General features: G+C 36.7%; 3 protein-coding genes and 1 pseudogene across 4 annotated transcripts; 1 reads left to right on the forward strand and 3 right to left on the reverse strand.

Moving 5' to 3' along the window:
• Positions 1-21,486: 21,486 nt before the first annotated feature.
• On the reverse strand, positions 21,487-22,842 carry LOC137744497 (NAC transcription factor NAM-B1-like). The gene is made up of 3 exons (XM_068484300.2): positions 22,620-22,842; positions 21,732-21,832; positions 21,487-21,582 (listed from the first exon to the last, which is right to left on the reverse strand). The coding sequence occupies exons 1-3, from the start codon at positions 22,840-22,842 to the stop codon at positions 21,487-21,489; spliced, it is 420 nt and encodes a 139-aa protein (XP_068340401.2).
• A 6,671-nt stretch (positions 22,843-29,513) lies between these two features.
• AGK2 (guanylate kinase) lies at positions 29,514-33,235 on the forward strand. Its single transcript, XM_068485720.2, has 11 exons — positions 29,514-30,161; positions 30,640-30,675; positions 30,811-30,918; positions 31,024-31,100; positions 31,175-31,304; positions 31,426-31,788; positions 32,190-32,311; positions 32,398-32,533; positions 32,652-32,697; positions 32,783-32,888; positions 32,975-33,235. The coding sequence occupies exons 2-11, from the start codon at positions 30,673-30,675 to the stop codon at positions 33,084-33,086; spliced, it is 1,203 nt and encodes a 400-aa protein (XP_068341821.2). The 5' UTR covers positions 29,514-30,161; positions 30,640-30,672; the 3' UTR covers positions 33,087-33,235.
• A 10,981-nt stretch (positions 33,236-44,216) lies between these two features.
• Positions 44,217-48,465, reverse strand: LOC137745873 (uncharacterized). The gene is made up of 7 exons (XM_088680945.1): positions 48,340-48,465; positions 48,069-48,189; positions 47,506-48,023; positions 46,501-47,415; positions 45,748-46,377; positions 45,033-45,653; positions 44,217-44,753 (listed from the first exon to the last, which is right to left on the reverse strand). Exons 1-7 carry the CDS (start codon positions 48,463-48,465, stop codon positions 44,217-44,219), a joined length of 3,468 nt encoding a protein of 1,155 aa, XP_088537071.1.
• Positions 48,466-48,675: 210 nt separating this feature from the next.
• Positions 48,676-56,538, reverse strand: LOC148692450 (disease resistance protein Roq1-like; annotated as a pseudogene). Its single transcript, XR_015954485.1, has 4 exons — positions 55,908-56,538; positions 49,859-50,969; positions 49,432-49,710; positions 48,676-49,311 (listed from the first exon to the last, which is right to left on the reverse strand). The product of XR_015954485.1 is annotated as a disease resistance protein Roq1-like (transcript).
• Positions 56,539-72,089: the final 15,551 nt, after the last annotated feature.

The raw sequence follows: 72,089 nt of genomic DNA on the forward strand, positions 1-72,089 counted from the left end.
TTAGCATCCAATTAGAGATCAACATTTGGGGATTGGAGTTTTGGAGCTGTTTAGTGATGTAATTGAAGTGTTAATATGTAAAGTGGAGTTTGACAAGTGTCCACTATTATTAACAAATTAACAATAAAATAATAAAGTTTGGTGTGGAGTTGTTTTCCATTTGATTAGAAATTTGGAACTGAATATAACCCATTCATCTGTCTATTATGAACTGGTGATAATATAATTTGTAAAGCCATAGACTTGGACTTTCCAGGAAGACAAGGATGGAGAGGTATTTTTAAAGATAATTTAATCAAACTATAAGCTTGCAGAAGTGTTATTTGATTTCTTCTTTGAAAAAAGCTAAGTAGAATCTTTTAAAGTGGGACTTTTCATGGATTATTTGCTATCTCACAGTTTAATTTCCATGGCAACATTAACAAACATTTTGCAAAAGGATAATGATAAGTAGACCAAATGATTGTATATGAAGTGACAAAAAATTTATAAAAAGTTCAACTTTTGCGAGTCTCCTAACATTTCTCTTTTCCTTTTGGCACAAAAGTAAGTTTTGGTCAGCTTTTATGATTTTCAAAGTATTAGTGCTTGCACTGACCAACAAAAGAACACGAAACTTGATACCAAAGTTTTGATGAAGGTTGTAGAATTTGGAAATTGTTCATTTTTTCTATCGAATGCAGTCAAATCTGTATGTCTAAAATGACGACTGCTTGTTAAGAGACATGCACGACACGAGATTAATGAGCATTATTACTGGAAATCTAAGAATATATGCCCTTCAAAAGACACAAATCGTCATCATCTTTCATTTGTATCATTTTTTGGAAATTGTAGATTAATGATGCTCGTCCTGTAGGAACTACAAGTTTTGGAGAATCAAAATGGTGACCATATTCAAGTCATACGGGCTTTGGAATCTGGTAGAAAAAAGGGTCACGACTCCATAGTCAAAGAAGAAAAAGAAGTTTGAGGGAACTTTAGAAGAGGATCATGATGAAGATATGGTTGCAATCTTCATGAAAGATGCGAAGACTCTGGGTATAATACAAAATGTAGTTTCAAATCAAAATTTTCCTCGAATAGCTAATGTAGACTCAGCTAAGGTGGCATGGGATTTGCTATTTAGGGAATATCATGGTGGTGATCAGGTTAGATATGTGAAATTTCAAAATTTCTGGCGTGAATTTGAATATGCTAGAATGTGTGATAATAAATCTCTTTCTAACTATCTTACTCGAATAAATGAATTGATCAACCAGATGAAAACATTTGGTGAAGTTTTATCGAATGAGAGACTTGTTCAAAAGGTTCTTATTAGCCTTAGTAAAGTATATGATCTCATATGTCTTGTGATAGAAAATACAAAATGACTTGAAACTGTAGAGTTGCAGGAAGTTGTTGCCATTTTGAAAAGTTGAGCAAATGATTTGATTTGCATACTGTTGATACTACTCAGAAAGCATTTGCATCATTCTCAGTGAGTTCAAAAGGGCAAAATAGGAGTGGAGCACAATTTGGTCCATCTAAATTCCAAAAGAATTGGAGTCCTAAGGGTGAGAACTGGGATTCAAAACCCAAGTTTCAACAGAAACCTTTTGCTAGTTTTGCACAAAATTTGTATCCATCACAGTCAGTGGGTCAAGAAACTACAAAACCAGTGTAAGGTGTGTTCCAAGTTTCACTTTGGTTAGTGCAAATATAAGGGGAAACCTAAGTGTTACAATTATGATAGGTTTGGTCACTGGGATAGAGACTATACTGCAGGTAAATTAATGCAAAATGCAAACTATGGCAATCAAGTGGAAGTGACTGGGACACTATTCTATGCAAATTGTACAATCACTAAACCAAAGGTGACTAGAGAATGGTATGTTGACAATGGTTACAACAACCATATGACAGGTGATTCAAAATTGTTGGTTGATGTAAGAACAAATGATATTGGCAAAGTTCAAATGCCCACAAGGGAATTCGTAAATGTGGTTGGTATGGGCACTCTTGTGATTGATACTAGCAAAGGTAGAAAATATGTCAAAGAAGTAATGTATCTACCTGGATTGAATGAGAACCTACTAAGTGTGGGACAGATGGATGAACATGGTGTAGACATTGAAATTTTGATGAAATGAATGTTGACCAATAATTAAAATTTCAACGCTCACATGTCACATAAATTTTACATTAGCGTGTGACTCAACGAAAAATCGAAATAAATCTGAAAAGTCATCAAATAGGACATGTGTCAATGCTTGGTAGAAATGATTTATTTCATCTGATTATTTAAATCCAAAAATCAAGTTTTGTAATTTTATAAATAGGAAGCCAAGGCATTCATGAATGAGAGAATTGATATCACACTAAAACCTTGAAGCTTTGAAACTCTAAAGCTCTCAAGCAAATCCCAAATGATCAAGAAAGCTCTCTTCGTTCTTCGTCAAATCCTCCTTCAAGATTAAGCCCCAACGGCCCTTGAAGAAAGTGTTCATCGTTCATCATCCGTTCATCCTAAGATCAAGCCCCAACGGCCCTTTGGATCAACAACATCAACAAATCCACACATCCAACCGTTCTTCAAGATCAAGCCCAAAAGTCCTTGAAGATCCGCTCATCCATCAACCTTCAAGATCAAGCCCAAAAGGCCTTGAAGAAACCCGCAAAACCATTATTTAAGATCAAGCCCCGACGCCCCTTGAAGAAAGTGTTCATCATTCATCATCTGTTCATCCTAAGATCAAGCCCTAACGGCCCTTTGGATCAACAACATCAACAAATCCACACATCCAATCGTTCTTCAAGATTAAGCCCAAAAGCCCTTGAAGATCCGCTCATCCATCAACCTTCAAGATCAAGCCCGACGGCCCTTGAAGAAGCTCCCACCTGTTCATCCTAAGATCAAGCTCTAACGGCCTTTTGGATCAACAACTTCAAGATCAAACCCAAAAGCCCTCGACAATCTGTTCATCCCTGTTCTTCAAGATCAAGTCATTGAAGAAACTTTAAGATCAAGCCTCAACGGCCCTTGAAGAAACTTCCAACTGTTCATCCAAGATCAAGCCTCGACATCCCTTGGATCAACAACACGTCAACAAACCAACATCTTACGGAGGTTGAATCAGATGACCAAATTACAAAGAGATTGTAACCCTAAAATCATTAAGACAAAATATTACTTTATACACGTGTTCTTGTCTCGTTCATCGTCAAGAATTTTCGTGTTTACACATGGTTATTACTTACTATTTAGAGGAAAAATATGTAGCATTCTTTATGGTCGATCACTGAAATGTCTTGTGCTCAAATTCAAAATGAAGGAGAATGGATGTTATCCTTCGGCACTAGTACCAAATGATCAAATTGCTTTGAAGGCAAATATCTCCCAATCTACTTGGATCTTGCACAAGAGGTTAGGTTATTTGCATCTCAGAGGTGTCCAACAGCTCAAAGACAAAGATATAGTGCATGGACTTCCACAATTGGAAGAAGTTGATGAACTCTATGAGGGATGTCAATTGGGAAAGCAACATAGAGAATGGCTTTCAAGGGAACAAGCATGGAGAGCAATAAATCCTCTAGAGCTAATGCAAGTAGATCTCTATGGTCTTATTGATCCTCTAGAGCAATAAATCCTCTATGAATCCTCTAGAGCTAATGCAATAAATCCTCTAGAGCTAATGCAAAATGACTCTTTTACTGGTAACAAATTTTTTATGCTTCTTATTGATGGCAATACAAGACTGGTGTAGGTATATACTTTCTCAGATATAAGTCAGATGCACTAAATTGCTTTAAGAAATTCAAGTCAATGGTGGAACTACAAAGTGGTTTTAAAGTGAAGTGCTTGAGAAGTGATAGAGGTGGTGAATTCACATCTTATGAGTTTAATAAACCATGTGAGAAGGAAGGTATACAAAGACAACTTACTATGGCCTACACTCCATAACAAAATGGAGTGGTGGAGAGAAAAAGCATGACAGTGGTTGAAATGGCAAAAGTTATGCTTCATGACAAGGGTTTACCATATTACTTATAGGCTGAAGCAGTACACACAACAATCTACATTTTAAATAAGTGTCCCACAAGAGCTTTTGGAGATATAACTCCATTTGAAGCCTATAGTGGTAAAAAGCCAGGGATTGCTCACCTTAAAGTTTTTGGTTTTGTGTGTTATGTACACATACCAAATGAACTAAGGCAAAAGCTTGATGTGAAAAGTACCAAGGGTATATTTGTAGGCTATGAAACTTGTGAATAGGGTTACAGGGTGTATGTTCCCACTACTAAAAAGTTGATCTTGTCAAGGGATGTTATATTTGATGAAGGTTCATCTTGGAATTAGAGGGATATCTCAGAGAAGCATGTGACTGTGACTAATTATGAAGAAGATCTGGGATCACTCATAGTATTGAAAGAAATGTAGAAACAATGTCTGGTTCAAGTTCCATATCCCTTAATACTCACAAAACAACTCTACACAGAAATGAATGTACTCAGTTATCAAGATTGTCATCTTCATGTGAATTTTCAGGTGGCACAAGTGAAAATTTGAGAGCTGCTCAAGGTTTTGATCACACTCCACTGAAATGGAGAAATCTAGATGATGTTCCAGCACAATGCAATCTCTATATTGTAGAACCTGGCAAGTTTGAGGAAGCAGCTGAAGATGAATCATGGATGAATGTTATGGAAAATGAGATATCCATGATTAAAAAGAATGCAACATGGGAACTATTGAATAGACCAACTGATAAACCTATATTTAGGGTTAAGTAGGTGTCCAAGACAAAGCTCAATTGATGGCTCAGTGCAAAAGAACAAAGCAAGGCTTGTACCAAAGGGCTATGCTCAGAAACCTAGTGTGGACTACAATGAAACATTTGCACATGTAGCTAGGCTTGACACAATTCAAACACTTGTAGCTTTGGTAGCTCAAAAGAGTTGCAAACTGTACCAACCAGATGTAAAGTCTGCATTCTTGAATGGTGTGTTAGAAGATGAAGTTTATGTAGAACAACCAGATGGATTTTTGGTCAAGAAGAGTGAATATAAGGTTTTTTATGGCCTAAAGCAGGCTCCGAAAGCATGGTATCGTGAAATTGACACCTACTTTGCATAGTGTGGTTTTGCAAAGATTCAAAGTGATACCACTCTTTATACCAAAACCAGATGGGAAACAGAAATCTTGATTGTCTTTATATATGTGGATGACATTGTGTACACAGTGAATAGCAAAGAAATGTTGAAAGAATTCAAGGAAGATATGATGGAGAAGTATGAAATGACAGATTTGGGGCTTCTTCACCACTTTTTTGGCATGAGAATCATTCAAACTAATTCAAGTAACTTTATTCACCAAGGAAAATATGTTGCATCTTTGTTAAACAAATTTGGTTTAAGTGAATGTAAATCGGTTTCTACACCTCTGGTTGTAACTAATACACTCAGTAAGGACGACGACAATGGTCCAACAAGTGAAGAACAATACAGGAAGATTGTGGGAAGTTTATTGTATCTAACTGCTACAAGACCAGATGTGATGTATGCATCAAGCTTACTGGCTAGATTTATTCACTACTATCCTATAAAAAAACATTATGGAACTACCAAAAGGGTTCTCAGGTACATCAAAGGAACACTAGACTACGGTTTGGATTATGTGAAAGGAAGGAATGCTATGTTAATTGGTTTCTATGATAGTGACTGGGGAGACTTTGTGGATGATAGCAAAATCACCTCATGGTATGCTTTTTCTTTTGGCAGTGGAAGCTTTTCTTGGGCTTCAATTAAACAAAATTGTGTAGCACTTTCAACTGCAGAGGTAGAGTACGTTAGTGCCTTAAAGACAATTGCACAAGCAATTTGGCTTAAGTTTGTGTTGGAAGACTTCGGTGAAGTTTAAACTGAACCAACTAGGAGTGGGCAAACGGGTAGAGGAACAGCGGATCAGGACGGGTAGTGTTGGAAATGTGCCCTAAAACTAATCATATGATGATACTTTATGAACATTTCACATGTTAAACTAATCTAGTTTAATATAAAGGGCAAAGATTATTGTTTAAAGCCGTCTCATATAAATGTTATACGCTTAAACGATAAGTCCAAGGAATATGTAATCGGGAGAATGTGATCTAAAGAAGTTAGATTCATGAGACCATTTTCTTTCGTATACATACCCTAAACGTTCTTGATCATAGGATTCCCAATTGGACATTGACAGTCTGTTAAGATCAGTACGTGGTTATGTCTTCTCTTAGAGAGAGAGTGACTGGTCTCGAGTCATTGGTGTGACTGACACTAAGATAAGCATGTAGGTGCTTAATAGAAAATGAGTCCACTGAACGCGATCAACAAGGAGTTTTCATACTCATGTCACATGAGAACTCATGGTTAGGATAATGCAAAGTAGTCATTGGACTTGAGGCATCATCGTTGCCTTGTGGTTAGGTCCTTGATCTTTGATTATGTCAAAGTCACTCTGTTAAAGGGTGTCCACGACATAGTTGGGGTTAAGCCACTTAGCCATGGAGGCAAGTGAATGCACAACGAGGGATCTTTAACCTTCAAACCGTTTGAGGGAGAATACTCTATGATATGATTAAGAATCTCTGGGCAGAGTATGAATGAGATTTAGGAAGTTATTCCAAATCACATTCAAGGTAATCATATAAGTAAAAAAATCACATTGGATAGTAGACATGAATAAACTATCAAACCAAACAATGTGGTCAAGAGTATTGTATTAGAGAAAGACTGTATTTCATTGTAATCCTAAACTGAATAGGTTCTCCACCTCTTCTGATTAGCTTAGGTAGCCATGATACTGCTAGGTGTCACTCATGATTTGTGGAAGCCCTAAAAGTGTATAATCACTAATGGGAGAATTGAAAGTATGTTTCAATTCACAATCGATTTGAAGAGTTCTAATTGCCCACTGCCTCGCTAAAAGGAACCTATTGGATCGTACACCATGTAAGGTAGAGATTGAAGAAACAACGGAGTTGAGCAAAGATAATTAAATGGTTTAATTATTTATGGCTATGACTAATTAATATGTTAGTTAATCAAACGAATAAGTTCATTTTAGCTTTTGAGTAATTATTGGACCTCAAGGCCCATTGGGCTTAGAATCGTCAAGCCCATTATTTAAGTTGTATGACAACTTAATGACTAAAGACTCAAAAGGGCCCAAACATCCCAAAGCATTTAGAAGGCCGGCCATATAGTAAATGAATGGGTTTTGGTTCTTTTTGTTACTGAAGTGAAGTGACTATATAAAGGACTTTATAGCCAAAAGTAAAAAAAAAAAAAAAAAAAAAAAAAAAAAAAAGGGTTTTCTTGAGAGAAAATATGAGAACACAAAACTCTCTCTTCTCTTAGGAGGCCGGCCATCCTAGAGAAAAATACCTAGCAATCTTTCTTCCTCTAGGTCACTCATCTCTTCCTCAATGCTCTCCTTGGTGTGGAGACTTAGAGGTTCCCTATTTTGGGAACTTGGAGAATCCATTCCTTCATCCATCCAAGAAGTCATGGAGCCAAGAAGCAAAGTTCCTCCATCCACATCCATGGAGTGAAGGAGCAAGGAGACTAAGGAAAGAAGGCCCTCACATGGGTGAATATCCTTTGCTAAGCAAAGAGGTGCTTCAAAGGTATAAAAGTTTCTCAACTCTTTTCTTTAAGATTTGAGTTGAGTCTTGGTTCACCACAATTACTAGGCTTTGAATTTCATGGGTAAAGTATTGTTTTTTAGTGCATACAAGCATGATCCCGCCTGTTAATTGTTAATTGCATGCATAGATGTTGCTCAAATGAACTAGTTTTCACAGATATTTCCTTCAAGTGGTATCAGAGCCTAGGTCTAGAAGTTGGTGAATCCTTTGGGGTTTTGTAGTTCATAGTCTTTGATTTGAATGTTGTAATTGTTACAAGCTTTATTCTTGCTTCTTTGAATGTAAATTTTGCTTGAAAATTTGTCATCTCAAATGTTGTAGATGTAGTTCATATGAGCACGAATTTTGGAGCTAAAATTTGGTGCCATGTTTATGGGGAAATTCGGCCAAATCCAAATGGTGGATTTTTGGGTTCATGTTTGTCTTGTTAAAAGTGTTTTAAAGTGACTTTTGGAACCCCTAAGTTCCCTAGGAAGTTAACCCTTTATTGAGTGGTGAAAATTTGAATTTTATTGAGTGAAAATATTCATGGAGCTCTTATGGGTTTTCATGGATGTTCTTCAATGTTCTTGCTTTGTTCTTGTTGTTCATACCAAGAACAAAAGGTTTGTTGTTTTGATTCAAAAAGGTGTTTGGTTGTTTATTTGTTTTTGTTAGTGATGGATGGTATGATTTTTCAAACAACACCCATACTCTTTTTACTATTCACACCATACCAATCACTTACAACTTTCAATCACCTTTTAAACACACAAATCAACTCACACACACCATCACTACTCACCATGACTGGCCACCCCTATAATGGGGTACTTTTGGGGCTTTTGTGCAATTACATAAAGTTTTGATATTTTTGTGTATTTGTACTTTGACCCGAAAGTTTACGTTTTTACATAAAGGCCGAAAATCAATAAAGGCCAAATTGTTTTGCTCCTTTAATGAAGTTTTTTTTGCATTTGTTGAAATTTTTGGGTTCTAATTGTGATTACATGAAGTAGTAGACTTTCGTGTTTTTACAAAGTGACCTCAAAAGTTTGTGTTTTGCAATATAGCCCAAAAAGTTGAGGTTGTTGCATTTTGGCCCAAATTAGTTGAGAACAAAATAGTTTTGTATCTTTAAATGAGATTTGGATTTTCATTTCATTTAGCTCCATCTAAATCAATTCTATGGATACAAAAACCAAATGACAATGTTGCATTCAAGCTTAATTAGTTAAAGCTTTAATAAATTAAAGATAGGGTGATTATGAACCTAAACCTACGATAATTGAGCTATGTGAAAGGCCATCTCTCAAATTTGTTTGAACCATGGGAATGTGTAGATTAGACTTTGGTTGTAATTTGATATGATCAAATGTTGTAAAAGACAAAAGCTCTTTTTTACTTTAATGTAATTTGTTTTGATCAAATGTTGTAAAAGAGTATAAGCTCTTCTTTACTTTGAAGTACTCATTTCTTGTATTATTTGATATGCATGAAATTGGAGTAGTAGGGTCCAACACCTAATAAGAAAGCACGCCTTAATGTGATTAAACACATAACTAAAATCAATCACCATCCCTAGACCGAGATCCAACACTAGGCTCGTGTTGGATCGAATCAAAGGTTCATAGTCATCCTAAGGCCCTATATAGTCCATCAATGAATGCAAAGCTTATGTTAGTAGTACCATATACTTTTGCTTTAAAACTGTTTTACAAGCATAGTGGGAGTATCATATACTACTAAATCAATCACATGGACCAATAGTTGTAATAGGACAAAATTGTTTTAATAAGATTCAAATGCATGCTTACATGTGATAAGACCTAAAACCCTCAACCAAACCGTTACTAAGTTGACAAGCGTGAGAGTGCTTTGAACACTCTTTCATGGCCTTCCACCGTGGTAGGCTCCAATCATTTGTGACTCATACACCAACTTCACCCTATCATGGGGGAGTACAAAGTATTTGCTTACACTCAGGAGGAGTTCTATACACATACATGATGTTGTGAAGGCAAGCAACGATAATGATCAACATCATATCATTGTGAGGTTGTTCTTGAACCCCTACTCGAACTTGCATGGTGGGAATGACTTAACTAAGTGCAATGGAGCCAATATCATATCATTGTGAGGCATCATTCTCTAGAGACCAAATAAGATGGGTACTTACTTGTGATGTAAATGAGTAAGCGTACTCTCTCATTATTATTGATGCACATCATATTATTGTGAGGTGGGCTTAGTAATAGTAAGCATCTCATACCTTACTAAGAGTTTCCTCTAAAACTCTCGAATTTTGATGAGGGATATGGAATTTGCCAAAAATAGTGGGCGGTGCTATTTGATTTAAAGACCCAGATCAAATAGCTTAAAATCAATCAATTTATGTTCACGTATTTATTTACCGATATATTTGCAAATGCTATCCAAAACTTGATAAAGAAAAGCCGAAGGCTTTAGTTTCCGGACTTGGTACCACAATGCCATAGATTGTCTTAAATGGATTGTATATGTACCTAAGTAGTCTCATCCTCACAATCTTCCTATTGACAATGTATCGATGGAAGAACATGTTAGATAAGTCTATCTTAAAGAGGACAACACAAACAACTAGTGCTTATTCCTTTGTTGTATGAACAAAGGAACTTGAGAAGATTAGCACAAACACATGGACACTTTTAGTGTCATAATTCTTCCATTACAAATCGTTGTATGAAGAAATAAGAGTTGTTTTGAACAACTCTAAGTTAACGCAAACACTAGTGCTTGTTTTTTTGTTACATGAACAAGGAACTTGAGAAGTAAGCACAAGGGCATGGACACTTTATGTGCTATGATTCTTCACTTACAAATTGTTGTATGAAGAAATGAGAGTTGCCTTGAACAATTCTTGAAAGTTTGTAATCATGTTTAGAGCATAATGGTTGATTGACAAAAATAGTCTATCAACATGGACTTATGATGATTTTGAATCATTGAGTGTTGAAGTGTTAAACCACTTCAGAAGACGAAAATTAGGCAAGGACTTCACCTTTGTGTCCCTATCCATATGGTTCACTAAGTTTATTGTAAACTATATAGTGAACAATAACCGCACGCTCTTCAAATTGTTTGATGTGTATAACACAATTGAAATAAGTTTCAAGAGAGATAGTGGGAGTTTAGGGACCATGACTATTGTAGTCAATGAAGAAGTCAAATGAAGAAGGCGAAATAAATCCAAGGGAACAAACTTTCTTTATGAGAGGATGGACATTCAAAGGGGTATTTGCAAGAAATGTCTTGCAAGTGTCAAGAACACACCTTTTTAAGGTGTTGTAAATTGTTCTTGAATAGTTCAAAACAGTTAGTTCTTCTACTTGAATGCTTGATTCCATAGTTACTAATATGTTTTACAATCATTGTAAAAGTGTGGTTAATAAGAAGTAGAAGATTAACGAGAAAAGAGAAAGTACTTCACATTCAGAAAGTGAATAAAATATAGATCTCTGTGAAAGCAGATAATACTTACTTCCTCGTATGAACTACCAAAGAAATTGGAAAACCAAAGGTTGTCTTTACATTCCAATTCGAATAAGGAACTTAATTCCGTCATTGTAAGAGATGGATGAATGTTTTGTTTGACAAAACATTATTCTTTATTAATGAATGATTGGATTATTGTAATCTAATTGATTGTTTCTATAGTAGAGATGATGTGGTAGTGTTAACTATTTAGAATATAACGATGCTTAAAACCCAAAAGGTTGCAAGGTAGTGACTAATCCCAATAAGTTGTGACACCTCTAAAACATAAATTACAAGTTGGTCATAGATGGATGCTTTAGATCGTTAGATCCGGATCCAATGCCTTCCTGTTAAAATTGTATAAAGGCGAAATGTTTGAATCTTTATTCTTTTGAAAAGAAGAAAGAATCACAAAGTTGTTGAGGTTAATTCACTTAGATGTTAGTGGCACTTTTCCACAACATAATACTACTCATGTTGTATGACATTCACCGAAGATTGCTTTCGGTTGGACTATCGTTTATTTTGAATAAGCACAAGTCTGAATACTTTGCAAAAGGTTTCAAAGAATTCAAGAATGTAAGTTGATGAGTAAGACATATAAAGTATTTACCTCCTTAGATTTGATCTAAGGAAAAATAACACTTTAGAAGAGTTTCCTTGAAAGATATCAAGAAAAGTAGTATCAAATACCCATATATAGGATATATACTTCTAAGACAATATGATTGTCAATTAGAAGATCTTCCAAAATATTCATGACTCAATAGGATGTAGTTGGAAAGAAAGACAAGTCTTAAGCGTGTTAAGATTTGGGATTGTGTGCTAATAAGCAATATTTGTTTGAGAACAATCTTGTGGGATATCCTTAAATTAACCTTTGGATATCACTTCTATAAACCAACTAACAAATGTTATTTGTTGGGTAGTTCATTGTAATCCTACAATAGGATTTGCCTAAGATAGAGCAAATGAATGAGAGATAAAACTCAAAGAATGGGTTCTTTGAGAGACAAGATGATAATCAACAAATATAACAACCTAGTTCCTACACCACTAGCCCCAAGGTAGTCGAGAAGGATCTATAAACCGTCTCAGTTGAATGGTTTGAACTTTATGACTATGTCATAGAGTTACACCTCTTAATTCGAAAGAAATAAGAATGAAAAATCCTTATGACTACATGAGTGTATATATGAAATATACTCAAGGAAATGGTATAGTACCATTTGACCCGAAATAGTGAAACCTTCATAGCTAATTGGTAGCTTAGGGTGATTACAATCAACAAGATTGGTTGACTTGGAAGAAACCATATTTGACGTAATCTTGTTTCTGTTAATTCGAAGATTGCTAGCAACAACTAAATGGTGATTCAATGTTTGGATATAATATGGGTTTCTGAAACCATTATCAAGGCAGTCTTGATAATATATGTCTAAAACTAGGAATCACAAGACGTGCAAGTTGTAGAGATCCATCCATCATGAATCTTAGCAAACTAGTGGGAGCCATAAGCGTCTTATGAGAGAAAGATCAAATCGTTTGATTTCTCATAAAGATGTAAATGAATCTTTTGTTTACTAGGTTTACAAAAGATTAGTGGCAGTCAATCATATTCCTAAATTTGAAAATATATATGATATATTAATTTTGGAAATGAAAGGAATTCTTCTTCGTTAAAGTTATGACTTTAAACATTCTATAATGATAGAATGTATATGGGAGACATAGTCTATGTACATGGGATGGAAATCTATAATGATATATTTCAAGATATAATTGGATTATTTCAATCCCTATTGATAGACGATAGATGTAGGAAGTTTCTCGAATGATAAACTTCAAATGAAAGGACAATTCCAGTCAGACTGGGAAATTGCTCTTCTAAAAGGGAATGTACCCTTTTGACTCCCAAAGAAGCATAATGCATAAATAGAATCCTTTATGCATACGCAGAAAAGTGATTTACATATTTCATATTGTATGAAAAACATTGATATGAGTTGTACCAAGATAGGTACAAGATGATATCAATGCAAGCCCAGGATCAGAACCATGACAACTGTCAAGTGAGTCCTTAAGTATTTAAGAAATACTAAGGGATAGATTCCTCAAGAATGAGGAAGAATTAGAGTAACACAATGGAAGTGTAAATGTATTAGATTATGAATCTAATATCATATCCATCATTGGATGTCTCTTCATTATGAATGAAAAGATAATTGTATGTATCTTTATTATGACTAAAGAGATATTTGGGTGGAAATGTTATAAGTAATGACTTTAGTGTGTTCCATCATGCATGCAAAATATTTCGCCATATAGAAGCTTACAACAATGTTGTTTGGATGGGAAAGTTCATTTATGAACTCTCCATTCTATTCCAACCAGAAAGTGTCTCCAGTGTACCCACACTACGACACTAATAGGGTAATAGCTCAAGCCAGGGAACCAAGGTCTCGTCAAGATCTGAACTCAAACAAGAGACTGAACCACATAATTAAGAATCATGTATAATGGTGACGTCATTATTCTCAAGGTTGCTTCTATGGATAACATATAGATATCCATTGTCTAGGCATACTACTCAGCAATTTTTGAAATGAATTCAGAAGAGGTATCATCACTGATAACCAAGCTGATTAGCTCTAGTGCAAGTGGGAGATTGTTGGAAATGTGCCCTAAAGCCAATCATATGATGATACTTTACGGACATTTCACATGTTAAACTAATATAGTTTAATATAAAGGGCAAAGATTATTGTTTAAAGCCGCTCATATAAATGTTATATGCTTAAACGATAAGTCCAATGAATATGTAATTGGGAGAATGTGATTTAAAGAAGTTAGATTCATGAGACCATTCTCTTTCGTATACATACCCTAATTGTTCATGATCATACGATCGTCAATTAGGCATTGACAATCCATTAAGATCAGTACGTGCTATGTCTTCTCTTAGAGAGAGTGACTGGTCTCGAGTCATTGGTGTGACTAACACCAAGACAAGAATGTAGGTGCTCAATAGAAAATGAGTCCACTGAACATGATCAACAAGGAGTTCTCATACTCATGTCACATTAGAACTCATGGTTAGGATAATGCAAAGTAGTCATTTAACTTGAGGCATCATAGTTGTCTTGTGGTTAGGTCCTTGATCTTTGACTATGTCAAAGTCACTCCGTCAAAGGGTGTCCACGGCATAGTTGGGGTTAAGCCACTTAGCCATGGAGGCAAGTGAATGCACAACAAGGGATCTTTAACCTTCAAACCGTTTGAGCGAGAATACTTTATGATATGATTAAGAATCTCTGGCCAAAATATGAATGAGATTTAGGAAGTCATTCCAAATCACATTCAAGGTAATTATATAAGTAAAAGAATCACATTGGATAGTAGACATGAATAAACTATCAAACCAAACAATGTGGTCAAGAGTATTGTATTAGAGAAAGACTGTATTACATTGTAATCCTAAACTGAATAGGTTATCCACCTCTTCTAATTAGCTTGGGTAGCCATGATATACTGTTAGGTGTCATTCATGGTTTGTGGAAGCCCTAAAAGTGTATAATCACTAAAGGGGGAATTGAAAGTATGTTTCAATTCACAATCGATTTGAAGAGTTCTAATCGCCCACTACCTTGCTAAAAGAAACCTAATCGATCATACACCGTGTAAGGTAGAGATTGAAGAAACAATGGAGATGAGTAAAGATAATTAAATGGTTTAATTATTTATGGTTAGGATGAATTAATATGTTAATTAATCAAACAAATAAGTTTGTTTTAGCTTTTGAGTAATTATTGGACCTTAAGGCCCATTGGGCTTAGAATTGTCAAGTCCATTAATTTAGCTTTTGAGTAATTATTGGACCTTAAGGCCCATTGTGCTTAGAATTGTCAAGTCCATAAATTTAAGTTGTATGACAACTTAATGACTAAAGACTCAGAATGGCCCAAACAGCCCAAAACCTTTAGAAGGCTGGCCATATGGTAAATGAATGGGTTTTGGTTCTTTTTGTCACTTAAGTGAAGTGACTATATAAAGGACTTTATCGCCAAAAGTTAAAAAAAAAAAAAAAAAAAAAAGGTTTTCTTGAGAGAAAAGATGAGAACACAAAGCTCTCTATTCTCTTAGGAGGCCGGCCATCCTAGAGGAAAATACCTAGCAATCTTTCTTCCTCTAGGTCACTCATCTCTTCCTCAATGCTCTCCTTGGTGTGGAGACTTAGAGGTTCCCTATTTTGGGAACTTGGAGAATCCATTCCTTCATCCATCCAAGAAGTCATGGAGCAAAGAAGCAAAGTTCCTCCATCCACATCCATGGAGTGAACGAGCAAGGAGACTAAGGAAAGAAGGCCCTTGCATGGGTGAATATCCTTTGCTAAGCAAAGAGGTGCTTCAAAGGTATACAAGTTTCTCAACTCTTTTCTTTAAGATTTGAGTTGAGTCTTGGTTCACCACAATTATGAGGCCTTGAATTTCATGGGTAAAGTTTTGTTTTGAGTGCATACAAGCATGATTCTGCCTTTTAATTGTTAATTGCATGCATAGATGTTGCTCAAATGAACTAGTTTTCACAAATATTTACTTTAGGTAGTCTAGGTTCAGGGCGGGTACATGCCAATTCCAAATAATATAAAGAATAAATAGGACGGGGCGGGACGGGGCGGGATGAGATGGGGCGAGTCCATATAATTAGAAAAATAAGGCCTCGGACTGACCTGTTTCTAATTATAATGAACGACTGAGATTTAATGATAACTTATCATCCAATCTCAACCATTAGTTTCTACCCTAATCAATTCCTCCCAAGTCCCGGTTCCATAATCAGACTCAATCCCTCGATTCCCTTGACTCAAACTCTCAATCGTCTTCTCTTCCTTGACGACAGTGCTCACCAACCTCACTTCATAGAAATCACCCAGCCCATCATCGCTGTCGCGACCAACACAATGGTACCACCCATCCAGCCGTCTTCCTCAACAACATCCCAGAGAACCCAGGTCCCAGAACCACGACGGCTTGATTCTCTCCTCTTTGACAACACCACTGCCATCACAACCATCATTACCCCATCACCGCCGTTGAGGACACTGATACCACGCACCATCCCTCTAAAATTTAGGTAATTTTGAATTATGGTTTTGTTATTAATGTGAATTTCTAGTGTAAGGATTTTAGGATTTTTAAATTAGAATTTGTAGATTGATGATTGATATGTTGCCACCATTTAGGGTTTTCTTAAAATTTGAATTGCATTTGTAGATTGATGATTGATATGTTGCCACCATTTAGGGTTTTCTTAAAATTTGAATTGCATTTGTAGATTGATGATTGATCTGTTGCCATCATTAATGTATTTCTGAAACTTTGGGAAAATACATGAACACAAACTAAGCTCAGTAGAGAGATCTTTAGGTTTTCTTGGCAAAGTCCTTTTCTTTAGATTATAGCATTTTTTTCTTTATTATTTGATTAGTCTACTTGGCACATTGGCACGTTGGAGTTTGCCTTTAGACCTTAAGTCTAATCTACAACTATATTGGACTTTGCCTGTAAAAAAAACCAAGTTTTCGTAGTTAACTTGACCTTATTTCATCACCCTTGGGGTAAATTCTAGGTGTGAAAAAAAATGATTGTAGTGATTTTTCATATTCTGTTTATATAAATACATGTTATGGAATTACTTCACTTATGATTTTACTTGACCTGTGACTTCAGTATCTGAAAAATCAGATTGCTGTGTTTCATATTCTGTTTTATATACGGTTTCTCCAATGTTTTTTTTTTCCCATGTATTCATATTGGATTCCTTCATTTTGATTATTAGGCAAAGATCCCTGATATTGAGAAGTGCTTAGACGTTGTTGCCACTTTGCAAGCCAAGAAGGGTACTGGTGAGGTTCATTTTTTGTGATTCTCCACCCTTTGCAGTATGTGTAATACTATACTTGTTCTATCTCTATTTGTATTTGATTGACCCGTTTAGCAGTATGATTTTCCTAGTGGCTCTCGTAATGCATGCAGTTTTACTCAATTCATGGTTTGAATTTTACTCTCATACATGAGCTTAGTGATGGTAAAAATCAAATTATTGACGTATGATTGATTCTTTATCTTTCTTACATCTCCTACAACTTACTTATCTTCTTCCATTTCCGCTTGTTTCTCATTTCTTTCTTCAATCACCGGCAACAAGATTGTCGTAAGTTTGAGTCCTTCTCTAATACTAAAATAATACTATCGAGTTGTGTAACATAGCATTAGTTTCTTGCTATTATTTTGTGTAATTAGCTCACTTCAGAGATTTTTATTTTTTATTTTTTTTTGTAGGACGAATATTGGGCTCCTCAAGATTTCAAGAGGCTATTATCTGAGAAATTAAAATACTTGACAGCAAGCCGTAAATATATTGTGGTCTAATAATCTCAAAATTTTGTCCTATACATATAGCTTTTATGAGGTTTTTATTGGTGTTAGATTATGTGGTTTTTTTACACTTAAAAGTAAGTTGGACTTAAAAAGTCAGAATTGTAGCATGCAATGTGGTTTTAGATTGTTGGATATAACAAATGACCACTCAGGATTTCTACTTTGTTTTCTTCTTGGATGATTAATATTTTGTGGTAATTTCATGAAATTGGTGTGCAAATTTCTACATCATGTCTCAAACTCAAAGTACCTTTAGTACTAATGTAGCATCATCTACGGCTACATCACCATGTCCTCCACAACCAACACAACTCGTACAGTCAAAATCATCAATGCCTCCCCCAAAACCCTTCTCCTCCCAAAAAAAAAAAAAAAAAAAAGCACCAACTATTCCAAAGACAAAACAACCAACTATAATAGCTTCAGTAAAGAGATCTTCTTCTGAGATATCTTGGGTTTAGGATCATGTCACTAAGTGTACCGTCTTGGAACTACAAGAAGTAGAAAAGGAAGGAAAGAAAAAGATTGTGGTGGTACAAGCATTGAGGGCTAAGTGTAACCATTGTAACACCCTTTTTGCATGTGATACTAGTGGGGGTGGAACGAGTACTTACATCAAACATATCAATAAATATTGCAAGATGTATAAACCAACTAATGAGTTACAAAAGGTTCTAGGTAGATCTAGACCTTCTGGGGACGTTAAAAGCATGCTTGTTGCTAAAGGGTAGAGCCAAGAAGAAAGTGTGGAAGGTATTGTTGAGTATATTGTGATTGACGAGGTACCTTTTAGTGTTGTGGAGAGTAAGGGGTTTAGGCGGATAATGTGCAAAGTCCAAACTAGATTGCATGTTCCATCTCGGAGAACTATTGTGAGGGAGTTATTCAATATGTATGATACCATGAAAGACCAATTAAAAAAGGAAATACACAAGCATAGATTTAGCTTGACTACTGATACATGGACAAGTGTGCAAAATTTGAACTACATGGTGCTAACTGCTCATTTTGTGGATGATGAATGGAATATGCACAAAAGGATTCTAAACTTTTGTTTGATTTCAAGTCATGAAGGAAAAGAAATAGGGAAGTTGATTGAGCAATGTTTGGTTGAGTGGGAGATTGAAAAGCTGATGTGTATCTCAGTTGACAATACATCGGCTAATAAGGTGGCAATTGAGCATGTTGTTCGTAAAATGCAGAAATGGCCTAATAGGAAAATTATTATGAATGGCAAGTTTATCCATGTGAGGTGCTTAGCTCATATTATCAACTTGGTAGTGAAAGATGGGTTGAAAAGATTAGATACAATGTGGATGCTCTTAGAAACGTTGTTCGGTTTGGGAAATCAAATCCCTGAAGGTTTAGTTATTTCAAGAAATGTGTGGAGAATGAGAAGTTGGATAGTAGGGGCCTAGTTGTTATGGATGTGCCTACTCGGTGGAATAACACATACATGATGCTAGAATCTTGCTTGAAGTTTAAATAGGCATTTGAAAGGATTTCCGAAGATGATGAAGGAGAAGAAGTGGTGAGTAAAGGTAAGGTTGGACCACCTAAGGAGGAAGATTGAGATGGTGCATAAGTGTTCGTGGAATTTTTGAAGGTCTTCTATTTTGTAACTTTGAAAGTTAATACAAGTAAGTATCCTACATCTAATACAGTTGTTCATGATGTCATTGATGTGGAGAACGAGATTGAAAGTTTTTTTTGCCTGAATATATGCAAATTGGAGGAACTGTGCAGTTGGTGCTACGTGATATGGCAATGAGCATGAGCGCCAAATACCGAAAGTATTTTGGTTCAATTAAGGACCTTAATCAAATATTTGTAGTTGCCCTTGTCTTAGACCCAAGATTCGAATTAAGGCACTACATGCACTAGTGTAAAAAGTAATTACAGCTTCTTGAAGAAGAGATTCAACAGAAAAGCAATGAAGTGAACACATTGTTGAAGGCAATGTGTGATGAATATGCTCAACAAGCTTTCGGTTCACAAACACAACAAAAGAGTAAAAAAGATTTAGTTGTTGACACTACTTCAAGGGTAAAACAATTACCTTCTAGTGAACCAACAGAAAATCCAATGATATTTAGTTAAATGATTGATGATTGGGAGAAGGAATGAGAAGACACCGAGGATATTGCGCTTGCACATGAGGTGGATAGGTATCTCCTTGACACGCTAGAGAAAGTACCACATGGTCAACCATTTGATGTTTTGAAATGGTGGAAGTTGAAAGGGAGGAGCACATATCCCACACTTGCTTTGATAGCAAAAGATGTTTTGCCAATTCAAGTGTTAACAGTTGCTAGTAAAAGTGCATTTAGCATAGGAAAGAGAGTAATTGATCCCTTTAGATCATCTATCCTTCCTCATACAGTTAAGTCATTGATATGCCTCCAAAACTGGTTAAGAATTGAACAAATTAGCAACATTGAGTATTAAGCAAGTCCGCCCGAGCTTGAATTTTATCAAGAGTGTGAAGAAGGTAATTATTTTGTTTTGTATAGTTTGGTTTATATTAATTGTTGTCTTCTATTCACTTACAATTAACGTGCTTCTTTTGTTCTTTGTTGTAGAATATAAAAGAAGAAAAGCAAATACTATATCTACAAGTTCAACTCTCTCAACAAGTGTTCCTGAAATTGAAGCTCCTCAAACAACTCGAATGAATAAAGGAAAATGAATTGCAGTAATATTTAAACTAAAATGAATAAACTTTAAATTTCAATGATTCAATGAGGATAATATGATATTGGACGTTAAAAATGTCATGTTTATATTCTATTTTTCCTTACAGATTCAATGAGGAATGTTGTTGGAACTTGGACGTTGGATGTGATTTCAGATGTTAATTTGGAATTTATTGCGGATGTTATGTTTATGCTATTTTGGATTATTTGATTTTGGATTTCGGAATTTGGATGTCTCAGACTCTCGGATATTTTGTATGTTGATTTGATCATTACATGTCTAGGATGTTATTTTGAATGTCTCGGATTTAATGTATCAAACGATGTTAGACGATGTAATGTTGTTATTTTGGATGTATTGTTAATCTATGGACTTGGATGTTGGACTTTGTAATGTTTGGATGTGTTGTGCAATGCAAACTGTGAATCTGTGCAGCACTTGTTAAAATTTAGTTTTTTTCTTCCCCCCCCAAAAAAAAAAAGGACTCGTGGACCCGACTCGAACAGGCCCCTTTTCAAAGGGGTCGGGTTAGGTCTGGTTCCTGTATTAAAATATGTTGTACGCGCCTCGGCCTGGCCCGTTTCTTTTAAACCTAGGTCCGGTCCGTTCCCTTCAAAATTGGGCCCGGTCCGACCCGTACCCAGCCCTAGAAGCAATACCACTTCAGTGTGATAATACTGCAGCAATTACCATCACTAAAAATCCGGTGTTCCATCAAAAGACCAAGCATATTGATCAAAGATACCACTTCATCAAGGATGCTTTACAAGAAGGAATTATTGATCTGGTGTATTGTCCTACAAATGAGCAGCTAGTAGATATCTTTACAAAGGCATTGGCCAAGGATCGATTATGCTATCTCAGGGATACACTTGTAGTGAAATCAGTTCACAACTTAAACGGGAGTGTAGAATTATAAGTTGTGAGTTGTTTTTAATTAGAAATTATAAGCCTTGAGATTAATGTATACTCACTTAGTCTTAGAGTGACAAGTGTAAGACTCTTATTGTAAGGCTATGAATGCCATGTGTTAGAATCCTAGAGTTTAAGTAGATGTATGGCTGAGACCACTTGATGAATGTGCGAGCTCCAGCTGCATAACAAACTGTTGTAATGCACGATTCCATGTCTAAGAGAGAGAAATGAAATACTCCTCAGCTACTTGCAGAGGCTAAGATTTCCAGAAACTATACTGCAAATTCTTTGCAGTTTGTATCATTCATCTTATTTTCCGTCTTGCTTCTGCTAAACTTGTAAATCTTACACAAAACACAATCATTCAACTGCAGAATCAAGATATAAAAAAGTTAGAGCCACACTAGAGCATATACTAGAAAATTCCGAACTTTGGTTCACAATATAAAGAGTCCACAATTGTACCCACGCAAATACTTCTATCAGATGACACACACATACGTGCACACTTCCATACCTTCATGTCAGTACCATCTATTTTCTTTGGAGGATCAGTCTCATTAGTGAGCTTATATTCATGCATTTTCCAGTCTGTCATTGTCCCTTCTCGTTGTATCCCTTCATAATAATTTAGAGTACCTTTAGACCCAATTACTTGGCCATTAGCGTCTTAAATGTCATCAGGCTTTCCAGTTGCCTTCCAGTATCCATTATTTGTTGTTCGATTTGGCCGTCCTTCTCTCGGGTACTTCCGCCTTCATGGAGTGAAAAAGTACCACTCACTCTCTAATCAAATGGTACTCTCCTGAAAGGATAAAAAAAACATACCAATCTTGTTAAAACCTCAGAACTTGTCTTTTCTATCTTAATTGTTACAATTACTAGTCATGAATAGAGAACCGATTTAGAGTAGTATTATTTACTAGTAGTCTAGTAAGTATAACATCATACTTCAATGGCTTCCAGTTATATATTGCCAAAGAAGAAAAACCGATTGTCGTTGGCATGCCTAGATTTAGAAGGAATTGCAGGATTAACAGAGATTGCCTACTGGCTAATAAACTAAAGAGTAAAATACATTTCAAAACTTAACCTGACAATATTAACTATATGAGACACAAAAACACGTACTTCTGTATACTTACAGTAATGCAGTCATGGAAAGAACTAAAAGGGTAGAGCAATATTGTTTGTTTTATACAATATAAAATTTCAGAAGGTAAAGAAAAGAAGATATAGGTACGACAAACAAAAAATAAACGTAAAAGATACTTGAAACACAAGAAACAAAAAGCACTAGTTAGGGCAAGATTTATTTTATTTTTAGTATGTAAAAAGAGAGTAATGATAAAGAGGATTGCAGAAAAAAGAGATTATAAAGAGAAGAATATAACAAGAATCTAACCGGTAAGTTCTCGAGGATGGTGCTGGTAGATGTTAACATTAAGAAACCTGTTAATGGGAAGCTGCTCATTCATAAACTTTCTCATTAAGTAGTGTAAAATCAACTCATCGTCGGTAAGGATGAAGCGATAACCTGGTGGAAGAGAATCAATGTGTGCATCAACCGAACCTACTTCATTGAGAACTGGAACCATATTGTTGTTGAACTGATTGTTTTCTTCCATTGAAGGTGATAAAGAAGAGCTCCTAATTTATGATTATGAAGCCTTTTATGCAAACAACCTGAAAATTGTGGGCGTGAAGGGTTTTGGGCCTTATTTGCATAGGGCTGGAATTCAGAGTTGGCTCATAATTGAATAGTAAAACATGGCCCAATTGTAAAAAATTGGCAAGTGTAGCAATTTTCAATAAATACTAATTTTTTTTACCAAAAAAGATATTATGCTAAATGGTGACACCATATTGTATGTTGACTATTTGTTGTAATTATAATAATTTTATCCCATGAATTATTATATGTATCTTAAATCTAATATTTACGCAACTAGCATTTTGCCTTAATGGCGAAAAATAATTATGTCCATGTATTATGGTGCGAGTTCGATCTCTACCCATTCTTCTCCCCCTTAACAACTAATTATGTAACTTACTAATGTTATTTGTTTGTATATATATATATATATATCTAATACTCACTAGTTTAATGAGTTTGTAGCTAAGTTGGTGAAGAGCATTTATTCTTACACTCAAAGCTGTGTGTTCGACTTTCCATCCCATATTATTACTAGTAAGAAAACAATTCACTAAAAGCATCTCTAATGGAGAGATACAAATTTGAGATGCAAAAACCATATTGCATCATATTTTATACTTCAAGGAGATGGATATGGGAGTTGTACTCCAGGGGGAGATTTGTGAATTTGAGATCCTATTTAACATTTTTTCTCTTTGATTGACGGACCCACTACTGAAGATGTAAAAAAATATGTACATTTTTTAGCCAAGATATATATTTTACATCTCTCAATTAGAGGGTTTTTTGGCCAACCAAAAATGCAAAATACACATTTCTAGGCATTTTGCATCTTTCCATTGAAGATGCCCTAAAGACTCCAATCTTATATTTGGGTCCAAATATAAAGCAAAACATCTCCAAATGCACATAAGACCTAAATCTTATATTTGAGTTTTGAGCCAAAGCGAGACCAAAATTTGGGTTTCAATATGAGATTTAAGTTCAAGGTGGAATCCATGCCATCCATGCCAACAAGGGAAAAATAGTATTCAACCAAAAAAATATATTTTGAGTTTTGAGTCCAACCATCTCCAATGCACACATCTAAATTGTCAAAAACACAAAATTTAAGTTTCAAAAATTCAATATTTTCTCTTCCAATGCAAAGACTCAACTCATAAAACTCAAAATTTAGGAATATTGGTCTAAGAATATATGTCTTTAAATTGGAGGAGAAATCAAAATAATGAAACTCACTTTCTTTTTAGAACCTAAATATAAGAATGTAGGTTTAAAATGTGAGTTTTTCATTAGAGATACTCAAAGTACATGACTTTTTTTTTTTTTTTTAACAAACGATATTATTTACACCAAAGGAGTGGGAGAATGCGCAAAGCCTCATAATGAGCTAATAATAATGTGGTTCAAATTCGCATTTGAAAATAATTGAATTTAAGTCTTCTCAATTATAATTGAAGAAAAATATCACTAGAACGTAGTGCTAAGTGACTTAAATATTAATAATTGTATACCTGTTACTATTTAAGTGCATCAAATGGATTCTCATGAGTAACAACCGATCAAATGTTGTCAATTAAATATTAGGCGCATTTGAGCAAGCTCAACCCACATTTATAGAGGAATTCCGAGTACTTGGACGAGATAATATAACAGTACCCAGCAAACAGTCCTAAAGTTGAAATACTAGTGCCTTTTCCTAGATTGTCACTTTGTAAAGTGCTTGTGCTTTTCATATCAAGTTGTCCACTGGCGTTATGCCAACTTGTCCATTGGGTGCTTTTCCCCCAAAAAGATTTCTGAGGACGATCCAGTTTGAATGGGTGTATAGAAAAGGCATTATGCCAACTTGTCCATTGGGTGCTTTTCCCCCAAAAAGATTTCTGAGGACGATCCAGTTTGAATGGGTATATAGAAAAGGGATGGGTGGTCGAGAAGAACCAAAAAAGTAATAATTCGACTGAAAAGAGCTTTTTTTTTCCTTTTTTTTTTCCAGACACAAAATGACCAATACTAATAGAGCAAATAAATAAAAACAAACATAAAAACTAATTGTTCTTTGCAAGACAATTGATGTCACCGAAAATGTGACAGCAATCAAACCAAGTTTTCAACCCCACTTCCGCATTTAGAAAAGTTTTGAGGATGGAGAAAGATTTTAGTTTATATGCAATGGAAGGCCTACAACGGCTACCACTTCATGCCCCAATCATACATTTGATATTGAGCAATGTCTGGCTCTTCAAGATTAATTGAGAAGGAGTTGTTTCCCAATTTACTTAATAGCTAATTTATAGATTTTAGTGTTTATAATTTTTCTGGTAAAGATCATCTTTATAAAAAAAAAAAATTAAAACCACGGTTATTTAATCAATAAATGCTAGCAAATAGATAAACGGTTCTTAATCCTTATATTGGATCCGTTCATCTATTTTTACACAATTCAATGGCTAACCGATCTCATATTTTATTGATTTTTTCTAAAGATCAATTGTACAAATTATTTTATAGTATGAACGGTTTTAATGATAAACATAAAGTTCTAGAAATCGGCTACATAGTGAATTGAGGAGGAACTCCTCATCATTCATTGAGGAGCAAAGTTAATTCCTTTGAAATCAGAGGAAAATGGCTTACACCCTTTTTTTAGCCAACTAATTGATTCTCAAGCATCATCCACAACGCTAAAGACCAGGTCTCACGCCGCCGAAAGAAAATGGTGAATTCTTTTGACCAAACCATTTCTGACATTAGATATAAATATATAGAACAAGTAGCACGTCCTTTTTGTATTGTAGTGCACTAATCACTACTTGATCGCTGATGCTTTTGCTTGGAATTTTTAGATCACTTCTTACTCATAGGATAAAGTTTAAAATATAAGCTTTAAATTTCCTCTAAACCGTCTTTAATCATGGGCTAAAATAAGTCCTAGAAAGAATATATATATATATATATATATATCTGAGCTAGATTTCTCTCAAGATTTAAGCTTACTTAAATTATTCTCGACCCATCAAATTATCATATTTCAAACTTTTTTTTGTTTTTACTTATAATCTAACGGCTATGATCAAATGAGATCAAATCTAATGATAAAAAAAAAAAAAAATTTGACAGCTCAAAATTAAATCTAATGTATAAAATTATTTAAATCAAATTTAACTTAAAACTTTATAAATACCTATATATTTGTATGATTTTAAATTACTTATTGGAATTTATATATTTTAGATTAAAATGTTCATAAAAATAAATTAGGATAATCTACGTAAATTTTATTTTCAAAAAAGTTACCAAAAAAAAAAAGTTAGGCTAAAATCATTATTTAAGAATCTCAAAATTTTAAGCAATAAAGGTTGGAGGAGAAAATTTTGCAATAAGGGTTGGAGGAGAAAATTTTAAGGGTTGGAGGAGAAAAACAGTTTCTAGGTTGTGGTTTAAAATTTTTTGGATTAAATTTTTAAGCTTTATCTCCAAGGGTTGGAGATGGTTTTACAATTTATTTGTAAAATAATGTAAGCATTGTAGATTTGAATCTATATTTGATGGGAGAAGATTCTCTCCCCTCCTAATCTTTCTTCCTTTTTTTTCCTTTCTACTTGAATAATTACGATGAAATCAAGTTAACATCTTATATTTATTTTTTAACATGAACAAAAAGGCAAAATGTAAAGAAAATAGAGAAATGAATGAAAACAAAGAGTGAGAGAATTCTATATTTTCTGTTGGTTTTGCTTCTGTGACTTGACCTAGCAAATGGTCGAAAGGATGTTGACAATTTATAGTAGGTATAATTTGCCGACTTTTGTTGTTAGGGTTTAGGGTCATCTAGGGTTTACTTTACGCCCCATTGTGCATGCATTTTTCCTGAGAGGGTTGGTCAGCAAGTGGAAATTTTGATTCCTGGCCCAATAACACGTCCCTACTATACTCCAGAAAATTATAAAGACCAGGAAAGTTAGCACCTGCTCCAGTTAAATAATTTTTCAGTTTTGCTTTATTTCTCAGTAAGTGGTGATCATGAAGGTGCTGAAATCAGTTTAGACTGTTCAGAGTAAAGTAGCTAGTAAACGATTTGATCCCTCCAGAAGCTAAAAATACGGAGCAAACTTTGCTAGCTTTGGACTGTTCTGCTAAAATTTTAGAGTGGGACTGATGGTGCATTATTAATCACACCAATATTATTTTAATCCATCCGTCTACACATTTATATACATATTGGTACACTACTAATCACATTAGATAGACTAAATTTGAATGCTTGGAAAAAATTTGCTCATGTTGCTACGCGTTATTGCATTCCTCTAGATGATGAAAGCCTCCAAGATCATTGAAGCCTAAACATTGGTAGCAGATATAAACAGACTTGACTGTGGTACATATGCATTTTTAATTTTCCTTTTTCAAACATGGACATTTGAAAACTGGACCTTCGAAAACTCGAGCGTTGGCTCCAGTGGCTAATTACTGAATAACGATGTCTTCAAAAAGTCGTGCGTTGGCTCTATTAATGGACTACTGAATACCGAAGGGCTCTCGAAAAGCCATGCATCAGCTTTGGTATAATAATTTGATCATTCTCCGAAGTGGGAATTTGTTATGTGACCCCATATGAGGCCACTCGTGAGGGGGCGTGTTGGAGAATATGGTCTCAAATCTTGTTGGAGAATTGGATCCCATATCAGTCATATGACACAATAATGTACAAGGGAGTTTCCACTCTTAATTTCACCGATACCTTTTGTGATAAAAACCAACACCTAAAAATAGATGGTTAAGTTGGACAATATCAGTGATATTGGTGATGAACAATATTAAACCTATAAAGCTTATCACATAATCCATACACTTGTTGGTTAGATCAGTATTCACCACCCTTCATCAAAATTCATATCGCAAGAGTAATTTATATCATGTGAAAAGAAACTTCTGATATTCCATTTGATAAACCAATAACACACATGCATTGTGGTTCAAGTTATTTCCTAGACGCTCCATTTTAAATTTGTTGCCTTTTAAGTATTCTAGCGCCAACGTCACCTCAATTTTTATGCCTTTATCTAAGTTTTGACGGCTTGGTTCAACTAACACTTTAGATACTAATGCATGTCGACAATCAAGTTTTTTATTTTCCTTCTTAATTCTTTAGCTAAGATTGAGAAACAATCCTTCAAGAATTTCGCAAACATATTGCAAAGCAAGTTTCTCTTTAATAAAAGCGACATCGAAAAAAGAGAAAATAAACACGAATCCTTGAATACAAGAATACCACTTATAACTTGTTGAACTATAAGTGTCTTTTTCTAAGTCTGTTTCTAAGAGTTGGTGCATTTTTCTTTTACCTTTGTTATTTTTTTAGTAAAACAATAATACTACTTTAACTTACATTAAAAAAAGGAGGATGGTTTAAAACGAGGTCAATGCAACTGAGAAAATTTAGAGATAAAATTTTATAAATTAAATGATATGAAAATTGATGGTACGATTATTATTTAAATATTGGTAAACATGTTTATTTTTATTGATGATATATTATTTAATTTACAAATTAGTCCCCTTACCATTATGAAATCAAGGTGAATTGATACACTACCTTCTTTTACTAATTTGGCAAGCAACAAATTTGTCACGCAGTATTCCCATCGCACGTGTCACGATTGCAATGGTTCTATTAGTACACGTGTCGATCCACCAATTTACATTTCAATGCCTTGCCTTCACATTCACTCGTGAATTTTGTCCCCATTTTGTACAGGGCCGGCCCAGGCCAGTGCAGGCAAGATGACTGTACGGGATCCAAAATAATTAAGGGCACTAAAATTATTAGGGTGATACATTTGTATATGCTTTTATAAAAGTATAAATTTATAAAATTTGGTTCAATGGTGAAGAAGTTTAACTAGAATTGGTGGTTTTGTTGTTTGAAATTAATGAGGAGGTTTTGGGTTCAAAACATCATGTGTGCTTATTTACTTTTCAATTTTTACAAATTTCTTTTCATAAGAGTATAAATATATAAAATTTGGCTAAATGATGAAATTTTTTAATTAGAATCAATGAGTTTTGTTGTTTAAAAATAACGAGAGGTCCTAAGTTCGAAATGCTAAGTGCATGTTTATTCTTTTCAATTTTTACAAATTTTTGTTTGGTTGTTAATTTATTTTTAATTAATAGCTAGTAGCTATGTGTGTTGTTATTTTTAAACATTTGTTCCAATTCAAGTCTATTCTTCCACAAAGAGTAATGCGTTGACCAAATTTTTAGACCAAATTTGCAGATCATATAACGTGTCATAAAAAAATTTAATTTAGTACCAATTTATTACTTAGACATATCAATTAAAGACTCAAAAATATCATTATTTTTCAGTCCCATATTGACAAGGTTAGTAAATAAGAAAAAACACTTTGTGATTTATACAAAAACACTTTAAAAATTCAGATAGAACAAAACTCATATATATCTACTTGTAAACCTAGAGTTTTTTTGTTTTCTTCTCACGGTACAAAATAAATTAATTTTTTCTTGTTTCTAAATTATTAAGTTTGAAATGTTTTTTTAAGTATAATTTTATCGATATCTTACGTGTGAAAAGAAATAATTTTTTTATATAAAATGAGCGCATAATTTTGATGTCCCGGACCTTGAAAATTTCTAGACTGACCTTGATTTTGTGTACGAGGATACCAATGCTAAATGGGGACTTTTCAAAAAATAAAAAAATAAAAAAATTAGGGTTTGTTTTTTCGTTTTCTGTTCTCCCAAGGGAAAAACGCCTATATAAAATCTAGAAGCCCTAAAATTGATAAGGAAAGAAAGAAACAAAAAAAAAAAAAAGGACGAGTAGCGGTGGGGGAAGGGAAGAAACTTCCTACGCACCTTACAAGAAAACGAAATCCGGTCTTCTCTGTGTCGTGAATTGAATGCGACCACAACAACAAGGCTTTCACTCCTTTTCTCTTTCTCTCTCCTCCTCTTGTCGCTCCTCTTCCGCCTCCCCCCACTTCCTCCACGACAACTTTTGGACTAAATTCAAAGATTCCCCCTTTCCCTTGCTACAAATATGAGAGCGCTACCCCAGATTTCTTCCACCTTATTCTACCACTCCTGTGATTTTTTCCTACCCAAGTTTGTGCTGATTTGATTTCTAAGCCTCCCCAAAACTTCACCTTGAAAAAGTTGTACACCAACTGGCCTTTTAAATCGTTGTTTACCCTTCTGAAATTTGCATCCCTCCCAAGAAATAAGCTTGCTTTTTGTCACAGAGCAACTGCTGCTCACAGAAAGGTATTTGGGTCCTTTTCCTTGTTACCCAATATTGTTTTGGGATTTCTAAGGGTTTTGATCCATATGCTTTGGGTTTTTTGAGATGGGTTTTTGTGGTTTTTTGCATTTTGATGTTCTTTTCTCTCTGCCCATTTGTTTTTCTTTGGTTTGTTTTTGTTTAGTTTTATGTGGGTTTTGAAGAGATTTTGACAAAAATTAACAGTTGTGTTTGTGTGGCATCATTTTCTCTGATGTTTGTTCTTGTCTGTGTATATGATGATGGGCCATTTGGGGTTTTGATCCCAGAGTTCTTTTCCAGCTCAATTTATCTATTTTCTATTGGTGTTCTGTTGTCATTTTGTCAAATGTGATAGATTTTTAACGTTTTATTGCAATATACCCTTTATGCTTTTTCTGGTTTGAATATTTTTTTTTTGTATATGACTTAGATCCAGGAAATATTGAATTATTCTGATCTCTCTCCATGTCTACTGATCAGGGGGAATCTAGAGTTGCAGGAATAGCTTTTTCCATGGTAAGCCCCTCATACCTGTTTTACGCTCGATTTCGGTGTGAAAGGAATGTGATTAGAAATGATGCCTACATGTTAACCAAGGTGGTTGCTTTGAGTTGCTGTGATTTGATAGATATTGGTTGTTGTTGTCATCAGGGAGAAGCACCAGCATTCTTTGTTGATGTGCTGCAGAAGGGATTTGCAAATGGTTTTGATGTAAAATCAAAGGGCGGTGAAGCGTCCGTTGTCGTGGGCAACAGAACAGTATGATATTTAATATATCCATATGTTTTTCTCGTCCAATGCCCCTGTTTGTCCTTCAATGATTTACCACCAGGTCAATCATATTGCCAGTACATTTTTTGACAGTATGTGATTGGTGGAGCCTGTGAGGAATCGGCATTTTCAATTGGAGTTTGTATTCTTGACCGATCCAGTGGTGAATGGTATGTGCATGTCTCTTGGTAATGAATTGCTTTCTTGTGATTTTCTGTTACTAATATCTGGTTCAAATTTTCAGGATAAATCCTGTCGTGTTGGGAACCAAACCCAGGCCATCTAAAGGCCATTCAGCAGTGCTTTTAAGTGAAGACCGGATATTGATTACCAAGAATGGTTCCAGCACAGACGTTTTTGCCTGGTTTCTTGAGGTTGGTTTGGTACCTATGAAACCATTCATATATGATAAAGGAACAGAAGTTGTTCAGTTAACACCCTTCTAGCCATTACGTATTACTTATCCAAATTTCTGAAAATGCTTTGTTGTGTCAGGTGGACACCCAATACGTTAGGCAGCAGAAGAAGATTTTGGGCACTGAGGTGGTTGCTTGGAGTAAGGGAGTGAGGGGCTATGCTGAGAAGCCAATTGTTATTAGTGGTCCTTCCGGGGTAGGAAAGGGGACACTAATATCCATGCTCATGAAGGAGTATCCATCCATGTTTGGATTCTCGGTGAGCCACACAACCCGTGCTCCAAGAGCTATGGAGAAGGATGGGGTCCATTACCATTTCATTGAGAGGAGTGTCATGGAGAAAGAAATAGAAGACGGCAAGTTCCTTGAGTTCGCTTCTGTGCATGGAAATCTCTACGGAACTAGTGTTGAAGCAGTAGAAGTCGTAGCAGATGCTGGGAAGGTAAATGTTTGTATTTTTGTGTTCTTTGAAGATTCTGTTTCTATTTTAATGACGATTATGGAGTGTTGGGGTCTGGCTCAGTTTTTGTTGCCATGTTGGATTTACTATCTGGATCTGCCTCAATGTTTTTAAAACACACACAAGTCACACAGCACCCGTATGATGATTGGTTGTCTTTGGAATTGCTCTAGTTATAGTCTGGTTTAGCTGTGGGACATTGTGAGCTCCCATAAGTTTATTCACAAATTACCGAATTTGGGGAAAGTCTAGGGTGTCCCCTCAAACTCAACCCTTATTACATCAGGAACCGGCATAATTTTGTCTTGTATGGAACTGTGATATTTTCATTACACCCTAATAGTGTCTTAACTTCTGTGTGGTGTTGTTTTCTTTCAACGTAGAGATGCATTCTTGACATCGATGTTCAAGGGGCAAGATCCGTGAGGGCTAGTTCACTTGAAGCTATCTTCATCTTCGTATGTCCACCCTCAATGGAAGAGCTTGAGAAGCGCCTTCGGGCAAGGTAGTTTGATATGCCATTTATTATATCTCATCCTCAAATTCCACTTTCCATGTTCCTGTTCTGAGCATGGTTGAATATGGAAACAGGGGAACTGAGACAGAGGAACAGGTCCTAAAGCGACTTCGTAACGCCGAGGCAGAGATTGAGCAAGGGCAATCATCAGGCATTTTTGATCATATGTTGTATAATGATAACCTGGAAGACTGTTACCAGAGTCTAAAGGTAGCTGTTCCCACCGTCATTGGATTGCACCGATGCTTCTTGTGAACTTTTATATTTACTAATTACCTTGTCGGTTACTTTTACTTATTACTGATGCCAAATTCATCTGTTTGTGTAGAAACTCTTGGGGCTAGATGGAACTGTTACTGCTGCTCCTAAATCAGGTAAGAAGCGGTTCAAATGAACTTGGTTCTCATTAGTATTATATTACATTAAACCGAAATTTAATGTGTTAAAATTCCACTTCAGCAAGTAAAGTGGTTAATCTGCCAATGGACCATTCGTTGACCAAGATTGATAACAAAATCATCATAAACTCCAGAACTCCAGAACTGGAAGAAGCATCCACTAACACGTAAGTTTCTTTTTTCATGGCTTGTTTAATCAATATATAGCGTAAGATATTCAGCTGTTTACACATATGCACGGTCTGATGAGCAGGATCGTGCTGGATGTGTCAGCCCTCAAAGGAGGGGCGCCTGGGCGGACTAGAGGGCTAGACATATATACCATGGACTCATTTTCAGACGGTCTGACTGGGATTAATCAGTGAGATAAAGATTTCAACCCCGAAAGACACCAACTTTGATTTCTTATTCGTACTTTCTTTTCATCTCGTTCAATTTTAATCTAAGAGAAAAGTGACGACGCTTCATATATGAATGTGCGAGATCTTCCATAAATTGAATTGTTTCTTTCCCATTCTTTGTTTGTTTAGAATAGAAATGACTTTGGACTCCGGCGCAGTGTTGAACAATTACAATGAGAGCTGATTTATGATTTGTGGGGCAATTTGGACGTTGAACTAAGAACCATTCTTACGGATGCTGTAAAACGTTCTCTAATGTAGTTGTAGCTTCATTTTCCATTCCTCTGTTTATTAAACTCCTTGAATCTGGTTGAGTTAGAGCTCGTGGGCGCATGACTGATTGCCGACCTTTTAGCAAGTCTTGGAATGCATCTACGGTTAATAATTGGTCAACAATCAGTCGCGCGCCTTTAAGAAAATCACCGTTTGTCATGCCTAGAAATCAGGCCGTCCAACTCTACAAATACTATACAGATTGTAATGCTAATGCTTGCATAGTCGGCCTTGTTTATTAAACATTATTACGTTTGTTAATCTGGTTTTACTAGCCATAACGCAATCCACTTACCAGAAAGTACTGAAAGCAGAAAAGTCGGCAAATAGATTGGACTTTGAGAGGGTCTTGGTTCACTGTCAAAACGTCTCCAAAAATAGGTCGTTCAGTCAGAAAGGTAGGGAAGAAGACTTGGTCAATTTTTGTTTCTGTTTTTGTTTTCTTATATGAACCGGTCAAATTTGTTAGCTGTTAAATGAGGGATTCGGCAAGGTCACCGTGTATACACTTGTGTCTACATTTCTCATCGCATAACGTATAAATAGTCAAGTTTTCTGTTTAGATGTGCTTTTCTTAAGTTGTTCGATGAGATACGTAGTTAAACAGGTGGATTGACTGGTGATGCGTGATTTCCTCTAATTTTTTAATTGCGTTTGAATGAAGAAATTTAAGATTATTAAAGAATTTTAAAATTGAAAGGACGAAATTTTATTTTCTAGAATTTGTGAATTTATTTGTTCGGCTAACCTAAAAGAACAATGAAATTTAAATATGAAATACAATGTGTGAATAGATTTATTAATATATAAATGAGATCGTAGTTAGAAAATGTGCTAATAGTAGTGTTCGCAATGGCGGTGATGATGTTCGGTGGTGGTGACAATGCGTGGCAGTGACGACAATGGTGGCGATGACATTAGTGTGGCAGTAGCTACAACAGTGACGATGTTATGTGGTGGTGATGACATCCGTGATCGTGGTGATGATGGTGGTGTCAATAGCAGTGACAAGGGTATGTGGTGGTGATAGTGGCCATTGAGTTCGCTTGTATTTTTGTTTTTAACTCTCACTCATAGAAATTTGAAAATGACAACTATTTACATAGAATTCAAACTTAAGAAATTGGAGTTCGGATTTTGATATTTGTGTAGTTGATAAATTTAATCAAACTCATCTAACAAGAACGGTGAACAAAAATATTTCGGAAGATATGTACAACTAGAGTTTGCTAAAGTAACCATCAACTAGCAATAGACAATTTAGTCACGCATATATGACCGCCAATACACAACTTTGCCCAATTTCCATCCCCCAATTTAGTCACACATATTATCGCGTAATTTGTCAGCAATCAAGTTTTCTGCTCAAATCAAGTCACGTGACAAAAAATACAGACATATTCACCTAGTGGTGCTTCTATATGGCATCAGATACAATTAAAGAATTTGCATTTGTAACTATCAACCAGCTGCAATCTAATAAGCATACAATCCAAATTCAAATATACCAACAATTATAAGGAATCGTGGTTGGAAATTAGTAGAAGCTGAGGCTGACGTTTCCCCAATATTTAATAATTGACAAGATACCCCGAATATTTAACAATGGCCGTTAGTTGAATTTCATCAGTTGTGAATTGACCTACCAATGGCCTCAATTTGCAGACAACCTCCCAACCAATCAATTTATTTTCTTAAAACTAAAAGAAAAAAAGGAGAGAAAAAAAAAATAAAATGACAGATTCCAGAAGTCCCCACCTGTCGTGATTTGGAGTGGGGTCTTAGGTGGGTTGTGACACAGCCCTAAGTTGTGTAAGTTCACATGGTCCAGTTTTGCACGTTAGGTCTAGTTGGGCATACAAACTTATTGCGAATTAGGCTTGGAATTTTACAAGGCTCGAGTGTCTCCACATATTTTAGGGCAAGGCAGCATGGGTGTGGGTCGTTAAAGGCGCTAAGGTTATCTTCAATCGAGGGTTAGACATATGGCTCGTTTTAACCTTTGAATCCTTCAAGATATTAATATTTTAATAAATATTACAGGATTATATTTGCCTCAGTCTCCAACCGAGGGCCAAACATAATTTATTATTTAAATTAAAAAATTACAACAACTTAAATTCAAATCCAACAACTTAAATTTAAAAATTACAACGGTAATTGACCCAAAAAACCAAAAAAATTAGAACTTAAATTTAATGGATGGTTTAGGTATTTATAGGAAAAAAATTTTGAATTTTTAAGAATTAAAAAAAAAAAAAAATTTGCCCAAAAAACCAAAAAAAAAATTGAATACAATGGCTAGTTAGCTAGCAATTTTTGTTTAAGCATTCCTGTCGGTTATACCGACAGGAATACTCAGCCCTTTGGCCCAGCCTGGGCTGGCTGCTTGTGGCCAGCCCTTTGGCCCTTTGGCTCTTTCATATTCCGTGGGGCCCACGGACCCTCTGACCTAATCTTCGGTTGGAGACGGTTTTCGGGCTATTTTCGACCTTCTGGCCTTCTGGACCATTCAGATGGAGATGGGCTAAGGTGGTGAGAATGACTTGCCTATAGTTTCGAGATGTTATTGCGACATTTTAGAACAATAATGTGACATCCCGTCCCGGAAATATCGAAACGCACGTGTGAATTGTCAACTTTACCCCTAGTTCGTTTCTTTGACATTATTGGTTGTTTTGTGTGTTGTGGCATGTGTTGGGCCACACACACACATGCACACTCACTGTCTCTCTCTGCCCTTTCTCTGTCTCTGTCTCTGTCTCTCATCTCCCTCTCCCTTCCCGTTCACTTTAAACGTACGGACAAACACCAAACCCCTCAAACCTTAGCAGATCGAGGAAACTAAGGTCACTATCGAACTCGTGAGGTTGAGAGGAGCACGATCATACCATTTTCAGGTAAGAACTCTAACGTTTTCACGTCGATTCGACAATGGCAGATTTGTGTATTGTTCATGCAAACCTTAATCTAGCATGTTTTTGGAATTTTGAAGCTCGTAGGTGTCTTAGTGAGGTCCCAAGGAGCCTCGGAGTGCTTCGTTGGACGAATTTGGACGTTGGGATCGTCCTGTGCGAAGTTGGCCGGTTTTGGATAGTTTGCACAGGTAAGATCGCGTGAGTTTTAGCCCTTAAAACTTGTATGGACGTGTTCTACTAGTCCTAAGCTTTAATTTGGTGCAAGAAACGTGAAAAACGGTTGAGAATCGAGTGAGAAAACAAGGTTTACAGGTTTTCCAGTTTTCCGGCGCCGGCGACGGCACCGGAGATTGAACGAAGAAGGTGACGGAATATTCCGTCAAATCTGACGGAATATTCCTGACGCCGTTGACGGAATCCGTTAGAGATAACGGAATATTACTGACGCCGTCCGTGTGCACCGCACGTGCCTGCGCGTGGCCGGCGCGTGTGTCCGTGCCTTGGCCGGCGCGTGGGGGCGCGTGAGGCGGAGGAAAATTTTTCTAAAATTAGGGTTGTGATCCTGAGGTTGTGTAGAGCACGTTGGTATATTCATTTGTCCATTTTGAGCAATGTATGAGAAGTTATTACGAAAGTTAGGTTATGTGCTTTAAAGTTAACGTTTTTATAGTTATTTCGCATATAGGTGACACGTATCCCGAGGACGAGCGTTCGCACTCGAGGCAGGGGGGCTACGACCCTTCCACATACCAGTGAGTGGGCTTTTGTTTTCCGTATATACCTATATACATTTATTTTCCCAGAAATTGTTTAAAAAGGGTTAAGTGTTTTATGCCATGCACCATATTATTATCGTTTATGCATTATTGCGTACATTAGTAGTGGTACACATATACATATGCATATTTGGTGTTGTGGATGCACAGGTAAGTGCCAGGTAAGTAGTATACATGTTTACATTTCAGTAGTGGTTTGAGATGCTTAGAGAGCTCATAACCTGCACCCCCGGTGTTAGTGCTCCCGCCCAGAGTAGGGCACAGTCCTTCACGTGATGTTCACCTCCCGCACCACACGCTCAGCTTGGATCCAAGTTAGGTGCACAGTCCTGTCGTACAGACCACTTTAGGTGGTTCCGACTCGTAGGTGACCCGCGATTATTCGCACAGCCTTCACGTGATCGCACAGGTAAGTGCCAGGTAAGTAGTATACATGTTTACATTTCAGTAGTGGTTTGAGATGCTTAGAGAGCTCATAACATGCACCCCCGGTGTTAGTGCTCCCGCCCAGAGTAGGGCACAGTCCTTCACGTGATGTTCACCTCCCGCACCACACGCTCAGCTTGGATCCAAGTTAGGTGCACAGTCCTGTCGTACAGACCACTTTAGGTGGTTCCGACTCGTAGGTGACCCGCGATTATTCGCACAGCCTTCACGTGATCGTAGCACTAGAGCGTATATATATATTACACCCAGGCCTGTCGTACAGACCACTTTAGGTGGTTCCGACTCGTGGGCAGGTTCAGTTATTGAGTTGAGATTTGAGCTCTATATGCAGCCGTACAGGTCACGTTAGGTGACTCCGGCTGCCAGATGTTATGCTATTGATGTGATTTATACCTGAGCACTTGCATTTCATTATGAAGCTTTGACATGGCACATTTTTTAGCATGATTGATATACCCTTGAGAATGTTTGGCATATTTATACATACGTATATGTTTATTTTCTGGGAAGTATACAGGTTTTACGGCGAGGGGTTAGAATGTATTTTGCTAAATGGTTTTCAAAGAGCTTTGTTTTTGCCCACTCACGCTTTTGTTTTTGCGCCCCTCCAGGTTCTAGTTGCTTAGCAGTTTCGGTGGTCTCCCAGAGGGTTATTCCGGCTTTTCTGACAGACACTCACCAGCGTAGGGTCACCTTCGGGTGTACTTATGTCGCAACTTTTCTTTTGGACTGCTGTAGTCTTGCTCTGAATTTGTATCTTACTTACGCTAGCATTTGTTTTAGTACTTTGTATGCTAGTTTTTAATTATTCGTACTTTTATTTTACTGTTTTATTAGCTTCCGCACGTGCACATGGTTACGTCACCTTCGGATGACGGCCAGCACGCCCTGATCTCGGTCGGGGTGTGTCAATAATGCGTGTTTTATGTTTTCTACACAATCATGCTTAATTGATTACATGAATACGCATGATAGACTATAAACATCGCTATCTTATGACTCATTTGGATGTATTACTGAAAATACTTTTAGAGAAAATGTTTTTTGGTTCCAAAAGCATTTAAAATGCTTTTTCAGAATTTACTTGCATTTATACTAAGAATTGGTTTCAAAAATATTTTCACCAAAAGTACTTTCAATTATTTCAAAATCACATTCAAACGATCTCTTACTATTCCATTGCTCGGAAATCTTTCTCGCATATCCTATCTATCTAGAGCAGTTGGAGATGGCCCATATGAGAAGCTTCTGCGCTGAGGGTACTCCTATTCATGTGTCTGTAAAAGTTGGAATCTTGTACCAAATTTTTTTCGGTGGTTCAGTCGGGGACCCTGATGCCTGAATGAGGCCACACAGGGCAACTGGGAGATCTGGTGATTTGTGCTTCAGTTTGTGTAGGTCCCGTTCACACACTCCAAAATTTCACATGCTATGTAGCTACAGGTAGAGTGCAGCTTTTGGTATCTTTTGTTTGGCAGCTATGGCTGTGGACCATCAACTCGGTATCTACTTTGTTTAAGGATGTCTTAAGTTTAAATTTAACGGTTAACAGTGTTTGAATGCAAAATGATTTTCGCACACTTTTATATATTTTTGTTTGTGGATTTTCTTGTTTATTCAATTTAAATGTTAAAAATAAACATGATTGAGTTGGGAGAAATATAAATTTGCACAAATCACTTCCCTTCTTCGACATATAGCATGAAGATTGGAAAAAAAAAAAAAAAATGAATCTAGAGCAAAGGGCCCATGAGTTTGCAGAAATAGATTTCTGGAATCTTATGAAGCTCGAACATGAAGTGGCTCTTGGACCAAAACTTATCCGTGTAGCATGAACAAATTCGAATTTCAGCCCTTCCCCTACTTGTTTGTAGACTATATATCAAGAAGGCTGCCACACAAACAAAATAAAAGTTAAAAGACTCGTTTGATGATTATTTCGTTTATGGTTTCTAATTTTTACTTTTGGTTAGATATAAAAGAAAATACAACGAAGAAAGAAAGGGATGAATAGAGAGAAAGGGTGGGTGGTGGAAAGGATGTGGAATAGTACGGAAGAAATGCACATGAATACACAACATGTACTAAAAATTGAAAAAAACTTGATGTAGATGGTCATTTGATAGTCATTTTGTCTTTAGAATTAGAGATCTGAAAGTTTACAGATGTTTACTAAAGGGAATGTGATATTGGTTGGGATTCATTATGACCAAAACACGAGTGGTACACTACATCTCTCCTCTCTATCTTCATCTGTTGCTTTTAACTTCCTCAGACTATTCCGTATGTAAGAACTCTACTATTTGCGAGTGTGATCGAGATTATGCTTAGTGACGTAGTAGCAAATATAAATATTTGTGTTATGTATGCACTTAATATAGGGGTGTGCTATCCACACATCCTATTTTACTTCTCACACACCCCTTAATAATTTATGTCCGTTGATCTTCTTCAATTTATTTGATCCGATGGTCGAAAATAAAAAAGGTGTGTGAGAAGTAAAATGGGGTGTGTGGATATCGCACGCCTAAATATATAGTTAAATTTAATTAACTACCATTGGAGGGAGTTAAATTGTTAGTTGTAGGGGAGGGGGACCGATGGAAATTGAATCCGCACCAGAATGCATAGACATCATTGCTTTCTAACATTGGAGTAAAGAGCGATTTGTTGTAAGTCCCTCTTTTTGGGTTACATGTTCATTATGAGTGCTAGTCCTATTGTAAGCAAGAACATAAGGAACTCTAAAGAAGAGAAGATTGATCTCTAGACATCAACGTGGTGTATTTTGTTGAGAATGAGTCCCACATTGATGAGAGGAATGACCTTGCATGGGCTTATAAGTAGGTTGAGCTATTCTTCATATTGCCAATTGGTTTTATGATGGAATCTCAACTTTTTTCATGGTATCGGAGCAGGTTATCCCTCGTGTGAAGCCCAATTGTTACACATGCTCCACATCATCCGATTTGTGTTGTCCACATGTTAGGCTTGCCACACGTGAGATGGCGTGTTGAGAATGAATCTCACATTGATGAGAGAATGGACCTTGCATGGGTTTATAAGAGGTTGGGTTACTCTTCATATTGCCAATTGGTTTTATGGTAGAATCTCAACTTTCTTTGTGGTATTAGAGCAAATTGTCCCACGTGTGAAGCCAAACGATCACACGCACTCCACGTCACCCCGTTGTGTTGTCCACGTGTTAAGCTTAAAAATTTGCCGCACGTGAGAGGGCTTGTTAAGAATAAGTCCCACATTGATGGGATGATGGATCATGCATGTGCTTATAAGTAGGTAGAGATACTCTTCATATTACCAATTGATTTAATGATGAAATCTCAACTTTCTTTATACCTTTGCTGCAGACTAATGTAAATATAATTTTACTAGTTATGGTTTTACGATGGTAGATGTTTGAAACTTGGTCGAATCGATTATAGGTCCTCTTCCGCAATCTTCACTCGTTAACATGAGATCCGATAGAATTGTCATGCGATCACTGCTTAATGACCTCTTAATAACCGTTTAATGATGTCTTAATGATCTCTGAACTTTCTGTTGCACTAATCCTTATTTGTTTACATGTGGTAGCAAAGCCGACGTCTTAAATTCATCTGAAATAAATATTTACTTTATTTCTTATTTCTGCTGCATGAATTGTTCTCTGCCAATGTTGATCATATATTTAATAATGAAAGATGATTGAACAAGTGAATCATTTTATATAGTAAAATATCTTCCTTCAGTTGGGTTGCATGAATTTCAACTCGTCAAGAGAAGATGAAATGGTCTATAGTTGTTTAATTAGATGGAATTAGAAGTAAATTTTAATCTAGGCTTTTTATATTAGCACCTCATAAAATGTTAAATGCATTTCATATTAAAATTTAATATGAAATGATTTATTTATCCTACTATGTAATGACAATTTTGACCTTATTAGGTTTAAAAAACATAAAATTTTTCTAAATACACCCCAAATCATTTTTAACGTATTATGTATCTTCTTCAACCATCAAAATCTCTCTGACCCTCCATTGTTGAATAAAACCCTAACCAATGAAACTACGAACATGTTGATTGAGAAATTATTTTTGATGAATGAAATACGAAATTGATTTTTAGGAAACTTCAAATGAGATAAGACTTCATATTTTTTTTATTATTTTAGTGATTTTGAACACATCGATAATTATTTAATCTTACTTTTGCTGCGTTATTCAAGTTTCTATGTTCATATTCATCTTTTAGGGATCACATGAATTACATGAAGAATTAAACATCTAAAATTACCACCAAATATTAAAAATAGACGGCATGGGTTCTAATGGTGGAATTGAAAACAACCCACATATGCTTTAAATCCGAGGTAGCATCTTTTGTCAAAATTCCAGTCGGCATTTTTTGTCCAAATTAAAAGCTTTATAAGATTTGAGAAATGTGTGGGGTGTATAAAAAATATGGGGTGCATGTAGAAAATGTAAGGTATGTTGAGAAGTGAGGTGTGAGGGTATTATGGGGAAATATGTGGGGTGTATTAAGATAATTTTTCATTGAAAAAGCAAATGTGGGGTGTATTAAGTATGTGGAGTTTATTCAATAATTTATGGGGTGTTAATATAATAAGCCTTTAGTGTAATGCTAAAAATTGTTAATCAATCTCGTGGTTAACTCAATTGGAGGTTCTTAGTAATGTCATTAGATGAGCTTGGGTTTCAATATTTGTGAAGTTGCCCGAAGAAATTCCTCTTCATATACAAAGTACAAGAGATTTTTCAGTGTGACGGGAACACGGGGTAGTACACCATGTGTCACTATACAAATGATGAGATATGTGTGTTAAAAAGTTAATAACTTAAAAAATAAAATTTGCCACTATTATATAAAAACATGTGGTATATCACTCGTGTTTCAATCACAATGAAAAATTTCTTGATAGAGAGAGGTGGCACAAGACTCGAGACAGAGGCATGCAGAAATTCAGTATTTTCCAAATGATAACCCATAGTTTATGGTGGCGTGCAAGCTTTGGTTGATTTGATGATGGTTTTTGTTCGAGAGGAAAGTCTGTCTCTCTATTTGATCACAATGAAACAAAACATGTTTGATTGGTATTTAAAATCATTTGCAATTGAGTCTGGTGTTGAAGACCAACACCAGCCCAATTGGTGTTTATGTTGACGTGTAATCTTGCCTTGGCTCAAGATGGATCCAGCCCATGGACAAAGAAAGATCCATACACATGCTAGAGAATTCTAGCAAAGTTCAAGTTGGTGGAAGAGTCTAGAAGAATGGTGAGGTTTCCACCAACATGAAAGATTTGTGTAGATAATTCTAGATTAGGAAGTTACTGGAATTATCTAGATATCTCTAATATGATGTTTCCATGCTTCTCCAAGGTTCCATCCATGCCCATAAAAGGAGAAGGCATTCACACCATTTGTAACCAACCAACCAAGAAATCAAGAAGTAGTAGTAGGCAACCAAGTGAGAGTGAGAAGCAAGAATAGTCTTGTAGGAGTGTGAGTGATCTAGAGTTTGTCTATAGAAAGTGAGTGAGTGTCATTGCTTCTAAAGTTGTGTCCTTGTGATTGTTGTAATATTTTGTGAGTTAATACAAGTAATTTGTTTACTTGTTTTGTCTCTCCAACACTTGTGTTAGAGTTATGTACTCTAAAGTTTTTTCCCAACATTTGGACCATGCAATCATCTCAATTTGTTTTGATACGAGTCATCAGCTCACCAACATCCGGTATGTCCAAATTTGTTCCTTTTTTATTTAATCATTTGCATAATTAATTCGTGTTGATTTTTCCGTAATTTTGATTTAGAAGAAGAAATATATTCAAGGCTTTCGTATTGAGTTTATTTTACGCTGCCGGTCCAAAGCTCGGATAAAGTAGGAGGGAGGAGGAGTCAAATAGTTGATGATCGGCACTCCGTTTTTCATGTCTAATCTCTATGATTCCGTATTGAGTTTTGTCAAGCCCTAATGATGAATTAAACATAGGAGGCTGCATTGTTGCATTTTAACATGAAGTTGACAATTAATTAGCTGAGACCAGATGAATAAAAAGGGAAGGCATTGCCAAGGTAGAAAATTTTGCTGAGTGACGAAATAAATTGATGGGGAGAAGTTGCGCATTCGAATTCGGGTGCTTAAGGTGATGCAGGGAGGAAAACAATGAGATGTTTATTGAAATATCAAGCACAACTATGACCCAATGAACATATAGAGAACTAGTCCTTGTTTACATAAACTCATTCAAAATGCATAATTTGTTTCTTCCTTAACGATTCTAGCCTTTTAATAGGCCCAGCAACAAGATAGTTAAACACTAACACAACTTCCTAGTCCCTAGAACATAAGAAATAATAATCACCAAGTCTCAATCCAACCATCTAATTAAAAACACAATATTCCAAATACTTGATTACCAGAGATATTAACTAGATTTGAAAACTTAATGGACCATCCCGAATATCAAGATCCGTAATTAATCAACCTCCTTAATGCACTGCATCATAGGGGAGCATATCCGCTCTAGCCAATGTAGCTACACCCATGCCTGCGGAAGGGGAGAAGTTATTAGTGACATTGACAAGCCTTTCTTTATTGGTGAGGTTCCTCAATGCTGCTTTGTGAGTTCTACCACATGATCATTCCTGTCTCACCCTTATGAGGGTGTTTGCTTATTTTTCCCTTTCTTATCGCTCAATGACGTCGTATACTGCAATATGGCCTGAGTAAACTCTTCTTCATCATGCTGGTACAGTAGGCGGAGACCACACTTATGGACACTGAAGGCCGCGTGATCGCTTATGACTGAAGCTTCTAGGGAACTGCATTCATTCAACTGATCTGAAAACCACACTCGTGGTATGTAGGATACCCAAACGAATCCTCCAAGATGCAACCACATGAATTCTTCTTTGCTTGTGCAGTAGTGATGCAGAGAATTCCCTTTGTCCGTTTCAAAATGACAACTAAGGTTGTGGGAAATTTCTGGGATGTCCAATTTGTCAATCTCGGAAGTCAGATGCTCCAGGATTGCAAAGTTTGCACATACAGCCAATCCTAGCCAATTACTGTCCATGTTTAGATTTTGTGGCAGACTGATTGTTAGCGAGTAGTCATTGCTTTGCTGGCCAAACCACTCTAGATCTATGTTTGAAGGGAAACATGAATTGTATACAGAGAAACGATCGAAGTCCTGTAAAGGAGGAGAGACAAGGAGTCAGATATGCAGATATATGTACATGTGTATATAATGCAGTTTGACTATGTGCAAGATGTCTTGTCTTTGACGAGTGAGAGGATGTCCTGCGCATAGAATTTCTGGGATCAAAGTTGAAGAGAATTAAGTAGAAATGAGATTTTCTTAATGCGTAAGAGGATGTCCAGCACATAGAATTTCTGCGAATAGTTCAGGTGTGTATATAAATATAAATGTGTGTGCGTAGAGAGCGAGAGAGTATAAAGAAAATCATACCCATTTCCTGTGACTCGGCTTTACTAATCTTTCAAGAGGAGGTTTCGTAATGTAGCTGCTACATCTACTAGATGATTCCGAGTGACCCTCAGCGCATTGCTTATTTTTTCCTTTCTTATCTGACAACATCATATTGTGAGATAAGGCCTCCTCAAACTCTTCCTGATCATGCTGATATACGAGGCGTAGCCCACAACTATGCACATTACATGCTCCATGATCGCTTGCAATTGAAGCATTAACGATACTGCATCCATTCAAATGATCCGAAAATGAAGCTCGTGGTATATAAGATACCCAAATGAATCCCCCGAAATATAACCACTGGAATTCTTCATTGGTGGTGCAGTAGTCATGGATAGGTTCTATTGTACCTATTTCTGATTCCAAAACACATGTCAGATGGTGGGGAATATCTCGATTCAAATTGTCTAGCTCAGCAGTTGGATTTTCCCCAACGGAGAAGTAAGCACATAGAGCCAATCCCTTCCAATTAGTGTCACTATACAAATTTGGTGGTAGTGGAACTCTTACTGAGGAACCATTGCTCTGATCCCCAAACCACTCTAGACTGATGCTTGAAGGAAAACAAGAATTATAGATCGAATAACAGTCAAAAACCTGTAGAGGATAGACAAGGTGTGAGATATACGTTTAAATATATATATGTGTGTGTGTGTGTGTGAGAGAGAGAGAGAGAGAGAGGGAACTCTACCCATTTCTTATCACTGGGCTGCTCTGATTTCTCAAGATGAGGATTTACAATGTCGACGCCTGTAATACTAGATGATCCTACCTCACAGTCCTGGTGTTGTTTTTCTTCCCCTTCATTAATATCAGACAAGGAAGTCATGCAGTGCATTATGGTCTCCTTGAGCCCTTCTTCATCTTCCAGATATATAAGACGGAGCCCGCAACTCTGCACACCCAAGCTTCCACAATCGCTTACAATTGAAGCCTCCAGGTGCCCTCCTTCATTTAACTGATTCGAAAACCAACATCGTGGTATGTAGGACAACCAAATGAATCCTCCCATACGATTCAACCACTTGAATTCTTGGTTGGTGGTGCAAAAGCCATGGAGAGATTCCAGAGAACCTTTATCAGTCCCTAAAATACATGTAAGATTGTGAGAAATATCGAGATCCAAATTTTCATGGTCGGTAGTTGAATGGTCGAGGACTGAAAAGTATGCACATAAAGCTAGTCCTCTCCAATTGGTGTCTTCACATAGATTTGGTGGTAGAGAGACTTTTACAGAGTAATCTCTGCTTTTACCCGCGAACCAGTCTATAATCTCATTGGGAGGGAAACATGAATTATATATCAAGTCACGGTCGAAGTCCTGCAAAACATGAGAGATAGGATAGATGAATATTTATACATACATATATATATATAGGTAGACATATATATACACACACACACAGAGACAGAGAGAACGCAAAAACTCAAGCTATAATTTTACCAGGAGCCGACTCTGATCCAAGCTTATATTGTTGTCATGACCATGAGAACGAGCAATGTTCTGTAGTAGAAAGTCGTAATTACTTCCACTTGTTTTCTGGCTCTGATCCAAGCTTATGTTCTTGGCAAGACCATTAGAAAGAGCAATCTCCCGTAGTATAGAGTAATTACTTCCTCTTGCTTCATCCTGCCAAGCTGATGCTCTTTTTCTTTCGTGTTGAGATTCCTCAGCAGAATAAGTTTCTCCGCGAAAATCAATTGGCATGAAACGAGGACAAACTTCGCTCACTGAGCTGTGCTCCGTGGATTTGGCTGCTTCAAGAAAATTCATTAACATACTTGTACATCCCAAACTAATTCCATTATATTTCTTGGTATCTGTAAAATCACCAGTTCCGTAGTAAACAGGCCGACCCGTTGTGGTAGTGCAGTGGGTTATTGTTTGGATTAACCCTTTCAAGTCTTGGTCGTATACTAGACGCATCCCGCACATTTCAATCTTCACACCTGGAGTTCTACATCCAAATAAAGCTTGAATGAAACGACACCGATTCAAGCGTTCCGCAAAACGTACTCGTGGTATATGAACAATAACGAGTCGATGTGACCCCACATTGTCATCAAACGGGGAAACTAACATTAGGCGATGCATCAGTGCTTCCACACCCACAGCTTCAATAGGTGTATACAAATGACACTCATAGTAAATGCGGCTACGTTGAACACCTTGAGGCAGGCTGCAAACAACATATAGAGAAAGTCCCGCCCATTTCTCATCATTATGCAGATACGGAGGTAGAGTTAAGTTGACCGTGCATGCAGACGTAGTGCTCTGTTCACTGAACCATTGTAATTTTTCTCGTTGAGAAAAAATAAAACCATAATCGTTGATATTTGGAAGGCCCCTCCGCAATCCCTATACATGCATACACACTCATGATATCAGTAATCAAGTTGTCATTTTTGTTGTGTGCGTATGAAAGAGAGAGAGAGAGAGAGAGAGTACCTCAAATAGCTTTTCAAGCAATGACACTATGTTTCTTCTCAATTGACCTACAATGGGAGTTGAACTAGTAGTTTCTTCTTTTTGTAATTCTTGTTGAATTTGAACCCCACTTGTCGACGGAACACTTCTCATACCATCTTCTTTTTCGTCTTCTTCTTCAGGCTGATGGCCGTTACAGAAATTTTTATTGTGCTTAATCAATTTCCTGACAAATGTAGTCACGTGTTCCGAGTTTATTTGACTCGCCCCACACTCTATCACTTTTACTTCTGGGCTATCAGGTGTAATCAAAGCTCGGATGAAGCGTTTATTTGAACATTCTTCAAGGTCACTTCGTGGTATATACAACCAATGTATAAATGGTCCAGTGAGATCAAGATCAGGGTAATTAAGCACTTGGGGAAGTTCATGAGGATCTTCAGTTGTATAGAGATCAATGCGGAAATTGCGAGTGAGGTTTGATTGCAATTTCTCATCAAGTTCTGGCTCATCTTCCAAATCATCATGCTTCTGTGCACCTACACAGACAAAACATAGAGCAAGTCCCATCCATTTACTTATACCATCAACATCACGAGGCAGTGGGATTGTTACAGTGGATTCAGTACTCTGACGGCTCAACCATGCTGGAATTTTATTTGATCGATAAGAATATTCTAACATAGTACTGCGATGAATTGCATCCTGTAAAATAGAAGCGAGATAAGTTAAAAAAAAAAAACAGCTAATTAGAAAGGTGGATGGGGGGAGAGAGAGAGAGAGAGAGAGAGAGAGAGAGAGAGAGAGAGAGAGAGAGAGAGAGAGAGAGAGAGAGAGAGAGAGAGAGAGAGGGACCTCAAAGAGTGTTTGATAGGACTCCCTCAAAAGATATTTAGGCGGTAGCCAATACGCCTGACCTTTGGTTTTATCACTTCGGCGATCTATAAAACTAAATCCAGCAGCAGGTGAATTCCATACCATTATTTTATCTGAATGTGCTCCCTCCAACAAGGGACAATTATGTGCCCTTACCCATCTTATACTAAATGGAAGTCTTGGCCATGACTGAAGCTTGCTACAATCATCCAATACAAGTTCTCCAAGGTGAGAAAGTTGAGAGATGCTTTCAGGTACTTCACTTATAGCAGTCCCGCCAGCATAAAGCTCCTCTAAACGTTTTAAACTCCCCAAGTTCTCTGGCAACTCGTCAAGATTCGAACACCCTGAGAGGTTGAGAATTTCAAGTAATGTCAAACAAGTACAAATGGTTGCTGGCAAACTGCAAAGGTTTTTGCAATATCTGAGATAAAGCTCTCTAAGCCCGGTCAAATCCTTGATTGATGCTGGTAGCTGTTTTATAGCTGTCCCGCTTGCATCAAGCTCCTGTAAACATTTTAAAAAACCAAGGTTTTCTGGAAACTCTTTAAGATTCGCACACCCTGACATGGTCAAAGTTTGAAGGGATGTCAAACTAGTACAAATGATGTCAGGCAGACTCAAAAGGTTCTTGCAGTCTTTGAGATTGAGCACAATAAGTCCGGTCAGATGCTTGATTGATGTCGGTAGCACTTCTATAGCTGTCCCATCTAAATGCAGTTCCCTTAATTGTTTCATGTCTTCTCCAATCTCTGGAAGCTTTTCAAGTCTGGAACATCCCGAAAGAATGAAAGTCGTAAGAGATCTCAAGTTGATTATATCGGGAACCTCGGACAAGCTTGTGCAACCTTTAAGGATTAGCTGCTCAAGGTTTGGGACTTCGCCGAAGTCGGGGGTCTCGATCAACTTTTCACAATCAGTAAGGTTGAGTATTACCAACGTTTCCAAAGGCTGTAAAGAAGAAGGGAGGAAAATGCATATGTTTGAGTACAAGTAGCATTCTCCGAAAGCCTTAAATTTGTCAAATAAATTCAGCAATAAGAAATGCATGGAGTATATAAACATTATTACCTTCTCAAATTCCTCCCATAATTTCTCTATTTTGCTTCGAGGCAAGTGCAGTTCAACAAGGTTTTCGGGTTCAAAACTTGAAGGCAGCAATTTTAAAGGATATTCGTGCCATTCCAAGAACCTTAACTCATCTGAAAGAGACTCCAGGCATCCAGAAAATATCACATTGTGAATTTTCAACAGTTTTAGATCGTCCATGTTTGAGAATGTGTCTTTCTTCAAGTGCACTTTCTCTTGCTTAGGCGAGCTTAAGAAAATGCCTTTAACAGCATCTGTCCCCTAATAGCCATTGGAAAAAAAACACAACATTGAAAATCCAATTAAAAAAAAATCAAATTCTAATAAAGTATGTATCTTACCCCTAAAATTATAACTAGACAACTTTTTAATCGAGATAAAAGCATGAGCATTTCACTAAACTACTCACCTTATATTTCTTTATTACATGAAGGGCATCTGTGCAAAGCCACAATCTGCTGCGTTTTCCCCTCTCTTCATTTTCTCCACGAACAATTTCTCTGCCCATTTTTTGTAGTAAATCATGCATCCACAATTTTCCTCCTATGATGCTTACCAAATTTTTCTCGCGGAGAATATTTATATTGATACCTGGATGGTAGCCACAACTTTCAAATATCTTTTTTACCCGACAAACATCCTCCCCATTGAAGAAACATGCAACGTCCAAAAACATTTTCTTCTGTTCTGAAATCGTTAATCCCTCATAACCTAATTTAAGAGTACCAATAATTCTCTCCTCGCCAGAATAATTATGATCTTTCAAAGAAGCCAACATACTGGACCATTCTTCCACACTTCTTTCCAGGAGGGAGGAACCCAACACTTCAAGAGCCAAAGGAAGACCATCACATTGATCTAAAAATTCATAAGATAATTTCTCATAGCCATTTATAGGACGATCCTCGTTGAAGGCTTTCCGGCAGAAGAGAAGAAGAGCTTCCTTGTCAGTAAGTTTCTCAACCTTGTACAGTAATTTTGGCTTATACTTTGTCAACAGCTTTTCATCTGTTGTGGTTATAATGATTCTGCTACCCTTACCAAACCGGTTATAAAAATCTTTGCCATCCCTTCCAGCTACAGCTTCTATTTGTTCTAATTTATCCACGTTGTCGAGAATTATCAGAACCCGTTTGCTGCACAATCTCTTACTTATCACTTCGTTGACATTCATCGTAGTTACTTTTCTACCCAACAAGTGAACACAAAGTTGTTCTTGGATGGGAAATAAACTTTGTTTAGATATCTCTCCAACCTTAGAAATGAAACTGAAAGCTTCAAATTGATTGCGAATTCTTTGAGAAAGAGCTTTTGCAATGGTACTCTTACCAACCCCTGGCATCCCACAAATCCCAATCATACAAACTTCTTCCGACCCTATAGACGAACTCATGGATTCGATTTTATCTACTTGAACCGTACCAACGAAGTCCTTTAGATCATCTGAGAACGTGTGCTTTGTGTTATTCAATTCACCGAAAATACGTTCAACTATCTGTCCAATCGGTTGTGTCTCGTATCTGCCAAACAGTTGAAGCATAATGTTAAGTATTTGGGATCAGTAAAATATGGGTTAAAACATACTCGTTAACAGGTTACAATCATTTAGTTTCTCAGGATACAGTTTTTGGGCATTAAATAATTTTACAATCACTTAGCATGTATTCAAATATAAGACAAGCATGGGTTGATGATCTATCTGTGTATCTGTAGGTTTTGGTTTTTAGCTTTCATATTTGAGTTGAGTGTAAATATATCGTTGAATCATAAATAAAGTGCCTTTTCTTTCTTGGTGAATTAAGATGCATTTTCTAAACAAGGAAAGAGAGAAAAATAAGTATATAAAAATACCTACAAAAAATTGGGAAGGATAGTTCTATGTCTTCAAATTTTAAATGTTTCTGATATGAACCCCATCAAATCTCATATGGGTACCAATTTTAAGGAAATGAAGCATGACATATAAGTTGTTTGGCCTTAAAGATTCTTGACCAAATGTGACTTCTATTGATTCAAATTAAGGACCATTTTATTTGGACTAAGATGCAACCCATTTGGTTTAGTTTAAAAGTGGCACATTGCTGCGTACTCAAAAATGATGGTTATATGTTTACTTCTTGCTAAAATAGTTCTGGATTTCATTAACTTCTATATGAGATGGTTTTTGTTGTGTTTTATATTCTAGGCTCAAATATGAAATATCTTGCAGCGTAGAATTTTAGGCACAAGAAAGATAATCACGGTTGCTCAAGGTACACATTAGTAAAATTTCAGGCTCGTTTGTCTTATTAATTTGCTATGTTGTCTATTTGCATGTCACTGTAATTCAAATTAATCTTTTAAGGAAATACATTAAAGATTGAATTCTGATGGTTTTATCAAGTTGAAACAAATTAATGAATTTTTTTGACAGATTACGGATTCTGATGTAAGTTTCAGAAACGATTGATATAATGACCATCAAATTACCTTAATTTTTATGAGGCTATTCATTATTGTGTCTACTTATAAACCTGGACTTATAATGATTATTGGATGTGTACTTATTTAGGGGTTTTGAACTTTAATTCTTGAAGAAGATTAAAATTTATTAAAAATCTGGTGTTAGATTGGATATTGATTTTAGTCATTTAATGTGTACTTAATTCAAATTTATATTATTATTTTTTAATATTTAATGGATATCTTATTTAATGTATTACATAAAATTTTAAATTAATTATTATACACATTTTAATTCATTAATTTGATTTAACTTCCTCTAATTAGTGTACCTAAACGCCTATATCATAATATATTTTACTAAATTAGTGTACCGAGATGTCTGCAACTAAATATATGTACTGAATTAGTGGCACATAAGAAAATATGCAAAAACATAAGTGTACACGAAAATTCTTTACCTAAATATATGATACTAAACTAGTGTACCAAAATGCCGGTACCTAAAGATATTATACTACAATAGTGTACTGAAATATTCGTACCTAAACATATTATACTAACCTAGTATACCGAAATGTTTGTATCTAAATATATTGTAAAGAATTAGTGGCACACAAGAAAATATGCAAAAACATAAGTGTGTATAAAAATCTCTACGAAAATATTTTCTTATATAAGATACTTACCATGATGAAAATTAAAATTTATAATACTTTCATAAAATTTAATTTGTGAACAACATAAAATTATAAATAAAAAAAAAAAGATATTGAATACATATGATGGCATTAAATAGAGTCTAGGAACTAAAATCAATTTTTAATCTTGTGTAAGACATTTTCTAAACTTCATCTTATTTAAGGATTAAAATCTAGTTTACTAATTTATTTATGGTGATTTTATTATTAACCTGTGTTTAGTAAGAAGTTTATGTTGCCAATTTTTGTTGTTTAACATTTAATGAAATTTGTTCTCATTCCATTTGCTACAATTTATAGCTTATGCCATAAGGAACGTTAGGTTATTATATTGATATGTGCTTCACTTATTTGTTTTGTGTATGTTTGTGAAAGTCTTTTAGACATCAAGGCTTCAATTTTGAAGCTATAAGAAGACTGTTTTAGAGTCATAAAAGAACAAATTGTGAATGTGGGTATAAATTTCAGTTTGATATAGTGCTGACAATGGCCAGTAATTATGATGGTCGAACAATTTCATATTGGTATTACGCATTCATATAAGTTCGTCGTGAATTACTGAGTTGTTAAGGTTTTAATGCAGCTGCTAGTTAAGTGCTCATAAGTTTTAAATTTTGCACTTCGTTAAGGTTCACGGCATTGGCAGAAGTACATAAAAGTTATTAGCTGCATTCGACTATGTTTTAAAATTTTAATTTGCTTAAATGATTTCATGGCAGTAAAGGAGGCATCAAATGTTTACAGCTGATTGGTTTTACCGTTTATGAGCTTTCATTCGAAGCATAATGCAATCTTGTAAAGATTGATAATTAAGGAGGACCCTGGAGTGAATGAACTGATATACATTCGGGTCTTTGCTCTTCACTACTAATAACTTTATGATGTATGTTACATGGAGCTTATTTGTGTGATTGTAAAGTTTAATGGGTGATTTAAGTTAATTAACCTAAATAATCCCAAAACGAGCAAACTTTATTAGACAGAAACATATAGGAAGCTTATCTTACTTAAATTCATTGCCCAATAAAGTAATCTTGCTCAAATTCCATTGAACTTTTTCTTGGGTTAATTGTTTTAGTCACATCCTGGCCCGAGGCAGATCACTTCCCAGACCTGCTCCACCACCGTAGCATGATATTGTCCGTTTTGGGCTTACCATTCCCTCACGGTTTTGTTTTTGGGAACTCACGAGCAACTTCCCAGTGGGTCACCCATCATTGGATTACTCTAGCCCCCTTCTCGCTTAACTTTGGAGTTCCTACGGAACCCGAAGCCAATGAGCTCCCAAAAGGCCTCGTGCTAGGTAGGGATGGGAATATACATTTTAAGGATCACTCCCCTGGGCGATGTGGGATGTTACAATCCACCCCCCTTAAGGGCCCGACGTCCTCGTCGGCACATACTCGACCAGGGTTAGGCTTTGATACCAATTGTCACATCCCGACCCGGGGCAGATCACTTCCCGGGCCCGTTCCACCACCGTAACAAGATATTGTCCGCTTTGGGCTTACCATTTCCTCACGGTTTTGTTTTTGGGAACTCACGAGCAACTTCCCAATGGGTCACCCATCATGGGATTGCTCTAGCCCCCTTCTCGCTTAACTTCGGAGTTCCTATGGAACCCAAAGCCAGTGAGCTCCCAAAAGGCCTCGTGCTAGGTAGGGATGGAAATATACATTTAAGGATCACTCCCCTGGGCGATGTGGAATGTTACAGTTTGACCTAGTGTTGCCTAATAAGTCTTTACACTTTGGCTCCAAATTACAATCTATTAGGGATTGGACTTGGTGGACCAATCTTATTGGATGAAAACTCTAATAATATCGATGATGGATAATTAATAAGTTCACTAGGGTTTTGCCTATAAATATAAATCTAATGAGAAATGGACGAATGACACTGGCTTTGCAATCATTTTCAGATCTTGAACTTTTTGGTAAGTTTTTTTTTTAAACTTCATTTCACTATTCTATTTTTTTTTCTTTTTAATTGCTTTTTTTTTTTTATTCACAATGAAAATCTTCGGCAAATAAGGTTAACTGGGAAGTGAAGCAGCATCTTCGTCACTCCGGTGCTCAGCTCCTCACTTACCGGGTTGATGAACGGTGTGTGAAGGGTTCGCTTTTCTGTGAAGTCAACACCTATTGGGATAGGCATGCCAATTATGGCAGTCAGATGGCTAATAACATTTATGTAAGTATTCCGTTCACGAATTTAATTTCAAATTTCATTACACTTAAAAAATTTTAAAATTATGATCAATAATTTTAATTGGTTTCTCTTTTTTTGGGTAGGCTTTTATGTCACAAAAGGAGGATGAGTATCTAGCCAACCTCTCCCAGCAGCAACCGAACATGATCACGAAGAAAATAGATGGCAATCTATCGAAATTGTAGATGGTTGGAAAGATGATCGAACCCATTGATGAAAATGATGGAGATGGATATGGAGGAAACGGGTGATGTGGAATTAAGATGGTAGGATCAAAAGGAAAATAGGGCAGCATAGTGATGATAGCAGGAGGAAAAGAACCGGAAGGAAACAGGGAAGATAAGCAAGCAAATAACAAGAAGAAAAGGAAAAGAAAAAAATAGAGGAGAACCATGGGACTGCCACCAACCCTAGCCACAGTCAGAGCCGGCGGTGACGTGAATCTTCAAGGACTAGATGCACTCACACAAAGGGGAGAAGAACTCTCACATACAGAGAGAGAGGCTCTCACAAACGGAGAGAAAAATATAGGATGAGTGACCACTAGGACATAAATTTCGAGAAAATAGAACTTTGGCTAGCGAAATAGTAGAAAACGTCAGGCAAAATTGTAAAATTTTCGTCGTTTAGGATACCATTCTAGATCATCAATAGGTTTTACCAACGAAATATTGTTGTTGGACAATTAGATTCGTTAGCCCAAATTGGTCAACGCACTTGGCTCGACAAAGTTTCAAAATTCGTCGAGCAAACGTTTATACGACAAGTTTTATCTGATGAATTTGTGTAGGACAGAACATTAGGCGATGAAACCTTATTTGGCTAGCAGAAATCCCTTCATCTGGAAAGAGGGTGTTTTTCTTGTAGTGTTCGTTTCTCCTTTTCATCATATACTTTTCCTATATCTTAAAGATAACAAATTAAACCGAACCAAATAGTTACCAAATGAGCTATATTTTTGCAAGTTTCAAAATTGAAAATAGCTACCAAAAACTAAAAACCGAAAATTCAAATAGTTGCCAAACGAACATCAAGAAAAACATATATTGAAATGAGAAATTTTCAACCTAAACAAATGAAATACGTAATAGAAGCACCACATACCTATAATGTCTTAGATCAAATCCTGAAAGTTCGGCTATTGTAGTCAGTGAACTCTTCCACCTTGTCACCTTCTCTGTTTCTCCTTCGAAATCTTTTTCATGTTTAGCAAACGCCTCTTCAAAACAAACTCCGGTCTGTTTTCGGACTTCCGACGGTGTCACGTCATAGAATACCGGCAGAATCAGTCTAGACTCGTCGTTGGCCGCAAGTTCAACCATACTTGCAAGTTCATCCAGGCACCATGTGGAGGTTGCGTAGTTTCTGGAAAGAACAACAACGAAAATTTGCGATTCTGCGATTGCGTTGGTGAGTTCCCTTGAGATGGGTTTTCCGCTCTCGAGTTGTTCTTCATCCCTGAAAGTGTGGATCCCGTCTCGAACTAGAGCATTGTACAAATGGTCAGTGAAACCTTTCCGAGTGTCCAAACCTCTAAAACTCACGAAAACCTCGTATTTCAGTGGAGGGGGCAAAGTTGACGAGGTTTTGGTGGTCATGGGATCAGCCATTGGAGACTAATCACCAGTAACCAAACTGGTAGTTAATGGAAGCTTTGGCAAGTTGTTGCTTAAAAGCGTTTGCAGAACTAGCTTGGTATAGCTGCGAAGAATCACCAGTAAACGGACTCAGAACCGCAGTAAACCGACTCAGAACCGCAATATAAGGACATCAACTTCTATGACACGAGTAGTTTGGAGTACATTGTACATCTGCATCATTAAATTAAGATATATTAATTGCTTTGTCCCTTGAACTTGTATGCAGCTGCTAATTTTTTACCTAAACTTTAATTTTAGCTGATTACACCCTTGAACTTTTTAAATTAGCCAATTTCCCCCTTGAACTTTAATTTTAGCCGATTACCTCCTGAACTGTTATAAATAGCCAATTCCTCATTTGGCGTTAGATTTTAAAAACTTTCATTCAATTTTTCATCCATCCGATGTTTCATCATTTTTGCCCTCATACAATTATCATGTGTTGTTTCCGTGATCAAGATGGATAAAAAATTAGATGAAAACTTTTAAAATCTAACGCAGGGGGAAATTAGATATTTATAAAAGTTTAGAGGGTAATAGGCTAAAATTAAAATTCAAAGGGGAAATTAGTTAATTATAAAGATTTAATAAGGTAATCGACTAAAATTAAGTTTAGAGAAGAAAATTGACAGCTCCATACAAATTCAGAAAACAAATCGATAAATATGCCTTAAATTAATGATATAATATTACGTGAATAAAAATTTATACTTGACATTATATTATTAACACAAAACAGAACGATAATAATTTAAAAGAGCCAAATATATTATAAGACTTGGACGACAAGAATACAAAAATAACTCTCCGACTGGTGGAGTGCATACCCGCAGCTGGATACAGGGCAACCTAGTACTATATTAATATTATATGTTAGGCAAAAGCTGGGAATTTTAATAGGTAAACGCCAAAAGAGCAGAAGCTTCAAAGTCTCTCCACGATGACTAGGTTTTTTAATGTTTACTTGTTTGATTATCTCGTGTAGATAGGAATTTTAGTTTTATTTTATGGCAAGTTGTTTGATTTTCTTGTCTGAGATCTTAAAAAATACGGTGACAAAAACAAAATGATAGTGTGAACGTGAACCTGCTTGCCCTTTTCTTTGTGGGGCTCGACGTTCGAGGATTAATAAATCAAGGACCAATCCACATGCGTTCACTCTAATCAAGCAAGTCCACAATGGATGCCATTGCATTGCCAATTCCATTGATTTATTAAAAGAAATTTGAAAATATACAACCACGCGTTTGAATCCTTTGTCTTAATGTCACTTATTATTGGACAAAGCAACAACCATAGTAGCTTATTTTATTTGACAAGAATGAAAGGGCCGGCGGCAAGGGTAGAGAGAGAGAAGAGACATGTTTGTAGAATTATAAGGAAATTGTGTGTTGAGGATCTGTTATTCCCTACGTGATGCCTTTTTTTTATAGTAGTAAAAGGAGAGAAGAAATATTTAATCCTCAAGGAATACAAGTCCATATAGGAAAGAATAATTAGAATCAAATCTAATCTAGGATTTACACAATCACACTTAAACTAGGAAAGTTCACAACACTCCCCCTTAAGTGTGTAAATACTCAAGGTAGATTTCAGCATCATGCAAAAGTTAAGGAAGTCGACTCGTCAACATTGATTATGGGAGCAACGCTTATTCTCAATAAGGTAGGAACTTGCATAAAGTAGTAAGTCTCACTAAAAAACCTAAGGCTATGGCAAAAACCTGAGTAAGGACAAAATCCATAGTCGAAGGAAAAATGCGTGAGTAATGCAAAGTCAAATGAAACGTCTACGGGACGTCATCAGGGATATGATCAACCCAAGGTGGGTGCCTCGTTAAAACCAAGTTAGGTAGAAAAAAACCAGTGGGAAAAATGCTTTTATTCGTAGGAAAAAAAGAGTACATTAAGACCAAGTGAGTATACTGCAAGATACTCCCCCTGAGTTTGACACAATTCCAAAGAGAAATAGCAATGTTACAACTCAGAAAGTTTACGCATACCAATTCCTTGAACAAGCTTCTGAAATGTCGCCTTCAAAAGTGATTCGGTGACGAGGTTGGCCAGATTGTCTTGTGAACGGATTTGCTTGAATTCAATCTTCTGATGCTCTTGTTGTTGATGTGAGAAGAAGAATTTCGACGCAATGTGCTTAGTATTGTCTCCTTTGATGTAACTATTCTTGAGTTGTTTGATGCATGCTACGTTGTCTTCAAAGATCATCGTCAGGACATCTACGATGGGGTAAAGATCTCAGGAGCTTCAAATATGGCCCACAACTGCTCTCAACCAAAAGCATTCTCGAGTTGCTTCATGTAAGGCAAGAATTTCAGCATGGTTAGACGAAGTGGCAACTAAGGTTTGTTTAGTTGACCTCCAAGAAATTGCGGTGCCTCTAACGGTAAAGACATAACCCATTTGAGAACGCGCCTTGTGTGGATCAGATAAGTATCTTGTGTCGGCATAACTAACAAAGCGAGAATCGACTCGAGAAGCAGGGGGTATGACATCACTTGAGGATCCGTAGGGATAGAACAAGCCCAAATTCGTAGTACCCTTAAGGTAACGGAAGATGTCTTTCACGCCAGTCCAGTGTCTACGTGTTGGTGCATTTGTATTTTGCCAAAAGATTAACAGCGAAGGAGATGTCCAAAATTTGATGTGGTAGAAACTAACACACAAATTAAACCCTTTTTAGACAATTGTAGTATGCGTAAGTAGGGATCGTTCTAGGCTAAGGATTATGAGGGATGCTAATCTACACTAACTTGATCCAAAAACTGAAAACTAGACTCAAATACACAAAACAAGCACTAAGGGGTGTTTTGGACGAAAATTGAAGTAAATTGACATGAAATACTAAAGGGGGGTTTGTTTGGACGAATTTTAAACTAAAACTAAGTAGGTTGCAGAAACAAACTAATTAATACTAAATTGGGGTGAATGTAAGGGGTAAAAGGCTAGCTAGAGGGTCCTTCTCCACACATGACACATATGCATACAAATCGATTTCCAGTTACTCTTCCTATAAACCATGAATGACAATGCCCCAAGTTAACCGTGAACTGCACAAATTAACTCTTAGATTTTCCTAAATTCATTGAATTAGACTCAGCAACGCAACCAAATTATTCTTATCAAGTTCCCTATACGAACTGCATGATAGAGATACATACCAAAGATCATTAAGTTCTATGAAAATCATAAGCATTGACATGGCATTCGTAACTATGAACTGCATGATACTCCTGCCAGGAATTTACTTAACGTGATCGTGACTAGCAACCTCCACTACTTATAAATATAAGTTCATAACTATTAGGTGAAATTCCCTTATATTTTAGTATCAGATTCATGCATGCAAACTAAGTATACATCCTTAATCAACATACAAGAATAAGTTATCAATCAAACAGATAAGTAAATCGCATTCATGTTTTACGAAACAATAACTGGATGTAATCAATTCATATAACACTTATGTTCATGGCTTTGAATTCACCTCTAGCTAAAACGAAATTAGTTCCACATGTCCATCATAATTGAAAACCAAATTGAAATAAACATTGAACTAAAACTAAGGATAGAATAAGCCAAGAAACGCTCCAGCACTCCAATGGCAGGTTACGGCACCAAGCTTCTTCTTCTCATTCCTTCCTTTCAAAGTTGCGACACTCTTTGTATTTTTCTGATTTTCTCTCCAAAGCTCTCCCTGATTTGTGCGACATAAAATATGTATATATAGGGCTAGGGTTCACAGCACTAATCCTTGGAGGACAAGGATAGGGCACGCCACAAGTCCAGAAGGAAAAGGATTAGAGTGGTGCGACACCAATGTAGGGCTTCTAGAAAGGGGTATTGTGACAGGTTTCTAGAAGGACAAGGGATAGGGTATACGACACTAATCAGGGACAGAGGATAGGGCTTCTAAAACGAGATATTTAGTTGGTTAAATGTGAAATTGATTCCCCTTTGCAGCTGGAATTAAGGTAAGATAAGATTAAGTTAGGATAAGATAACATAAGGTTGGATAAGGTTTGGATAATGTTCCTTCCTTTTAGCTGATTCCTTATCTTCAATGTCTTGAATTAATTCTTCCAGATGTTAAGCACATTCCTAGCCTCTTTTGATCTTCAAAAACGTCCATCCACCTCGCTTCATGCATGTGATATCCATTCCAAGCCCAAAACTGCTCTAAAATGCTCCAAATTGCCTTTTCTTGCCAAATTTGCCATTTGGACCTACAAACACACGAAAATGACTTAAAACACTCTAATAAATAGAAACTAATTGAGTAAATGCAAGGAAATAGGCTAACAAAGTCGCATAAATATGATCCTATCAGGTCTAGTGCATTAAGCTAAGTATAATAAAGTGCCTATCGCACTTAGATAAGGAACTTCGGGCTTCAAAATCTCTTCATCATCCTCCTTCGGACGGAAGGGATCTCGTTTTGCATCTAGCGATCGAACGACCATAGGATTACTCAAAGGCTTCGATTTATCGTCGTTAAAGTGGTGCAACACCTTTTGGGTCTAGTTCGTTTGATGTACTAAGATTTCATCCAAACTGTGCTCTATCTCGAGACCGAGATAGTATCAAGTCTTTCCTAGATCTTTCATCTCAAATTTTGACTTCAAGTGCGTGGTAGTTTTTGCGAACTCTTCAGGAGTTCCGATAAGGTTCATATCGTCAACATATTCTATAATTATCGCAAAACCAAAATGTAACTTCATAATGAGCACACAAGGGCGTAGTTCGTTGTTCACATATCCCTGACTAGTCAAATACTCACTCAGACGGTTATACCACATCCTTCTGGATTGCTTCAAACCATAGAGTGAACGCCTCAACCGAATTGAGAGCGTGTTCTGGGGTTTGGAAATATTTGATCCAGTCAATGTAAGTCCTTCAGGAACGCAGTTACTACGTCCATCAGATGTATACTTAGTTTTTCGAAAACTACCAAACTGATAAGATAGCGAAAAGTAATCACATCCATAACGGGTGAATAAGTTTCATCATAGTCAATCTCGAGGCGTTATGAGAAACCTTGTGCAACAAGACAAGCTTTGTAACGTACAATTTCATTCTTCTCATTACACTTCCAAACAAAAACCCACTTGTAGCTAACGGGCTTCACATGTGGATGAGTAGGAGCTACAAGTCCAAACACCTTACGTTTCACAAGCAAATCGAATTCAACTTGGATTGCTTGTTTCCATTTTGACCAATCGATTCTACGGTGACATTCATCAACAGAATAAAGTTCAATGTCATCGCTTCACATGATCTCAGTAGCTACTGCATATGTTAATGCATCATCGACGATCATCTCATTTCATGATATCAGTAGCTACTGCATATGTTAATGCATCATTGACGATCATCTCATTTCTACGCCATACATCATCTAAGCTAGCATAATAAATCGAAATCTCACGATTCTCGGAAGGATGATTCGTCTCTTCAATGATGCTTTTGTAATCTAGAATTTCCTTATGAGTTGGATAGAATGAGTAAGCGACAGTCGGATTCATGGTAGACTCTTCAGAAACCTATGCTATGGGTTTCCTCTTCTGGAGGTGTGAAACCTTTGAACCAAGAGGTCTGCCACACTTTTGTGTAGGGGCAAATGATTGGCTAGCCCCTAATGTACGTGGATCACCAAGATTGGCATCCCAGGCCTCCAGGACGGAAGTCCATCATACATTTGGTACATCTATTTTTTGTATTTGCAACTAGAATATGTGATCTTGTCACGCACGCTAGATCAGTGAAAGTATGTAGCATGCTCTAAGCTATGCTTTAAAGATTTAATATGTGCTGCACTTCAGTTTCAGACTGAGCGGTGCGGGGATCTAAATAAGACAAAATGAAAGTCATCCATGATAATTCGTGTTGTTCTTCAGGAACGTTAACGTTCTTATCTCCCCCTAATTATAGGAAAACTGTCTCATAGAAGTGACAATCCGCGAAACGAACGGCAAATAGATCATCTATCAATGGTTCTAAGTAACAAATGATCGAAGGAGAATCATTCCCATCCTTTGTTGAGGCCCTATTTTTGTACGCAAGGGCGGCGAAATTGGCACATAGACCGCACAACCAAAAACGTACAGATGCAATATGTCAGCTTCGTATCCGGTAACCAACTGAAGGGCACAATATGGTTGGGTCGCAACAAGCCTCATGCGGACTAACATGACTGTGTGTAATATTGCATGGCCCAAAGTAGCAATCAGGAGCTTGGTACATATGATCAACGATCGAGTAATTATTTGTAAACTTTTAATGAATGCCTCTACCAGGCTGGTCTGGGTGTGAACATGGGGTACTAGATGTTCAACTTCAACCCCAACTGACATGTAATAGTCATCAAAAGTTTTAGATATGAATTCTCCAGCGTTATCCAATCAAATATATTTGATCGGATAATTAGGGTGGTGAGCCCTAAACTTGATAGCCTAAGCCAACAGTTTGGAGAATGCAGTGTTCCTTGTGGACAACAAGCACACATGTGACCAACGTGTGGAAGCGTCAACCATAAAATATCTAAATGGTCCGCATGGAGGGTGAATCGGTCCACAAATGTCCCCATGAATCCGTTATGGAGAAATGGGAGAATTATAATGAATCTTGTCATAAGAAGGCTTAGTGATAAGATTTCCCATATAACATGTTTGACATGGGATTCCTTGAATTGAACCTAAACTTTGGGTTAATAGATACTCGTGTGATGATTTGAGGATACAGCGCATCGCTATTTGTCCAGGATGTCCCAAACGATCATGCCAAAGTGTAATTTCGTGCACGATCCCAAAGGTAGCCACATAGTGGCTTTCTATGGGGTGTATGGTCGAAGTATATAGATCACTCGGGATACGCTCCATCTTTTTTAGAATACGCTTCTGGCCATATTTGTAGGAAGTTATGCATAGAAATTCAACTCCATTTTCTATATAGATTTCAGCGTGGTAATTGTTATCTCTAATGTCCTTAAAACTCAGCAACGTTCTTCTGGAACACAGAGAATAAAATGCCTCACTGTATCCTTTGATCAGGTTATATGGGCTTGAGAGGGTTGTCAAAGGTACATTCTTAGGTATAAAGTTAGTGAAATAGATGCGTTCATGCAAAATGGTGTGTGTGCTTGCACTATCTGCTAGACAACTAACTTCCCCACTAGTTATACCTAGAATGAAAAATTAATTTGAATCGGTCACATGCATAAAAGTTCTAAAAACAAATATCCATTCAAAATAATTTTAAGTATTCAAGGACGGAAATTAATTAAAACTTAATATCCAAAAACAAATCACCAACAAATAATCCAAACATAAAGGAAAATTGTTCAAAATTAACCAAAAAACAAAGGGGGGTTCGGCCACTACTGTAGAATTCAACCCCATGGTCTTATTTCATCTTAAAAATATGTCTATGTCTAAGATTCTAATCTTCCATAGGTGTGATAGCCTCTTGAAAGTCAAAAACCATTATCTTCAAACTTTCCGGTTCGTCCACTAGCATAAAGTTTGATTCAAACTTCTTATGACAAGAATGATAATTAGCTACAACCTTTTGGGGAGCTCGGTAAACATAGGACCAAGGGTCTTTTGAACCACAACGATATCACATATCCGCATCCATGGTTTCAAGTGCTTTGCCCTTATTCTTGGAGTTTGGGGCCCTGGGAGCGAGCTTAGTGTGCTTCGAGGCTTTGTTTCTTCCCTTGGATGGGCCTTGACTCTATTGACCTTGGCGAGGTGGCTTTTGGCCTCCCTTACCACGCCTCTTTTGGCGTTTTGGGCGTTGGTTTGTGCTATAGTATGCTTCAGGCATAGCAGTCACCCTAGTAGGTCGAGCTTGATGATTCTTCATCAGCAGCTGATTCTGTTTTTTTTAGCGATAAGTAAAACAGAGATCAAATTCGAGAACTTAGTGAACTTCTGAGCTCTATATTGTTGCTGCATGACAATATTAATAGCAAAGAATGTCGAATATGTCTTCTCCAAGAGATCCTCTTTGGTCAAAGTTTCATTACAAAACTTGAGAAGTGATCGGATTTGACAAACTTCATAATTATATTCATTCACAGACTTAAAGTCTTGGAAACGCAAATGTTGCCAGTCATGTCTCGCGTCAGGCAAAAAGATGTCCTTTTGGTGATCAAAACGATAGGCCAAAGTGACCCATAGTGCTCGTGGATCCTTCTCAGCAAGATATTCAGTTTGCAAGGCGTCATGAATATGTCTTCGGATGAAGATCATAGCGATGGCTTTCTTAGCTTTGCCAACAGGGTTGTCCGTCTCATCTTCCATGGCAGGACGCAAATTCTTTCCAATGAGGTGGAGCTTCACATCTTAAACCCACTTGAGGTAGTTCCTTCCAAAGACCCCTAAAACGGCGAAGTTGAGTTTGTTCAAATTTGACATGTTCCTATCAGAAAATAAAGGACAAGATGTGATTAGTGCAATGGAGAAAAGAAAAAAAAAATTCAATCCATTCACATAGAAATAGAATATTCAGGTTCTAATAGACATGTATTGGTTAAAATTCGCATGAAAAAGCTTCGGGTTTTCATGTATGATGTTTTTAAGTGAAAAACTTCAGGTTTTCAAACAAAGCATGTTTATAGAAACTTCAAGTTTCAAAATAATTATGTACTTTAGGTTCATATGTTCCTGCAGACAAACGCAAATATATACACAGATATATGCAACAAGAAAATATGCAAATAGAACTTCAGGTCCAGAATTATAATTGAATTAACTATTTGGACTTCAGGCTAAAATTAAAGTGTGGGTGAAAAATGTAAAACCCTTGTTTTAAAATATTAAACAATCAAAGTTCAAGGCCCAAAAATATAGGCGGAAGCCCACGAGTGGGCTGAGCAAATTTGAGTTGTGCTGCCAGGCCCAAAAATTAGGCAGGGTTAAGTGGATTAGACCACAGGGGTTTAAGCCCAAGGTAGCGAACGAGCTACCTAGAAAGAAAAAGGCCAGCCCAAGAAATAGAGGCCCAGATAGGCACTGATACAGTACGATGCAATGCAAGCACACCAATGTACCAACTGCAGGCTGTGATCATGTGCGACGCATGCACATAAAACCCTGCAGCCCTTGGGCTAGTTCATGGTTTGGGCCGAGCCAGGGTTTGGGCCATTGCAGGCGAGCCCAAATAGCAAAAAAATGGTCCGAACAATTCAGAGCCTAATTGGGCTTAGGTTGTAACTAAAGACACCCCAGCCGTAGCTAGGTGTGCAAGCCGAAGAAGACAATCAGCGATGCCACTTCAGGCAGTCGTGTTTTGGGATAACAATGCTCAAGGCGAGTTCGTGGGTCAGTGGGGACCACGAATATGAATGGAGATAGAGAAAACTCAAAACCTTAGAAATTCGAATCGGAAATATTTGAAAATTTTGACGAGATTCGAGAGAATCTCGGTCAATCATTATCGAGGACAAACTTCAAGTCGTCAATTACGTTGATCCATAGGCGAGGATTAGTTGAAAGCCAACATGTAACGGTGGAGATGCCATGGAAAGCGTCAGGGTTCTGGGTTTCAAACCTGAAGCCCTCGGCTCCGGCTTGGGTCTCGCGGCTTGATGCGGCTCAGTTACCCAAGCTGCAGGCTTGGACGAGCAGCTCAAGGTCATAGGTTCGAAGAACCCAGGGCTTGCCGATTTCAATTTTTTAATTCAATTCAAATATTTTAATGCATGTAAATATATTTCACGCAATTCATGGCAAATATCAAATTCACATAATTCAACAATTATGAATATATTGCATACATAATTTATGTAGAATCTAAAATTTGAAAAACGTAAAGTTGGGTCATCCATTATGGTGAATATTCATGCTACCAGGGCTGCAAAAATATCGAGATTAAAACCGTTGTTTTGGAAGAACTTGATTGCGTGATGATATGGATGAACTGGTTTGATGCAGAAAAAGCTTCAACGTTAGATTCCTAAGCGTAGCGGTAGGAGCGTGCTAATAACATGTTGTAGCCTATTTTATCTGACAAGAAGGAGAAGGTCGGCGATGCCTAAGTTAGTTTATCTGAAAGGAGTGAGTGTTTAAGGCTTTTAGGGGTGGCAAAAGCTTACCAAAATTTGGTAAATATGGAGGCATATATAGGATGAGAGGTCGGCCATAGTGTTAGGGTTTTACCCTAGACATGGCAACATCCTATTGGCCAAGGTTTTTGGAGAGAACATTCTCAAGATATTGAATAGGAAATAATATCTTGAGATAATGGTGTAAATAACCCTAATTTATTTAAATAGGGATTACTTACTTGAATGGAGTCAATCTTCATTTAGGAATGTATTAAAGATAGGATTTGGGTAATTAATTATTATCTTCAATGCTTTGACTTTTACTTGCCATGGGTAGGTGAGTTGTGGGCAAAGTATTCAACTGCTTAGACCTTCAGGGGTACTGAGTTGCGCATGGGAGTATCTGATAAGCATGCCCATTTAATGAGGACAATCTCGTCTTTCTTGAGCAAAAGCCCATATGTGGTCTCTAGGATTTTTTGGATTATTTTAGGCTCCACAAATGGCCCCACACATGCTGGAGATAGACTGTTCTAAGAAAAGGAAACCAATTACCCCCAATACCTATTTAATTATGCCTTAAGCAGGGGATTAAATAAATTTGGAGAACAATCTTTATTCCAACAAGGAAGAAAGAAACTAGAGGAAATTTGTTCCCCCTCCCCTAGTACTTTTATTCTCTTGCCCTTGCAAAAAGTCTTTTCTCGTTGTTGTTCTTCTTCTCCACACTGCACCAAGGTACGAAAAAGGTAATTTTCTTTGTCTTATTGGGTGATGCTGTCACGGGGCAGCAATTGGGATGGTGCAATATGTCGCCTAGCAGGTGCCAAAAGTTGGCTCAGCATGGGCCGATGAGGTGGCATGGCAGGGGCCACGGCTTGGGCTGCTCAGCTCAACCAAAACCAAAGGAAGCTGTGCAACTGGGGCTGGGACTTGAGGCGTTGGGGCACAGTGCAGAGTGAACCATAGGGCTTAAGCTCCTTCTGGGGCCCTGAATCTGACATGGGGCAGTCAGGTATGCCAGATGGTGTGGAGCAGCTAAGGTCTCGCCATAGGTTGCTCAACGCCTCGAGTAAAGGTGATTATGAGTGGGCAAGGTGAACGACACGTTGGGCACAAAGTTGGGCAAGCCGTGAAACTCTAGCCCTTCTAGATTTAGGCTTGTCATAGGCCAAGTATGATGAGGCAGGCTCAAGCTAAAGAGAGAGAAAAAAAGTGAGGGGCACCATCTTTCTTACTTGTGACTTGGGACGCAGGTTGAGCTTCTTATGCAAAGAATTACGTGGCTAGGGCCACGACTTGGGTGCGAAGTGATGTGCTTAGCAGGCTGGACACAAGCCCATGTGGGTCAGGCGTCAGTTGGAGAGAAAAAGGGACAAGGTCGTAGGGCCTGGTGTATGCTGCTAAAAAGCTTGTTGTTGATCTGACTTCTCCCAAGAGAAAGAAAAAGATTATTAAGTCTAAGTTTGTGAAACATACTGCTCCAAAGATGGCCACGACTGTTGCTAAGAGAATTGTCCAGCGAAAAGGTTCAGTGGTGCCCCAAGTGTCTAGGTTTGTATCGAAGCGAGCATCAAGAGCTAAGTATTTGGCTTCTGAGAGGCTCGTTGTTGTGAAGAACAGGAATATGGATTCTACTACTAAGGTGGCACCTGAGCCTGCTTCTCTTTTTGCTGCGACTGAATCGTCTGCTAAGAAAGGGAAGTCTGCTCGCATGGGTAGTTATGAGAAATCCACCGAGTCTTGAGGATGTCGATGCATGCACCAAGTTTGTTGACAGTGTTAGGAAAGTTGTTTGCTCAAACTATTTTGTGAAGCATCCTGTCTACTCGATAAGGTCCTCCCTGTTTGCTACAATGCATAAGACTTTGATCCTAGCAGATGAGTCTATACGCGTTAATCAAGATGTTGTTAAGTGTGCTAAAGAGGTTAAAGTGGCATTGACGGCTCAACTTCACTCGGCTATTGAAAATATCGAAAAGCTCAAATCTGAACTCGTCATTTTGAAGGGGTCTGATGTCTTTACCCCAACTTCTATGCAGAAAGCCATCAATTTGAAAGTTAAGCTTAGTACGACTAAGGTGATGTTGGAAGCTGCAAAGAAAAAAGTTAGTCGTGTTGCACTAGTGGTCCAGGACCTTGAGCGTGTCAATTCGGAGCTACAATCTGCTTGTTTTGCCAAGGACGATGAGTTTATCTTCGACCTAACACTCATCCCCCACCTTGTGGGCGTATGAGGCTTAGGTCTTTGATCAAAGGTGTTAATAGTTTTGTAAGTGCATTTTCGTCAAGATTGAAGAACGTAGCAAGCTCTAGCAAGTTGGTGGAGACTACTCAAACTTGTGGGAGAAATGCCATCAAATAAGCTCATGATAACATACGAAATGGCAAAAATTTATCAGATGAGGTGACAATATTTTATTTATTTATTTGTATTATACCCAAATTGACATTAATTAGTTTGGGCACAATTTTTTTCTCCCCAATTTTTTTTTAGACACTTCAAGTACAAGCTTAGTACAATACGACCAACAAAAATAAGTCATTCAACTGCTTTGAATGTTGGAATGTTGTCAAAGGTTGCCCCATATACAAAATTTTGTCAAATGGTCCAAAAATTGTCATGAACAACATCCCTCTATACTCTACATTCTACACGAGAAGAAGTCTCAACTGTTCAGGAAGGCAACCCACTTGAAGTGCTGGAACACTCCCATCATTCACTTAGGCCTCAAGGTAAAAAAGACGTGAACAAAAAATGGAGGTCTTCCAAGAGTGAATATACAAAATATATGAAAAAAGTTACTCGCCAAGGTGCATTGAGTTTGGAGATGGACATGGCTAGAATTGAGGCTAAGAAGGCTACATATGAGGCTAGATTTGCGAAATGATTTGATCGATCAATATGTTGTTGATATTTGAATTTGACCAATATGGAATCCTATTCTCCAACAGGATTTGAGACCCTATTCTCCAACACGCCCCTCACGAGCGGCCCCATATGAGGTCACATAACGAATTCCCACATCGGAGAATGATCAAATTATTATACCAAAGCTGATGCATGGCTTTTCGAGAGCCCTTCGGTATTCAATAGTCCATTAATAGAGCCAACGCACAACTTTTCGAAGGCTTCGTTATTCAGTAATTAGTCACTAGAGCCAACGCTCGACTTTCCGAGTTAGTCACTACTGGAGCCAACTCTTAACTTTTCGAAGGTCCAGTTTTCAAACGTTCATGTTTGAAAAAGGAAAATTAAAAATGCATATGTACCACAGTCTAGTCTGTTTATATATGCTACCCAGTTTTAGGCTTCCATCATCTAGAGGAATGCAACAATGCGTAGCAACATGAACTTTTTCCAAGTATTCAAATTTAGTCTACTTAGTGTGATTAGTGGTGTGCCAACACGTATTTAGATGTGTAGGTGAATGAATTAGAATAATATTGATGTGATTAGTAGTGCACCACCAGTCCCACTCTAAATTTTAGCAGAACAGTCCAAAGCTAGCAAAGTTTGCTCCATATTTTTAGTTTCTGGAGGGATCAAATCATTTACTAGCTATTTTACTCTGAATAGTCTAAACTGATTTCAGCTCCATCATGATCACCACTTACTGAGAAATAAAGCAAAACAGCAAAATTATTTATTAACTGGAGCAGGTGCTAACTTTCCTAGTCTTTATAATTTTCTGGAGTATAGTAGGGATGTGTTATGGGGCCAGGAATCAAAATTTCCACTTGCTAACCAACTCTCTCAGAGAAAATGCATGCACAATGGGGCGTAAAGTGAACCCTAGATGACCCTAAACCCTAATTACAAAAGTCGGCAAATTATATCTACTATAATTTGTCAACATCATTTCGACCATTTGCTAGGTCAAGTCACAGAGGAAGAGTATTCTCTCCAAATTCACTTTGTGGGGATCCCTAGCCGTTCATCGTACATCGTACAGTCAATTTTTGTCAAATATTATTTATGTTTAATTTTAAATAAAAAAGTCAAATGATTTTTTACCACACCATCGACGATGAATGGTTAAGATGTGGGAATCCTTAGGATCCCAACAAAGTGGATCCGAATGGAATCCAATTCTAGTCACATAAGCAAAACCAACGGGAAATATAGAATCTTCTCACCTTTTATTCTCATTCATTTCTCTCTTCTCCTCTCACACTTTGGTTTTTACCTTTTTGTCCCTGTTAAAAAATCAATATAAGACATTAACTTGACTTAATCGTAACTGTTCAATTAGAAAGGGAGGAAAAGGAAGAAAATTAGGAGGGGAGAGAATCTTTCCCCATCAAATATAGATTCAGATTTGCAATGCTTACATTATTTTACAAATAAATTGTAAAATCATCTCCAACCATTGAAGATAACGCTTTAAAATTTAAGCCAAAAAATTTTAAACCATAACCCAGAAACTGTTTTTCTCTTCCAACCCTTAAATTTTTCTCCTCCAACCCTTATGGCTTAAAATTTTAGCTTGAGATTCTTAAATAATGATTTTAGCCTAACTTTTTTTTTTTGGTAATTATTTTTAAAATAAAATTTATGTAGATTATCCTAATTTATTTTTATGAACATTTTAATCTAAAAATATATAAATTCCGATAAGTAATTTAAATCATACAAATACATAGGTATTTATAAAGTATTAAGTTAAATTTGATTTAAATAATTTTAGAAACTAAATTTAATTTTGAGTCATGAAATCCTTTTTTTTTAATCATTAGATTTGATTTCATTTGATCATAACCATTAGAATATAAGTAAACAAACAAACAAACAAAAATGTTTGAAATATGTTAAATTGGTGAGTCCAGAATAATTTAAGACAAGCTTAAATCTCGAGAGAAATCTAACTTAGAGATATATTTTTTGTTTGTGACTTATTTTAGCCCATAGTTGGAGAAGATTTAGAAGAGATTTAAAACTTATATTTTAAACTTTATCCTATGAATTGAAGATACATCTAAGAATTCCGAGCAAAAACATCAGCGATCAAGTGGTGATTAGTACACTACAACACAAAAAGGACGTGCTACTTGTTCTATATATTTATATTTTAGGTCAGAGATGGTTTGGTCAAAAGAATTCACCATTTTCTTTCGACCGCATGAGACCTGGCCTTTGCGTTGTGGATGATGCTTGAGAATGAATTAGTTGGTCAAAAAAGTGTGCAAGCCATTTTGTATCAAGCTCGAATACCCTTAATCATAAATTAAAATAATATAAATATTGCCTTGCAAAAGACAAATGGCTTAATAAAATTAAAAATGGTAGAAAAATCACATTTATGAACCATATTAGTGTATCATGTGACAAATAATGTATACGTATCACGTCAATTTATAAATGTATCTTATTAAATATTGATTGTATATATTCACCCTCCAATTATGCACATTTACAAGGCAGTGGTCACGTCTATTTACATAATGTTGATTGTCTATATTCCCCCTCCAATTATGCACATTTACAAGAAAAAAGGCGTAAGACGGATTTCAAGGAATTAACTTCCGTCCACAATGGATCAGGAAGAGTTCCTTCTCAAGATGCTTTATTAGTATTATA

This window comes from Pyrus communis, chromosome 12 (assembly GCF_041283825.1).
Source record: "Pyrus communis isolate YQ-2024b chromosome 12, ASM4128382v1, whole genome shotgun sequence".
NCBI classification, from domain to species: Eukaryota; Viridiplantae; Streptophyta; class Magnoliopsida; order Rosales; family Rosaceae; genus Pyrus; species Pyrus communis.

Excerpts from the sequence above, each read along its gene's own strand:
- LOC137745873 (XM_088680945.1), bottom strand. The coding sequence starts at position 48,465 with ATGGTATGGAATTCACCTGCTGCTGGATTTAGTTTTATAGATCGCCGA. Across the intron at positions 48,190-48,339 it reads CCTATCAAACACTCTTTGAG|GATGCAATTCATCGCAGTAC; the intron begins GTCCCTCTCTCT and ends TCTATTTTACAG. Across the intron at positions 45,654-45,747 it reads AGCCCAGTGATAAGAAATGG|GTTTTTGACTGTTATTCGAT; the intron begins GTAGAGTTCCCT and ends TATCCTCTACAG.
- LOC137744497 (XM_068484300.2), bottom strand. The coding sequence starts at position 22,842 with ATGGAAGAAAACAATCAGTTCAACAACAATATGGTTCCAGTTCTCAAT. Across the intron at positions 21,833-22,619 it reads CCATCCTCGAGAACTTACCG|GGATACAACGAGAAGGGACA; the intron begins GTTAGATTCTTG and ends ATTATTATGAAG. Across the intron at positions 21,583-21,731 it reads TAGATGGTACTGACATGAAG|TTGAATGATTGTGTTTTGTG; the intron begins GTATGGAAGTGT and ends TTGATTCTGCAG.
- AGK2 (XM_068485720.2), top strand. Across the intron at positions 31,305-31,425 it reads TTTTTGCCTGGTTTCTTGAG|GTGGACACCCAATACGTTAG; the intron begins GTTGGTTTGGTA and ends TTGTTGTGTCAG. Across the intron at positions 31,789-32,189 it reads TCGTAGCAGATGCTGGGAAG|AGATGCATTCTTGACATCGA; the intron begins GTAAATGTTTGT and ends CTTTCAACGTAG.